This window comes from Triturus cristatus, chromosome 8, assembly GCF_964204655.1.
Source record: "Triturus cristatus chromosome 8, aTriCri1.1, whole genome shotgun sequence".
Classification (NCBI taxonomy): domain Eukaryota; kingdom Metazoa; phylum Chordata; class Amphibia; order Caudata; family Salamandridae; genus Triturus; species Triturus cristatus.
This window is the reverse complement of record NC_140591.1, coordinates 309,195,971-309,268,059: the sequence shown is the minus strand read 5'-3', so window position 1 is coordinate 309,268,059 and position 72,089 is coordinate 309,195,971.

Sequence of the window (72,089 nt, the reverse complement as noted above, 5' to 3'; positions counted from 1 at the left end):
CCTGGGCCATGCCCGTGGTGTCCTGCCGGTATGTGTCCAGGATGTTTCGGACATGGGCATATACCGGTTCCCCAGCCAACTGGTCAGGCTGGCGCCTCTGCCGTCCTCCACTCCCACCACCCCTGCCCACTTGCGCCTGGCCTGCCGTTGTGGGCACATCGGGTCTCCGGGACCCCTGAGGGATGGCATTTGCGGTGTTGCCTGCCTCCTCCTGGGTGCCCGGAGAACCTTGTCCCTCCTGGACAGACTGGCTGCTTTGTGGTGGTGGGGCAGGGATCCTGGGTGTCTCCTGGGATGTGGCAGGAGTGGGGGTGGTGGTTGGCCCCGTTGTACCTGACGCAGGTGCTGCAGGTCGTTGGACACCAGAGCGGCCAGGTTGGTCGGGGTCGTCCACAGAGTGGTGAGAGTCGTCGCTGCCGGTGGGATCGGCCTCCCGCAGAGCCGGGTCCTGTGAGTCTTCCCCCCCAGTGTTGGGGGGTGAACCACGACGTTGACCTGTGTGTGAGAGAGACAATGTTAATTTTGTTCCATGAAACATCCATGTTTCATTAGTTTCAAAGTTGGAACATTTCCTGTAGGAATTTGGATCTGTCTAGCATTCCACTCACAGTGCACTTGTGCATGGGTATGTCCCTTGGGCACAGCTTTGGCGACTTTAACTATGTGTGGCACAGTCTTACTTGCTGCGTCAAGTGTGACTGCAGTCAGCAGTGGAGTGGGCAGGTGTGGCTAGCCGTGCATTGGCGCCTTCCGTGTTGCACTGTACGTGGGCACATGAAGTTGTTCCACACACTTCAATGATGCAGGTAGCTGTCGTTGTGCTCGTGCACAGGTTGTGACATGGCCCTGTGTTTTGCCATGGAGGAGAGGGGGGGTGCTGGCACTGGCCACCCTTGTCTACATGCACGCAGTCCACCTGCTGACGAGCAGACATTCCCCCACACCACAAGGCTGATTTGCTCTCCCTGTGTCTCCCTCCCTCTCTGTCCCCCTCTCCCTCCCTCTGTGTGTCGGCCTCCTCCCTCTGTCCGTCTCCCTGTGTCTCCCTCCCTCTCTGTCCCCCTCTCCCTCCCTCTGTGTGTCGGCCTCCTCCCTCTGTCCGTCTCCCTGTGTCTCCCTCCCTCTCTGTCCCCCTCTCCCTCCCTCTGTGTGTCGGCCTCCTCCCTCTGTCCGTCTCCCTGTGTCTCCCTCCCTCTCTGTCCCCCTCTCCCTCCCTCTGTGTGTCGGCCTCCTCCCTCTGTCCGTCTCCCTGTGTCTCCCTCCCTCTCTGTCCCCCTCTCCCTCCCTCTGTGTGTCGGCCTCCTCCCTCTGTCCGTCTCCCTGTGTCTCCCTCCCTCTCTGTCCCCCTCTCCCTCCCTCTGTGTGTCACCCTCTGTCACCTCAGCCCAGCTTCCTGGGCACACACTGTTAGCAGTTCTTTGAATGGCCCTTGGATTGTTGCTGTGAGTTTGTTTCTGATCTCCAGGCACCCATTGGGTGTAGTGTATTTGTCTGCGCTGCTGCTGTGGTGGTGTGTGCTGCCACTCTTTCACAGTGTTGGCTGTTCATTAGCTGCTGTCATGTGCAAAAACGTGCCTTCACCCCCATGTGTTAATGCAAGGCGTCCGCCATTTGCTGGCGAGACTTTCCTGTGTGGGGACACACTGTTTGCCCGGCTGTGACCTAGGCCATATGGGCAGAGGGCATTGTTGTCTGCTTCTGAGTTGCACTATGTGATTTTTGGGGCCCACCCTCCCGCCATCCGGGTTACCGTGTCATGTGTTGGTGTCTTCTGTGGCCTGTGACTTGACATTGTCCAGCTGGGTGCATGGGGCATGGTGGCGACAGTGGCATGTGCGTGTTCATGGAGTGTGGTTGAGTCATGCGATAGCTTCGGGTGGTTGCGTGCCTGTTTGTGAGTTTGGTTGTGGATGACGTTCCCCCCATGTGAGGTGCGTTGTTTGTGTACTCACCCGGGTCTCGGAGTCCTCCTAATCCTTCGACTGCCTCCACCGGCAGTATGGCCATCACCCTCTCCTCCCAGGGATGGTAGTGTACGGGTCTGCGGGACGGCCCTCCTCCAGTGACGTTGGCCTGGTTGTGTTCATCCGTCATCTTGGCTCGGACCCTCCTCCGCAGATCGTACCACCTGGCTTGGCATTCCTGCTTGTTCCTTCTGGTGTCCGCAACAGCATTCACAGCATCGACGATGGTCTGCCACATGGCTGTTTTTTCTGAAATGCTGGTCTGTCTGACCAATGTTCCAAAGAGGTGTGGCTCGACTCTGAGGATTTCATCGACAAGGACCTCCAACTCTCGGCTAGTGAACTTTGGATTCTTGTTAGTGGGCATGGTGAGGGGTGTGGGTGTGGATGGTGGGGGGGGTGTGGATGGTTGTGGGTGTGTGGGTGTGGTTGTGCAGGTGTGTGTGTTAATGTGATGAGGGGGTGTTTGTGAAGGTGTGTGTGTGAAGGTGTGCAAGTGTAAGGTGTGGTAAAGCTTCTAGTATGGTGCTGTAGGTTGTCTGTGGGGTCTGGCAGCAGTGAGTCTGTTGCAAAGGCTCATGGTTTGTGTGTGTTGGGCCTTTTTATTGGTCCATTGGTGGGTGTGGCTGTGTTTGAACTTTGGGTGGGTGTGTTATAAGGAGTGGTGGTGTTTTGGGCCTCTGTTTGTTTTTGGCAGTTGCAGGTCAGTGAATGTGTTGTTTTAGTGGTTGTTGGACATGTTTAGTGGCTTTGTGCCATTCGAATGGTGTATTCTTGTGTCATTTTGGTTTGTCCTGGTTGTGTACGTGCGTTTTTAGCGTGTGTACGGTGTGTACATGGGCCATTTTGTTGTACAGTGCTGTCCTTGTGTGTGGCTTGGTACGACTCGTACATGTGGTTGTGATGTTGGGGCCTGGGGTGCGCTCCGTACTTAGAATGTTGTGGTGGGGGTACGCTCCATGCATACGTGGGTGGGGGTACGACTCTAACGTACACGGGTGTACATACACGGGGGGTACGACACGTACACGGCTGTACATACACGGGTGGGGGTACGACGCGTACACGGGTGTACATACACGGGTGGGGGTACGACACGTACACGGGTGTACATACACGGGGGGTACGACACGTACAGGGGTGTACACACACGGGGGTACGACACGTACACGGCTGTACATACACGGGTGGGGGTACGACACGTACACGGGTGTACATACACGGGGGTACGACACGTACAGGGGTGTACACACATGGGGGTACGACACGTACACGGGTGTACATACACGGGTGGGGGTACGACACGTACACGGGTGTACATACACGGGTGGGGGTACGACACGTACAGGGGTGTACACACACGGGGGTATGACACGTACACGGCTGTACATACACGGGTGGGGGTATGACACGTACACGGGTGTACATACACGGGGGTACAACACGTACAGGGGTGTACACACACGGGGGGTACGACATGTACACGGCTGTACATACACGGGTGGGGGTACGACACGTACACGGGTGTACATACACGGGGGTACGACACGTACAGGGGTGTACACACACGGGGGTACGACACGTACACGGCTGTACATACACGGGTGGGGGTACGACACGTACATGGGTGTACATACACGGGGGTATGACACGTACAGGGGTGTACACACACGGGGGTACGACATGTACACGGCTGTACATACATGGGTGGGGGTACGACACGTACACGGGTGTACATACACAGGTGGGGTACAACACGTACACGGGTGTACATACACGGGGGTACGACACGTACAGGGGTGTACACACACAGGGGTACGACACGTACACGGCTGTACATACACGGGCGGGGGTACGACACGTACACGGGTGGGGGTACGACACGTACACGGCTGTACATACACGGGTGGGGGTACGACACATACACGGCTGTACATACACGAGTGGGGGTACGACACGTACACGGGTGTACATACACGGGTGGGGGTACAACACGTACACGGGTGTACATACACGGGTGGGGGTACGACACGTACACGGGTGTACACACACGGGGGTACGACACGTACACGGGTGTACATACACAGGGGTACGACACGTACACGGGTGTACATACACGGGGGGTACGACACGTACAGGGGTGTACATACAGTGGGGGGGTGTACATACACGGGGGGTGTACATACACGGGGGTACGACTCGAACGTACGGGAGCTGGGGGGAGTGTTGGGCGCGTATGCGGGCACATGTCTCCATGGTTGCTATGGGAGTTCGGTGCGGACGGTGTTTTTTCCATGCGGTTGTAACATCGGACGCACGGGATGGATCGTGATTCCCCGGTCGGACTTCACTTTTCACATTTGTACGGTGAATCGTCCGTGGACGTGTCGGACACTTTTTCCGACCCGAGGACGTGTGGGGAATACTTCCCAATGCGATTCGTATGGACTTTTTGCCATGCGAATCGTAATTGGCAGTTTGTACGGCACTTGTACGATTCGTACGGTAAAAAGACCGGATACGAGTCGTACGGGGAATTTTTTTACCGGATCGTAATCGGCACCAAGGTGTTTTTGATAGGGAGTCAATGGAGATCACACAGCCCAGCAACAGCTGATTGGCACCTCGGAATATCAAGGATCGCTCTGGCAGGAGCCTTCTGTGCCACCTGCAGTTTATGCTGAGTGCTGATATTGGAGTCAAGATAGAGGGAATTACAATAGTCCAATCTAGACATGAAACATGGCCAATGTGACCCGCTTTCAAGCTGGCAATGGGAAAAAAAGGGAACATTTTCTTAAGCATCCTTTTAAGCCAAAAATATGTTGCCACAGTGCGATTAGCTTGGCCATTAAGTATTTGGGAACAAAAATGAAATTAATAGTTTTCTAGGAACACTCAAAGTCTATTTACCTGAATTAGATTTCCATGGTACTTGAAACACCTTTCGCTTCTAGAGGGCGTTCAAAATCTGCAGATGAACCCCAGCAGAATTTCCACCACTATATGATGCTGTAGTGCAGGAAATCCTACCTGAGCTGTCTCTTCAGCATTCAGCACTTACTGCAGAATGAGAGGATAGTCCATTACCAGAAACTCAAAAAATTGTAGACAAAAATCTAAAACATGAAGTTACGGTGGAATACAGTGTCAAGATACAAGATTGACCAGCTGATCAAAGTGCCAACACTAGTTACTGCCTTGGCATCCCTCTATGTTTCTTGCGGAGAACTTTCAGGCAATGACGGAAGGTTACACAAAGCACTGCAAGAGCCAGTCTATTGAACCCATCACAGATCTTCAGATCTTCTCAGCCAGCTTACATTGAAATGTATTTTATTTGACCTTCTTTTATAGCAGAGCTGCACATAAGGGCATCAATGTTCTTTACAATATTACCGCACTTTACATAAGGGAACAATTAGGACAGCAAAAGCAACTCAGGAACACACTGCAATGCTCATGAGTTCTATTAGTTATACAAAGACAGTTTGATAAGTCGCATCAACATATGGGTTGATGTTAATACACTCAGAGCAGTCTGAAGAAAATTCAAAAGGGAAACTTGTGGATTAGCCCGCGTGTGTACTGAAAAGATGTGCTTTCAGTCTCCTAAATGCGAGAAGAGAGGGTCGACTTCTTAAGAGGATGGGAAGGATGCCCCAATAGCTGGAAGCAACCTTTAGAAAGTTTTGTTTCAGTTCTTGAGATGTCCCCATTTTCAAAGTTTCCATTTGGGAAAACATCTTTGTTTCTCAGTCCCTAATGGTCCCCAGAAATAATTCGGAGGTTGGCCGAGTAATGACTTTTTAATATAGACGCAATGCTTTGTGAGCCAGACAACACACTTTAGCTGCAGGGGAAAACCAGAGAAGTTCTCGCAGAATATGGAACGCGTGGTTACATTTTCACCCATTTGTGACAAGTCTAGCTGTAAAGTTGTATACTACTTGCAGTTTGGCTAATTTGGATTGGGGGATTTTTGCCAAATTGGTGTTGTCAGAGTGTATTCTTAAAAGGACGAAGGGATGTGCTGTTGTCTTCCACTGGCTGGCAGGGAGAGAGATGATTTCTTATTTCATGAATAATAACGGTAGATGTTTGCCAAATTGAATAGCTTTTTTAAGTGAGAAGATAAAGAGGTCGTTTTATCACAAGTGAATCCCAAAGAGTTCACTTCAGAAATGGGCTTTGGGGTGAAGTGATTGTGCCTTAGCTTATTCGATAGGGTCAGTCAAATTCTTTGAGTTTCGCATAAATATGTTTCTGCCATCAAGGCTTAAATTAACATAAGCTAGGTTCAAAGAGTGAGACTATGTTCTTACAAGAGACAATTTTATGTAAATATGCATATTGATGGATTGTGACACCTGGCTGTATCATTAATAGACTGAAGCAGTTCAAGATAAAGGTTGAGATGTGCAGGGGAGCCTATCAAACCTTGTTGGATGCCACCTAACATTGGGCTGGTTCTTAAGGTGTTGTGTGTGCTCCCTTCTTCACCAGTTGCTATATGCCGCAAAAGCATTCAAGATTTGCTCTCTCAAACCGATTTTGTTCTTCAGCACAACCAGTAAATTCTGGCGATTGATGGTGTCAAAGGCTGCTGAAACACCTTGTAAGACCAGCATGCATATAGGTCTTACCCTTAGTATGAGATTAATCACATCAGGAGCTTTCAATGTTGCTGTTTCCGTGATGAAACCTCTTCTTAACAGTGATTGCTAGTCTGCTTGAAGTGGCTATCGTTGGTATAAGAAAACTGAGATGCAGTATTCAATTGCTTTTCCAAGCCATCATAAGTTATCTCATGTTTATCGAATCACTGACAGAATATCGACGGCCACAATATTGAGGTCCCAAAATATTTACACCTAAATATCGAAGTCAAGAATATCGACATCTTATCTACATCATGGTAAGTACAAAAATATTGGAAAAAAATATTGTTGTAAAAAATATCGTTGTTAAACATATCATTTTTTTAATGTTTAAAAAATAATATAAAATAAAGTAAATAACACATAATTTATCAAAAAGATAGTTATAATTATTATGACATGTTTAAAATTAGATAATGTAAAAAATAATCATAAATATATATCAAATAAAATATATATATATTTACTTAATATCAATACAAAAGTATTATATTAAATTATAAAATGTTAGAAACATATTAGAATTTATAAATACATTTATATATACATATACCAGTAAAATAAAAATAAAAATAAAATATATATATAATAAATTAAAATATTAAAATATTTGTATTCTTTTACAATTACATTTTACACTACTTTAACAGCAATAGTAGGGAAATTATTGGATAGCGGAGGGGATAAAATATTATTTTCACTCCAGGGAGTGCAACAGTAGGGAAAGTGTTGAATAGCAGAGAGGTAAAAATTAATATTCCCACTCCAGCGAGTGCAACAGTAGGGAAAACTTTGGATAGCGGAGGGAAATAATTTACTATTCCCCCTCTAGCAAGTACAACAGTAAGGAAAGTGTTGAATAGCGGAGGGGAATAATTTACTATTCCCACTCCAGCAAATACAACAGTAGGGAAAGTGTTGGATAGCGGAGGGGTAACAATTACTATTTCCAATCCACAAAGTACAACAGTAGGGAAAGTGTTGGATAGCGGAGGGGAATCATTTACTATTCCCACTTCAGGGGTGCAACTGTAGGGAAAGTGTTGGATAGCGTAGGGGAATAATTTGCTATTCCCACTGCAGTGAGTGCAACAGTAGGGAAAGTGTTGGATAGCAGAGGGGAATAATTTACTATTCCCACTCCAGCGAGTGCAACAGTAGGGAAAGTGTTGGCTAGCGGAGGGGAATAATTTACTATACTTACTTCAGGGAGTGCAACAGTAGAGAAAGTGTTGGACAGTGGAGGGGTAACAATTACTATTCCCACTCCAGCAAGTGCAACAGTAGGGAAAGTGTTGGACAGCGGAGGGGCATCATTTACTATTCCCACTCCAGCAAGTGTACCAGTAGGGAAAGTGTTAGATAGCGTAGGGGTAAAAATTACTATTCCCACTCCAGCGAGTGCAACAGTAGGTAAAGTGTTGGATTGCATAGGGGAATAATTTTCTATTCCCACTTAAGCAAAATAATCAAAATTAATAAGCAAACAATTAATACATTTATAAAGATTTGCCTCCCACCATATTCCCCAATAAATGACACCACCAATGTTCTAAAACATAACACTATTAACATGATTAATTAATAATTATCTAATGAATCAATTACAATGAACAATTTAAAAACAATAAATAATAATTTAATTCACACAATTAACAATATAAAATATTAAATATATAAATATTAATTAATAATAGTATTAATTAATTAATTATAATTACATTACTTCCCACCCTATTCCCCTATAAACCCACAACCCGCTACGGAATAAAAACGCAAAATCTAATTAAAAATAATTAATAACTTCTAAAAATTATTATTACATTTATTATAATTAAATTACTTACCACCCTATTCCCCTATAAACCCACAACCCGCTACTGAACTAAAACGTAAAATTTACTTTAAAAAAAATGTATAACTTCTAAAAATGTTATACATATATTAAAAAATACACACCATACTTGAAGAAAAATATAGAACACATACATTTAAAATACACAACACTAATATAAACATCAATATTATTAACAACGATATCACTGTCTTCGATATTAAAAAAAACGATATTTCTTACCTTACTGTCGATATTCTGGTCCACGATATTCTTGCAGTCTATATTTTTGTACTTTGATATTTGCAACTCAATATTATGGTACTTCAAAGAAAAAAAACTGTTCACCATGTTTATCACAGAGCTGCCAGGTATTGTATCATCTGATTGGCCTCTGGCACCGGATGGACCAATTTCAACTTGTCCTTCAAAATGCAACATTGTGAGTTGACAGAAATTGATCTTCCTGAAAGTGATTGCAACCGTTCTGGTAACAAAGACCAATGTTGCTGTCAATTTGATATAGCTAAAGGTGTAGGTAATAGAACTTTACCAAAAATGGGAACAGCAAAAATGTTGATTGAGAAGAAATAATATTTTCTAAAGACAACACACCAGTGTGTAAAAATTCCGGATGATGGGCCAGAAGGGCCAGATGTATTATTTACACTGGTCATAAAAAACTAGTGTGGCTTGTGTGGAATTTTGCAAACTGACCAATGTTCTAAAAGATTAGTTCACAATATTCTGACCCTGATTAGTTCACAATGTGTTCTACCTCACTAATGTCCATCTAGTAGATCGCAAATTGTAACGCACACTTTTTGGCCACAATCACAGGGATGATGGTCAGTGAATGTGCTTACTTAAATAGCACATTTTTTTTAATGCAGCACGTTTTTTTTTGGGATAAAGTGAATAGAATTATATTGAATTTTTTTTATTAAAGTTTCATTCTGTAGACCACTGCCTATTCTCCCTGAAACAAGTTTTAAGATTAACAAAACAGAGCTGTCCCCTTTGGACTCCTTTCCTTTCGTGAATGGGTTAACAACATAACTTAGGGATCGTTAAGTTTTCAGAGGTTTGTGAACAGAATTACATATGCAATCCATTGGCACATTACTTATCAATTTGTTAACTGAAATCCCATTTGAGGAGTTTTACCAACTCCTAAAATAGGATTTGTAAATTGCCAAAATTGCTTTTGTATTCACAAACTCTGACTCAGAGTGTTTGAGACCAACAAAAATGATTGATGCATTTGGTCGAAATAAATGTTAGCAACATTCGCATGCTCTACCAATCTGTGGTATTTGTACTGTGCTGCAATTGAATGCTTAGGGGTCGATTAGGATGGCAGTCGGAAAATCACCCCGACCACCATGGTAGTGGAAATCAACCGTCCGCTGGTACCGCGGCATAACCAGCGGTCCGATTGGGTTCAACCGCCCAAAAATATCGACCGCGGCGGAACGATGCCACAAAAGCCCGCCGTTAGCGGGCGGAGCTGGTGAAAATCCATCCGCGGCAGTTGAATACGCGGCAGAAACACACAAAACCGCCACAAGGCCAGCGGAGTTACCGCCCGTAAAATTAGGACTCCGTTGAGGTGACAGCGAGACGATCCGCTGTTTCCGACCGCCACAATCGCAAACAGTGATAAATGGGAGAGCCGGCGGAAGGGCTGTTGCATACCAACCACCGCGGACGCTCCATGACAAATATGGCGGTCAACAAAAAAAACACAACAATGCCACCAAGTGCACAAATCAAACTAACTCAGCCCCCAAAAACAACTAACACACCCCAATGACACACCCCCATGGCAACTTAAAAAATACAAATCCCAGGACAACACACACAACACACCTGATAGCAATACTCCATTTAGACACACTGACATAGCTGAGTATAAAACCAGCCCCTTCCCTGACCAAAATCCTTTGCACTACTCCAGCCCTAAAGGAACTAAACCGTGCAGCACATTGGATAGGCAAAACACCACACATCTCACCAGCACAACAACACACACACACACCACCTACACCACCCCCACCACCCTCACAACTGCACCTCAAGCCATTTGCACATCACACACCATGGCACAAAAAAAAATGCCCAAATTCACTGACAGTGAGTTGTCAGTCATGGCAGATGAGCTAATCAGAGTAGAACCACAATTGTTTGGTCATCTGGTCCAACAGACACCATTAGCCACCAGAGCACAAATGTGGAAAAAGATAGTCGACAAGGTCAATGCAGTAAGGACCACCCCGCGCACCAAGCAGGAAATCATGAAGCGTGGCATGACCTGAAGAGGATGGTGAATACTGAAGAACTACAAGAACCGTCAGCTGGCTCAAATGACTGGCGGTGGCCCTCCCATTCCACCAAGAACATTCACTGCATGGGAGGAGAAGGTGCTTGCCATACTGCATCCAGAGAGTCTCACAGGAATAGCCGGGGTAGTGGAGGCTGGCAAGTACAAACAAATGTCTACCATTAAACTGCTATGTACTGTCTTGCACAACTACAAAGCTACACCTCCTAGGCACAATTCCATTCATCTGCACCCCAATACCCAGCACAAGTCTCACAGATGTAACATTCACTCCATCTGAATGACCCCGCAGGTAGCCAGCAACATTCACAGGGTTGCATGTGTACAGACAGCCAGCACTACAACTCCCACCAGGCCCCCTTGTTACACAGCTTAAGCACGATGGAGCACTCCACCCCCACCCGGAAGCATGTGGCTGCCATTGCATTACAAAAACCAAGCTTACAGGTAGGTAGCCATCTTCACAGGGAGGGGTATTTGGGGGTGGGAGGCCTGTCCCACCCCTGAGCAGGATATAGCACCCCCCACCCAGAAGCATGTGGCAGCCATTGTATTACAACAACCCAGCTTATAGGTAGGTAGCCATTTTCACAGGGAGGGGTGTTTGGGGGTGGGAGGCCTGCACTACAACTCACACCAGGCCCCTCTGTCCCACCCATGAGCAGGATGTAGCACTCTCTCCCAGAAGCATGTGGCAGCGATTGTATTACAACAACCAAAATTACAGGAAGGTAGCCATCTTCACAGGGAGGGGTGTTTGAGGGTGGGAAACCTGCACTACTACTCACACCAGGCATCCCTGTCCCACCCCTGAGCAGGATGAAGCACTCAACCCCACACCCAGAGTGAAGTGTCAGAAATTCTACCCAAATGTGACAACAGAATAGGTAAGTAGACAGTGCATGCACCCTGCCATTCCTCTCAAAAAGCATGGAGCCCTATGACAACACCAGCCCTCACATCCCACCAAAAGTGACACAGATCCAATAGCCACTTACAGTGTGCAGACAGCTAAGCGTATGTAACTGTCACAGCAACCAAAGTGTGACTCACCAAATCGCTTGTTGAAGAAATTCAGGGCACAATCATGCACAGCACTGAATGCTATGTGTAAGTGCCATGGGGGAAGAGCATCAAAGACCATATGAAAACAAAGCAAGCATGGTCTGTAGTACAAATAAAAGCAATGCACATGACCTGAGAAAGGTATGCATGAGATAATAATGGCAGTTCATGCTCAGATGTAACGTCTGCCAGGCAGAGTAATCAACAAAGATGCTTCACATAAAGTTATTGTGCCGCTAGTCGTTAGATGACAACATGTCCTTGTATCTATTGACCTGTCACACCATGGACAAGTTATGTATGTACCTCCACATCATGTCATGATGCACAGTACTGTGCAGACATACAATGTGATAACTAGTAAACTGTGTGGTATATAACCTGTAAATAAGATACATCTAACACCAAGCTTGAGTGGTGCACTTCAATGACCATTTTCCCTCTGTCACACAGGTGACCAAGAACTGACAGCAGAAGATGATGACACCAACCTGCAAAGCCAGTCTCCACCCCCGGAACATGGATTCTCTGATGCTGACTCCCTGGATTTCGAGAATGCGGAGCCAGAAGGCGGCCCATCAAGCATGCCAGGCACAACAGGTCCCAGGACCTCACTGTCCCCCCTAACACCACATCAGCAACAACATCTTCGCTGACCCCTGCAGTAATGACCTGTGCGGCCTCCACCACCACCACCAGTGCTGCCTGCAACACTCTCCCTGCCTCAGAGGATGACCACCCCACCCCACAATCTGAGGAGGGCAGGGAGAGTATGCGGGTGCATAGAGTAGTGATGCAACAGGTCCGGGACAGCAGGGCAACTTGGTGTCAAACCCAACAGGGCACTGGGACTGAAGCCCTGGCCAACACCACCAGAGTCCTTGGGGCTTATGAACGAGCCCAGGGACACACGGGCCAGGCTCTTGAAGATTCCCATGAGCTCCGCCTGCTGCTGAGGTCCATAGACACCCGCATGGGCCAAATCGTGGACCTCTTGGGCCAGCTTGTGGCGGTTCTGAGAGACAAGCCTGCGGCCCAAACAACAGCTCCACCTCGCTCCAGTGGCCCGCAAGATGACAGTTCCCCCACCTTCCCTGTGGCCACAGAGAGGGGAGAGTCCTCAGGCCACATTGAGCCCGAAGCAGAGGCCCCCCCTTGCCAAACGACCAAGGTGCCGTCCAAAGAAATCCCTGGGAGGATCCCGTGGCAAAGCACCAGCCAAACGCCATTCAAGGAGCCAGCCATGATGGCACCCCTCTTCACTTTTGCATTGACTTTGTTGACTGTCCTTCTCCACATGGCCATGTTAATGACATGCGTCTGTTGGACTGGGTTACCACATCAATGTGGTGACTACTCGATTGTCTCATCTACCATCACTGACAACTCATTGATTCCCTTTTCACCTTTTTGTAAATATTTACTTCCCTGTCACATTTACCCATTGTAAATAAACACTCTTACACACCTATGTTTTCATGTTGTGGAAATCGAAAATAATTGCTGTTAGCATAAGCTGAAGCCATCTTGGTTGTGGCGTCCATTTTGTTATCCATGTGATTTTTCTGTCTTCACTGTTGCTTGCCTTTCTATTCTGCTTGAGTCATCAGCTTTAGTTAACTCCTATTCTAAGCTCAAGCAATGTATGAGCTCAGAAAGGCCTGTAGCTGCTAGAATGCACCTGTTTGAAAATGTACCTGTCCATCATGTCTTACTGATGTAAGCAGTTCTGTCTCCCCTCCCACTTTGCTGATTAAGTGATATCCATCTACCCATGTTAGTCGATAGCTATTCCTGTGTATGTTTGTACCTTCTATTTGCGTCTACATGCTTACTCCGCAACAAACACAGTGTATAAGGCCCATGGTCTGTGTTTTCAAGCCACTACCTCCTGGAACACTTGTTGTATGGACGTGGTCTCACTCATGAGTGAAAAAACTTGTTATTTTGAATTCCAGGTTCAATGCAAATCTCTTCTTTGTTGGTTTAAGGACCCGTGGACAGAGAAGGGTGAACCCCTGCACCGGTGGGCCCTTAAAAAGGCTCATTTATTTCCACAGTGTCAGCTCCATGTTTATCACAGGATGTAAAATGTTGATTATGATTACACTGTACCAGGAGCACAGATTGTTTGTAGGCAATGAGAGACTGAAGGAACCTAGGAAAACATAAGAGAACAATATTCACTTGTTGGCAATGGCATCACAGCCATTACACAACACTTGTCATCAACGTAATCCAATCTGCACACATTACAATGAGCAACAGTACCGACATAGACATCTTGTATCTGTGCATAACTATCCTGTCCCAGAAACAATAGCAGCCAGCACAGAGGCAACAACAGGCTGCAGTCACATAGCTCACCTAGGCCTTTTCACCAACAATGAGATCAGCAGACAATAGCCCTGTGTACGTTTTTACTCACTTTCAAGGGAAGAAGCGGTTGATGAGCTGTTGACGCAGGTTGACTCCTTCCTCCTCTCCACTCTTCTCATCACTGGACATGGGTGGGTTGGCAGGCGGGGGCCTCGGCTGCTCATCAGTGTCCAGGAGCAGGGGGATCTCCTTACGCAATGCCAGGTTGTGGAGCATGCAGCATGCAACTACAATATGACACTCCTTTTTGGGCAAGTACATCAGTACACGCCCGGTCTTGTCCAGGCAGCGAAACCGTGACTTCAGGAGACCAAAAGTACGCTCCACCACACAACATGTCCTCCCATGGGCATCATTGTAGCGGAGTTCACCCGGGGTCCTGGAATTCCGCAGTGGGCTCAGCAATCAAGGCCGGTTGGGATATGCAGAATCACCTAGGTGTGAGATACACAGACCGATTTTGTAATATAACCGTGGCAGAGGACAGCATGTCACACATACAGCACGTGACTTGACTCTGCGTACCCACCCACAATCCATGCATGCTCCGGAAGCAGATTTGCCATCATCTGTGGCACAATGCTGTTACGCTGGATGTACGAGTCATGGGCAGAGCCGGGAAATTTGGCACAGACATGTGAGATTATCATATCTGACTGGCATACCACTTGCGCAGTGATGGAATGGAAATGTTTCCTATTCCTGTAGATGTGCTCACATGTGTGCAGTCAATGGCACCAACAACAGTAGGGATGTGGCCAAGGGCATAAAAATCACCCTTCACAGCCACCAATGCATTCCTGCTGGGGAAATAGATGTATCTGTCCTTGTAGGTCATCATAGCGGACAGGACATCACATAGCACCATGCTGAACATAGGTTGCGACATGCCACCTGCGCTGGACACCGTGTACTGGTATTATCCAGTAGCAAAAAATGCAGGGCCGCCATCAGCTTAGACTTTGGTGTGAAAGCAGTCGTTTATGTTCTGCGAGGCCGCAGGTGGTGCTCCAACAGAACACATAGGTCTTGTAGGGTTGGTCGATCCAGACGGAATTTCCGTATGATCTCCTCATCCTCCATATCTGCCAGCACTGTGAAGGGACAATGCACATTTGGTCGCCTCCTAGGTGTGATGAAAGGGGACACATGTCAATAAGATGTGTCCAACGTCTTAAATTTTGACTGACACAACACCAACAATGACTGTCATCACAGTTCAGCTTACAGCACAACTTACATGTAGGAACACCTTCAGCTATACTAGTCGTACACTTGTCCACTTTTCACACAGCAAGTAACTCCAAAACAAAATCTGACTATGTGAATGCCCAAAGGTACATGTCCACATCTTGCGTAACCAGCCCTGAGAGTAGTTCATACAGCATATGTGTGAAACAGCAACACTGCTGGCTCCGAGCTAGCTGCTGTACCTGCCACACCTTCTTGCGTAAGTCGAACAGGGCACACATCAACAAAACAATGGGCACAGTCTGTGCATTACGATCAAGTATGTACATGAGCAAAGCAAACTACACAGTGAAATATGCACATGGTGTAGTCAGACATTCATCACTGTGTGTTGCTTAGCCAGATCACACATTGACATGTGTACATATTGGAGAGTCCATCACCACACTGAGTGTCCAGAGCAGTGAACTCAATCACCTCCCGTCGACCCATTAGACCGGCCAGAGCGTCCCCTTCTAAACCCTGGTTTACCCCTGCTCTTAAATCACTTAAGCAAGAATGCAAAATTTTGGAGCCGGCGTGGCGGAGGAGCAACTACTGCCCTGTGGCAAAAACAAGACTTCGAGCTTTGCAAAGATCTTATTATGACGCCATTTTTGTGGCCAAAAGCCAGTTTTATGCGGCCCACATTGATGCGGCAAGGAATAATTCTAAAGAAATCTTTGCCATAGTCCAGAGCTTTACCTCCCCGCTGGCCCAAAAAAGTGCTACACCTTCTTCATTTGATTGGTGCAATACCCTGTCTGGGTTTTTTAGAGATAAAATCTTGGCCATTTAGGCTTCCTTTTCCCCTGACAGTGGTGCGAGGGCAGGGACGCGGAATGACCTGGTAACTCCGTCCACCTCACTGTCTACTTTCACCCCTGTCCTCCCCCTGGAAACTCTGAAAATACTTAAAGGGCTCAAATCGGGATCTCCAGCTGATGCCTGCCCTGCCAGACTCCTAGCAGAGGTAGCAGATAGTATCTACCTTGAGGGTAATTTGATTATTAACCTCTCTCTACAGTCTATGGCGGTTCCTCAGGTTTGGAAGCAGGCTAAGATTCTGCCACTGTTAAAGAAACCTTCCTTGGACCCGCACAATCCGGCCAATTATCGTCCCATCTCTCTCCTGCCAGCTATTGCTAAAGTTTGTGAGAAGGTGGTGCACAAACAGCTGTCAGATTTTGTGGAGACGGAGGCTATTTTACACCAAGCGCAATCGGGATTTCGGACAGGCCACTGCACTGAGATGGTGTTAGTTGAGGTTGTAGAGGCTGTCCGAACATGCTTGGATGCTGGGGGCAGAGCAGCTTTGATCCTGCTGGACCTCTCGGCGGCCTTTGATACGGTCCCACACGACCCTCTGCTGACCCGTCTCGCTGAGATTGGTGTATCTGGGGCCGTGTGGGGCTGGTTTAGGTCTTTTTTGGAGGAAAGGGTTGAGCAGATCTGGCTCCCTCCGTTTCATTCCTCCCCTCATTTGGTCACTACGGGTGTCCCGCAGGGATCTTCCCTCAGCCCTTTGCTTTTTAATATTTATGTCACGCCTCTGATCCACCTGGCAGAAGCTCTGGGCGCCAAGGTTCTGGCCTATGCCGATGACACCCAGTTGCTCTCTACGTGGGATAAGGCCTCTAGTTCGGTCCTTGCCGCTCAACAGTGCCTACGCTCCATCTTCGCTTGGCTGGCTGATGCTCAGCTCAAGTGTAACGAGCAGAAATCAGAGATCCTGCTCTTCGGCACTTTTCCAACTGACTTTCGTCAACAGCTGTGGCCTCAGGAGCTTCCTCTTCCCTTCTCGGATGGACAGCCCACCAAGAACCTGGGTGTTTGGTTTGAGGAGAATCTCTCGTTTTCTATCCATATCAAGAAAACTGCCGGCTGCTGCTTTGGTCTTATTAAAACCCTTAGGAACTTCTTCCCGCTTCTCCCGCAAGCAGCCAGAGTAACAGTGACCGGTGCGCTGATTCTTTCTCGGCAGACTATGCCAATTCCTTGTATGTTGGGTCTCATGGCTATATGATTAAGAAACTGCAGGTGGTCCAGAACACGGCTGCCAGACTGCTATTAGGTATTTCATCTAGGAAGAGCGTCACTTCTCACTTGCACTCTCTTCATTGGCTACCCATTGCGGCCAGGATCAAATTTAAATCTTTGGTCTTGGCCCATCGTGCTCTTCATGGTCAGGGCCCGCACTACCTTCAAAGGTGTTTCTCCTTCTATGTCCCTGCGAGGGTATTGCGCTCGTCGGCTCTATGCCTGGCCTTGGTCCCTCGCTTTAAACTCCAGAGGATTGGGGGCGGCTCTTTGGTGGTCAGAGCCAGCAGGGCCTGGAACGCCCTTCCCTTTGATCTTCGCCTTACTCAGGAGCTTGCAGTTTTTTAAAAAAAGCTTAAAACATTCCTTTTTGCCTGATTGTCTCTCTCCCCCCTTCCGGTTCGCGCCGGGACACTCTTGAGTAGCCGAGCGCGTTACAAGTGGAATTAACATAACATAACACTGATCTGTGTACATGCACAACAATATCACAAGTGACATGTGAGGGAGTACATGCCAATGTCTGCAATTATGTGCACCGACATGGCATGAGTAGTCAGCAGTGGGCTAAATGTTACATTGGCATTGTGTGCACTATCTTGTGTCATGAATCATGTGTCCACTGTACACTGTTGAGATCTGGCCATTGCCATTGACACAGCATGATGTGCTGTTAACGCTACCCAAATCACGGTCAAAGGCACCAATGGATAGCAGCCATATCGAGGAAGCGATCGCCTGACCCCTGCGGTGTGTCACTGCCAATGCCCTTGCCCTTACAGCCAATGGGACCCGCAATCGCGGTAGTGATATACACATTAGGAAATGGCAGTTGGCATGCTCCGCCACCCAAATCACGGTCATAGGCACCAATGGATAGCAGCCATATCACGGAAGCAACCGCCTGGCCCCTGTGGTGTGTCACCGCCAATACCCAAGCCCTTACAGCCAACGGGAACCGCAATCGCGGTAGCCTAATGTAATTTGGAAAATTGCGGTAGGCGTGCTCTGCTACCGCGGGGCCGGTCATTGGATGCATTTAAAAAAAGCGGACCTGGAACACCAATTGCAGCAGCTTAGAACCACTGAAACTACCGCAGGGGGCTATATATGTGTATGAGAGAGCCTCACATTTCCACTGCTTCCAGACACTGCTGCCTGACACTCTTCACCACCAACTGTTGCTGCTCCTGTCTCCTGGACCCAGTGATGGCGAGTACTGAGAACATCAGGGCCCGTCCCTTCACCACAGAGGAGCTAGAGGTCCTGGTGGACGAGGTACTCACACAGTATGGGAGGCTATATGGTGCTCCAGATGTCATGTTTCAGAGTGGAAGTGAGAGTGCAGGGAGTCCATACAGGAAGTTGATCTGCTACAGTATGTGCCTGAGAGTGTGGGTTTGTGTTATACACTGCCTAGCATGCTGACTTCAGGGAAATGGGGTTGTAGCCTATTTCACACATTCCCCGGTCTGCATTTCAGGATGGGAGGGACATGCAGTCTTTTTGCAGGCATACAGTGACACTGCAAGTATGGAAAGTGGGAGTCAGGACAGACTTTGCCTGTGCTAATGGATCTTTGAGTCCATGATGTTTTTCACAGGCTCATTGGTAAAATGAGACAGACTTTGCGTCCAGAGTGTACTGATGGAAGTCTGGTCAACTCTATATTGCCACCATGGATATGTAAGCGTTATGCACAAGAGTGAAATGCCTGAGGGTGACACTCTTGGCGAATAATTCACATATGACTCATCAGATTGTTGTACTTTTGAAACATCCCCCTTCATTTTCTTCATAATTTGTTCTGACTCGCATGTGTAGGCACTGTTTGCCCTCTCCTATTGTACCTGCATGTGACATTTCTGATGCTCGATGTTAAACCTCAGTGTGAGCCCTCCTGGCCTGCAAAGTCACTGCCCAATTTGACGAGGACCCATCAATGAATGGACAGAGTCAGACATATGGGTTGTCTGCTACCCTATCAAAGAGCTATCTCATTCCTGTGGATTGCACAAGACAGACCTTGTTTGAATGGTGTGAGATTGTAAGATCATGTCCCTAAATGTGACCTCCATGACACAGTGAGCCATTCACAGGGCAATGCCTTTGAGGGTGTGCAGTGTTGTACACAGTGAGTCTCCACCGCAACATAATTTCCAATGTAATGTATGTCTTGCTCACTCACAAACTGGATAGCAGATGTGGGCCTCCTTCGCATTGCTTTCTATGCTGGCATTATGCATGTGTGTGAGATGGGCAGGTACTTTGTCCATCTTCATGCCTGCATGCATTTTGGTATGATTATCCCATGCTAATGTACTACATGTCATGCTGTATTGTCTCTGCTAAACATAACATTCAGCTGTCACAGGCTCCATCACCTTCAGCCACCCCCCCTGCCAGTGGCTACATCTGACGAGAGTGACCACACACCACAGCCCACAGACTCTAGATACACCACACACAGCACACAACAGCAGCACCCCAAGCGGGCCAGAGCGCAGACACCATCCCCCAAACAAACCAAAGTCACCCCAGAGTGCAAAGTCAAAAGCCCTTCAGGTGACACTCAGGGGCATCAAGCCAAGAAGCAAGCTTCAGGCTCACATGCCTCAAAAGCATCCCCATCCAAGGACACTCTCATCCCAAAAGTGTCTCCCAAAGACAAGCAGACAGTATCCGTGCCTGCTGTGAAGCTGGTGCCTGCTAAGAGTCTGCAGAAAAAGCCCTCTAAGGCAGATTCACCCACAACCTCAACTCCCATCCACACCCCTGTGAAGCTGGGAAAGGAGGGCACTGTAGGGGGTTCACCTGGTCAACAGGGGATGGAGGGGAAAAAGCAAGGCCAGGCCAAACATACTGCCGGATCCAGCAGCTCCCCAGAGGGAGGGCCACCACCAGCACCTGATGCACCTTTGGTAGAGAGTCTGCCTGTTGTGCCCGCACCACCTCCAACTCCTACCAAGACCAAAATTCCATATCGACTCCCCAAGAAGTGGATAGGCACCCCTGCACAGTCTCCCACCTATACTGTGTCTCACGGCAGCATGTCTCTGCTTCCACGTGCCACCACACCACCCGGTCCAAGCAGCCCTCCGCCTCACAAAGCCACTGATGACTTTACCTCAGCTGGTCTCTCCCAGGTCCAGTCCTCCAACTGGCCCAGCCACTCAGCCACCTCCCAGTCCGACTGACAGTCAAGTCTTTGGCAAAGTCCCACTCACACACCTGTCTCTCCCACAGCGGTGCCTGGACTGCCCATTGTTATTCCCCTAGCTGTGTTGCTGACCATGAAAGTGTCTCACCTATTCCATGTGTAGGGTCTCATGCACACATGTGCCTACTTTGAACTGTGGACTGCCCACTGGCCACGCTGTTTATTACTGTGTTTGTCCATTCCCTGTGCACGTTCTCATGCACACATGTGCCTACTTTGCACTCTGTACTGGCCAATGGCCTTGCTGGTTATTACTGTGTTTGCCCATTCCCTGTGCAGGTTCTCAGGTACCTACTTTGCATTTTGTAATGGCCAATGGCCTTGCTGTTTATTACTGTGTTTGCCCATTCCCTTTGCAGGTTCTCATGCACACATGTGCCTACTTTGGACTGTGGACTGGCCACTAGTTTTGCTCTTGTCTCTCCCACAACGGTGCCTGGACTGCCCATTGTTATTCCCCTAGCTGTGTTGCTGACCATGAAAGTGTACAGTCTCACCTATTCCATGTGTAGGGTCTCATGCACACATGTGCCTACTTTGAACTGTGGACTGCCCACTGGCCTTGCTGTTTATTACTGTGTTTGCCCATTCCCTGTGCACGTTCTCATGCACACATGTGCCTACTTTGCACTCTGTACTGGCCAATGGCCTTGCTGGTTATTTTTGTGTTTGCCCATTCCCTGTGCAGGTTCTCAGGTACCTACTTTGCATTTTGTAATGGCCAATGGCCTTGCTGTTTATTACTGTGTTTGCCCATTCCCTGTGCAGGTTCTCATGCACACGTGTGCCTACTTTGGACTGTGGACTGGCCACTAGTTTTGCTCTTGTCTACTTTTGATGCCTATCTGTGTAATATGTAATAAAGACAGTTACTCCTGTTGTCTGCTTTGTCAGTGTCCTTGCTAAATACATGGTTTTCTGTATGGGTATGGTTTAATGTGACACATGCTCTGTGTGCCACTTTCACATTGCCAATGGCTTGTTTCACTTTTTCAGAGTTTGGTAGAGGTGACAGGCACTTCAGTTTTTCTTGACTCTGAGGGTTGGGGTGCAATGAGGCTGTTTGTGATGAACTACTGTTATCCTAATCATTCTATGGTCAGGTTTGCTAAATTGTACACAGGTCATGTTTGGATGCACTGCCAGCACAGAGGGGGATTCTATCCACAGGATTGCAGGCAGGCTGGCCAGGGTCCATCATGTCTGTGTGATCTTTCTTGATGTGTGAACAGCAGTGTTGGTGTATGGTCATCTTGTGATGGCCTGTCTTCCTAGTTACATGGGTACATTTGAATGTGTGCACTTGAGTGGTCATGAAGTGTGCAGTGTGAAGGGGATGACTTGGTCAGTAGTGTTGATGTGTGTGTGCCCCTGCAATGGCAACTGCACACATGTGTCACCCAGGAGCTGAGTGCCTGTGCTTTTGATTGTGTGCACATGTGTAAGTTGTAGGTTGTGCACTGTGCAGTGTGTTGGTGTGTCCTTGCACTCCTGGGGGACACCTACTTGTTGTTGCTGCCAGTTGTGAGTATGCAGAGTGTGTGACAGTCAAGTCTGTGTTGTGTTTTGTTGATCAGCCATGTGTCTTGTTACTGTTTCTGCTCACTGTGCAGACCTGCTCAGCCACACTGACATTGTGGGTGAGTTTTCTCATGCATTGCTGTCACTTGAGCCATTTTTGGCTCCAGTATGGTATGTGGGATGTGGAGTTATACCATCCCCTAGCTTTGCTTCTGATACCTACTCATTGTGAGTGACTCCTCCAAATATTTGTGTATTGTACACTCCTGACCTGTCCACTACTGACGTACACACCACTTCACTCTCATGTCACCTACCCCTTGGGTTGCCAGTGTGTGCCTCCCCACCACTTCGTTTGTTACACTATGCTTTGTGGTGCCACTCATGCCAGTTTCCCAATTAGTTATGTGTGATTTGCTTGTACTGGTTTGCAGTCATGGTTGCTCTTGTGCAGTGCACCTGTTTGTGCTGCACAGTCCTCCGGTCATGTTGTTTGCCCCTGGTTGTCCCTTAGTTGTGCATCTGTGGGTGTTGGGTTAGCTGTATGTGTGTTTGCTGAGGTACTACTACCCTTCCTGAGTGTGATGTTGTCTGTGTGCTGTGCTGATTTGTGTTGTGGGAGTATATGGTGTGGCACTTAGATGTGTGTGCTACTGATTTGGTTTGTGTGCACACACTGCTTGTTGTGCATGCAGTGCTGTGAGTGTATGTTGCCTTGTACTATCCTGGTGTGCATCCCCTGATGTCCAGCTGAGTTTGCAATGTGATGGATTGGCATGTGCATCTGTTGTGTTTTTGTTGTGGATGTATGCAGTGTTAGAGCTGTATTGGCTATTTCAGCTGACAGATGCTCTGTGTGTGATGTTCTATTTGCATGACATTGTGTGTGAGTTGTTTGTGCATTGTGATACATTCAGATGTGTGTTGCAAATGTAGTGTGCATTACAGACATGGGAAAAGCATGTCATGCACACACGAGGCCTGTGCATGAGACCTCCCCACGAACCATAGACAATGACAGTATTATTCTGTCAAAACATGCACATGTGGCAATATAACAATGTCAAGGGCACATTCTCCCACTCTTACCGCAACAAGATGCATGTTGTAACCAATACACAGTTGCTGAAATTAAGTTGGATGTGGATATTTTTATTTACTGTAACTTATGTTTGTCTCTATATGTTTGTCTTCTATTCCTGTTGCTTTTCTCCAACAGGTAATAACTGGAACACGATTGAGATGTTTCCATGAACGCTATGACGTTTTCACTCCTTAATGGAGGTATCATAGGAATATAGGGTGTCCTTTTTTTCCCTGGTCCTATTTTTATTCACGAACATACATTGCACGGTCCTGACGAAGCGCACTAGGATCCATTAGGGACCTTTTTCCCATCGTGAAACATGTTGACCAGATTTCATATTCACAAACACACACGGGCACTGAGAGCAGCAGAGTAATACCCTGACCTCTAATATATTTGTTACTAGAGGTGCTCCATCTCCCCTGTATAATTATTTTACTTTTACCTCACGGACCTACGAATAAAAATTTACTTTAGGGTACCGGGGATATAATTTTAATACTCACTTGCACTTATCCCTTTTAGGCCCACACACTCACATGCACAACTGCTGTGTCTCCTAAAAAGATCTCTGACAAAGAGCCCCCTCAAGGGGCCCGTGGAGGACAGCAGCGCCGCCCCCACGAGGAGCGGTACAAAAGGGGGTGGTGATGGACGGAGCATCAGAACCAATCAAACACTCACACCCAGTCAACAGATCTGGGTTTGATCCATCACCGTTCTTTAGCCCACTCTGCCACCCCAGTTCAGACATTGCCATATGCAAATCAGTCTGACCCTGTGCCTCATGGGAACAGTCCAGCCCGAACTGCCAAGCCATGCCTTCCCTGGACCGGAAACAAGCTTCCTAGAACCGGTTTCTGGCATTTCAGCCGTCTTCAGCCAGGCTTGCTTGAATCCAGTGGCAAAGTGAGCAAGGGACTCACGTCTGAGCATACCCTGCCAACTTATGGCGAACAAAGTGGTACAAAAGGGGGTGGTGATGGACGGAGCATCAGAACCAATCAAACACTCACACCCAGTCAACAGATCTGGGTTTGATCCATCACCGTTCTTTAGCCCACTCTGCCACCCCAGTTCAGACATGGCCATATGCAAATCAGTCTGACCCTGTGCCTCATGGGAACAGTCCAGCCCGAACTGCCAAGCCATGCCTTCCCTGGACCGGAAACAAGCTTCCTAGAACCGGTTTCTGGCATTTCAGCCGTCTTCAGCCAGGCTTGCTTGAATCCAGTGGCAAAGTGAGCAAGGGACTCACGTCTGAGCATACCCTGCCAACTTATGGCGAACAAAGTGGTACAAAAGGGGGTGGTGATGGACGGAGCATCAGAACCAATCAAACACTCACACCCAGTCAACAGATCTGGGTTTGATCCATCACCGTTCTTTAGCCCACTCTGCCACCCCAGTTCAGACATGGCCATATGCAAATCAGTCTGACCCTGTGCCTCATGGGAACAGTCCAGCCCGAACTGCCAAGCCATGCCTTCCCTGGACCGGAAACAAGCTTCCTAGAACCAGTTTCTGGCATTTCAGCCGTCTTCAGCCAGGCTTGCTTGAATCCAGTGGCAAAGTGAGCAAGGGACTCACGTCTGAGCATACCCTGCCAACTTATGGCGAACAAAGTGGTACAAAAGGGGGTGGTGATGGACGGAGCATCAGAACCAATCAAACACTCACACCCAGTCAACAGATCTGGGTTTGATCCATCACCGTTCTTTAGCCCACTCTGCCACCCCAGTTCAGACATGGCCATATGCAAATCAGTCTGACCCTGTGCCTCATGGGAACAGTCCAGCCCGAACTGCCAAGCCATGCCTTCCCTGGACCGGAAACAAGCTTCCTAGAACCGGTTTCTGGCATTTCAGCCGTCTTCAGCCAGGCTTGCTTGAATCCAGTGGCAAAGTGAGCAAGGTACTCACGTCTGAGCATACCCTGCCAACTTATGGCGAACAAAGTGGTACAAAAGGGGGTGGTGATGGACGGAGCATCAGAACCAATCAAACACTCACACCCAGTCAACAGATCTGGGTTTGATCCATCACCGTTCTTTAGCCCACTCTGCCACCCCAGTTCAGACATGGCCATATGCAAATCAGTCTGACCCTGTGCCTCATGGGAACAGTCCAGCCCGAACTGCCAAGCCATGCCTTCCCTGGACCGGAAACAAGCTTCCTAGAACCGGTTTCTGGCATTTCAGCCGTCTTCAGCCAGGCTTGCTTGAATCCAGTGGCAAAGTGAGCAAGGGACTCACGTCTGAGCATACCCTGCCAACTTATGGCAAACAAAGTGGTACAAAAGGGGGTGGTGATGGACGGAGCATCAGAACCAATCAAACACTCACACCCAGTCAACAGATCTGGGTTTGATCCATCACTGTTCTTTAGCCCACTCTGCCACCCCAGTTCAGACATGGCCATATGCAAATCAGTCTGACCCTGTGCCTCATGGGAACAGTCCAGCCCGAACTGCCAAGCCATGCCTTCCCTGGACCGGAAACAAGCTTCCTAGAACCGGTTTCTGGCATTTCAGCCGTCTTCAGCCAGGCTTGCTTGAATCCAGTGGCAAAGTGAGCAAGGGACTCACGTCTGAGCATACCCTGCCAACTTATGGCGAACAAAGTGGTACAAAAGGGGGTGGTGATGGACGGAGCATCAGAACCAATCAAACACTCACACCCAGTCAACAGATCTGGGTTTGATCCATCACCGTTCTTTAGCCCACTCTGCCACCCCAGTTCAGACATGGCCATATGCAAATCAGTCTGACCCTGTGCCTCATGGGAACAGTCCAGCCCGAACTGCCAAGCCATGCCTTCCCTGGACCGGAAACAAGCTTCCTAGAACCGGTTTCTGGCATTTCAGCCGTCTTCAGCCAGGCTTGCTTGAATCCAGTGGCAAAGTGAGCAAGGGACTCACGTCTGAGCATACCCTGCCAACTTATGGTGAACAAAGTGGTACAAAAGGGGGTGGTGATGGACGGAGCATCAGAACCAATCAAACACTCACACCCAGTCAACAGATCTGGGTTTGATCCATCACCGTTCTTTAGCCCACTCTGCCACCCCAGTTCAGACATGGCCATATGCAAATCAGTCTGACCCTGTGCCTCATGGGAACAGTCCAGCCCGAACTGCCAAGCCATGCCTTCCCTGGACTGGAAACAAGCTTCCTAGAACCGGTTTCTGGCATTTCAGCCGTCTTCAGCCAGGCTTGCTTGAATCCAGTGGCAAAGTGAGCAAGGGACTCACGTCCGAGCATACCCTGCCAACTTATGGCGAACAAAGTGGTACAAAAGGGGGTGGTGATGGACGGAGCATCAGAACCAATCAAACACTCACACCCAGTCAACAGATCTGGGTTTGATCCATCACCGTTCTTTAGCCCACTCTGCCACCCCAGTTCAGACATGGCCATATGCAAATCAGTCTGACCCTGTGCCTCATGGGAACAGTCCAGCCCGAACTGCCAAGCCATGCCTTCCCTGGACCGGAAACAAGCTTCCTAGAACCGGTTTCTGGCATTTCAGCCGTCTTCAGCCAGGCTTGCTTGAATCCAGTGGCAAAGTGAGCAAGGGACTCACGTCTGAGCATACCCTGCCAACTTATGGCGAACAAAGTGGTACAAAAGGGGGTGGTGATGGACTGAGCATCAGAACCAATCAAACACTCACACCCAGTCAACAGATCTGGGTTTGATCCATCACCGTTCTTTAGCCCACTCTGCCACCCCAGTTCAGACATGGCCATATGCAAATCAGTCTGACCCTGTGCCTCATGGGAACAGTCCAGCCCGAACTGCCAAGCCATGCCTTCCCTGGACCGGAAACAAGCTTCCTAGAACCGGTTTCTGGCATTTCAGCCGTCTTCAGCCAGGCTTGAGGAGCAACGCCCGATGATGAAGCATGATACTTGCAAGAGTGTGTGAGGGCACTAATTTCTAAAGGAGAAATTCCCCCACCTTCATCAGGTTAGGACCACAGATAGAGACGACTATTGTTCTTCCCTTTCTACGTGACCAAATTGGTTATGGCTTTTTGTTTAGGAACAGTTACCAGTCAGTGAGCACATGCTAGTTCTTGGGAGCAACGGTACTGGACCTACCTTTTTCCTTAATGCTCCCTGTCCCCCCTCTCACGTAGTGTTTTGTGTTCCTCTTCACCCCCACCTTCTGAGACAGGCTCCCTGGTTGTTTGGTGTGTGTGGTGCAGGGTCTAGGTACACGTGGCTGGTTAATTGTGCAGGGGGGCACAGAAGGGGCACACAGCATGTCCCCTAATGGGTGTGGGGGGCCTAGTGTGTGAAGGGTGGAGGTGTAGCTCTATGCTCTTTGTGAACTGCCTATGCCTGGATCTGGCCCTGCCTACTACATTGTGCGCATGTTTTCCCGCGTCTGCACCGCTGCGGTGACGTGACTGGGACATTGCTGTGATTTTGCGGTTGATGGGTGACCCGGATGTGTAGGGGTGATTTAGTGACAGGTAGGACATGTGTGGATACACTTGGGGGTGTGTTCCTGTCCCCACTAGAGTGTCTGATGTGGACAGGAACCGTACATCAGCCCAGGAGTTGTGATTGCGTACCTGTGGCGTTATCCATGACAGTGCATTACTTGCTGGTAGTGGAGGAGGTACAGCACCGGTAAGGCCTGTAGAGCTGGATCCATTGGGTTCATGACTGGGTGGAGGGCTCCCACCACCACGGTGGTGTGCGCATTTTTGTGGCGGTTCACGTCGCTCTGAGGCAGCCGGGAAATGGGATATGTTTGCCCATACTAATACCAAACAGACGCGAGGACCGCTGCTGGAGGGCGAAAAAATACATCTCCGGCGCCTGCCAGCACCACGGTCGTGCCTCCGCCCACCATCCTAATGAGCCCCTTAGTGTGTTAAACATAGTGAGAGATAACAAAAAAAAATCCCACAGGCAGTCAGTCACTCGGCTGCTATGTGATGCCAATGGACAGAAATACATAGGGCATTGGTTGCAGTTACATGTGACCAGAGGTTGAGCTGAGGTCAAAATACGTTATTACAGAAAGGAAAAATGCCTGGTGATCTGGTGGAATATCTCATTCATGGTTACTTTACTTCATTCAGTTTGCTGTTCTCCATGTAAGCATCAAGGGAAATGTTACCACATACATTAGAGTACGATCTATATATACAAATTGCTTTACTGATTGAGGGTTCTAGCTGTGATAACACACACTAATGTTAAGTCATGTTATGCAGATTTGTAGAGCGCAGTTTTACCCGGGAGGGTATCCTGGTGCTGAGCAATGTGTCAGTTTATATAGGCCTGTATCGCAAATTACCTGCGTTAGAACCAGCTGCGCCACACAGTTTATAATGTATGCAGGGTAGGAGTTCCACCGTAGACTCTCACTTACAGCTGGCGCATAGAGCAGAGTGACATTGAGTGGAGTGTGATAGAAAGAAGTATCATAGAGTGGAATACCTTAAAGTTTCGTGTGGTATTGTGGAAGGTTGTACACTGGAGTGGCGTACCGTGGAGTATTGTAAAATGGAGTGGCGGAGAGTGCAGTTTCATAGAGCAGAATAGCATTAATTGTAGTAGCCTAGAGTGAAGTGCCATAGAGTGGAGTGGCATTTAGTGGAGCAGTGTACAATGCAATGGTGTAGAGGAGAATAGTGTTGAGTGTAGTGGCATACAGTGGAGTGTTTTATAATAGAATAGCAAAGACTGCAGTAGCCTGCAGTGGAGTGGCATACATTGAATGCCATAAAGTGGAGTGGGGTAGAGGGGAGATGTGTATACTGTAGTGCCACACAGTGGAGTGCTGTACAGTGGAGTGCCATACAGTGGAATAGTGTAGACTACAGTGGTGTACACTGGAGTGGGGTAGACTGGATTGCAGTGAGTGGAACAGCATAGTGTAGTGTCATAGAGCAGAGTTGCATACAGCAGATTTGAGTAGAGGGGAGTAGCGTATAAAGAAGATGTGAACAATGTAGTGGTGTACACTGCAGTGGCATAGAATAGGGTGGTGTACAGTGTAAAAGTGTGCATTGGAGTTATAGAGACTAGTGGTGTACAGTTGATTAATGTAGATTGGTGTGGTATAAACTGTAGTGATGTAGAGTGGAGTGGCGTAGTGTGCAATAGTGAAGAGTGGAATGGCATAAAGTGGGGAGGCGTAGAGGGGTGTGTAGTACTTGAAACAGATGTAGCGTGAAAGTGGGTGAACGTATGTAGATGTAATGTGCCAGGAATATAGATTATGAGGAGTAAATGCTAATTTTCTACAGTAGGTACAGCTAGACCACTGACCTGGCCAGCCCTCCCCGTGCAGCTCCACCAGTGTATGCTGCCCTGTGAGCCCTGGGCTCACCGTCTGGACATAGGTTCGAGTCCCTCCTCCACCCGCAGGCTCCTGCACGTGCCTCATCTCTGGTGGTCCAGTGGGAGAGCACTCTGCTCTTCTGCTGTTCCGCCTCACTTTGCTTTCTCTCTGCCCTCTTTTTTGTCTTTTACTCTCCTTTTGCTCTCTTTTCACTCATCTTTTTGATCCCTTTGCCCCCAATTTTCATTGTTTGCTCCTTCTCTCTTGCTTTCTTTTTTGTGTTCTTTTTCACACTCCCCGCAACCCCTCCCGCCTCCAGCGTGTCCTTCCCGCTCCCCCTCCCACCCTCCTCTGACCCCTACTCAATAGCAGCTGCTGTGCAGCTGCACCGCTGGTGCGCCAAAGGCAAACCTGTCTGCACCTGTCAGCGACCCAACTGCAACCAGCTCCAGGGACCCTGGTCCAATGACCCACCTCCGTTACGACTCCAGCACCCTCTGCGAGCTCAACCCCAGATGCAGAAACAACTGCCAGCTTTTGTCGCAGAGAGACACCCAAAGCCCGATCTCCTGTCAACACTGCCGCTGCACCTTCAACCACCTCCAGGCCCCAGCAAGAGCACCCAGCCCACAGGATGTCATCACACACAAACCACTGAACTGCATCCTCCTCAACGTGCGCCTCCTACACAGGCACGCCATAGAAATCTGAGACCTCCTCAACACCCACACACCCAACGTCGCCTTCTTCACAGAAACCTGGTCTAACTCTGCACCCAATATCACAGTCGCCATTCATGACGGATACAAGATCCTGAGAAAAGACTACCCCACACGCCCAGGGTGAGAAATCGCCATCATCCACAAAAGCAACCACTGACCTGGAACAACCCCAAAACAACTCTCCATGGAACCCTCATGTACAGGCCGTCTGGCCCTCGCGCTCCCTTCACTGACACCATTGCCGACCTCATTGTACCCCATGCCTTCGCCTCCACAGACCACATACTACTCAGACCTAAACTTCCACCTGGTCAACCACAATAACCCCAATACCACCGCCCTCCTAGAGAACCTCACTAACATAGGATTGAAGCAGCTGGTCACCGCCCCCATGCAGACAGCAGGACACACACTCGACCCCGTCTTCACAGGAGGAAAGTGTGCCTCCTATAGCCACACCGTGGAACTGCTCTGGACGGACCACCACCGCATTAATTTCTCCTTCAAAAAACCCATAGTACAAAAGTACGTGCGCCGCCCCACGCAGAAGCTGGAACAGAGTCACTACAGAACAGATCACCGCCGCCCTCACCAGCACCCCACCTCCAATGACACCAACACCGTGGCACGCAACCTCCACTCACCAACTGCACAGACACACTCGCTCCCCTCAAGAAAGCCACAGGGCGACTCATCAAGAAAGCAAACTGGTTCACCCCTGCACTCCAAGAATCCTAGGGATCCTCCCAATGACTCGAAAAGACATGGAGGAACAGCAAAACGCCAGAAACACACACCCCCACAGAACAACCACCACAGCACACCATCAACTCATCAAAACCACAAAGAAGAATGTCCTCCAAGACAGAATCCTCACCAATGCCCACAACTCCAAAGAACTGTTCTCCATCATCCAGGAATTTTCCAAAACCAGCAGCAAAACTATAAACATCCCCCTTCCAAGACCTCTGCAACAGACTCAGCACCTTTTTTCACCTCAAGATAAAGATGCTCTATGACTACTTCGCCAACCAAGACCTCTGCATCACCTCAACCCCACCCCCAGCGATGCCACCGAACAGACCCTACCCACTTGGACCCCGCTCACGACAGAAGACACCTTAAAGATAATGAAGAGCATCCACTCCGGATCACCTTCAGACCCCTACCCCCCACATCTTCCACAGAGCCGCCACAACCATCGCGCCCGAACTACGCCAGACCATCAACTGCTCCCTTGAGACAGCCACATTCCCCGACAATTGGAAACACGCCGAAGTCAACCCCCTCCTGAAGAAACACTCAGCTGACTTGACCGACCTCAAGAATTTCAGCTTCCCTTTGCAGCCAAAGTCATTGAAAAGGCCATCAATTTCCAACTACCAAATTTAATTAAAGCCAATAACGCCATGGACTCCTCCTATTGCAGATTCCGCAGCAACCACAGCACAGAGACCGCCCTACTTGCCGTCACCGACAGCACCCATGCCCTCCTCAACCAAGGCCAAACGGCAGCCCTCATCCTCCTGGACCTCTCAGCTGCCTTTAACACCATCTCCCACTGCACAGTAGCGCCAGCATCCGAGGAAAGGCCCTAGACTGGATACACTCATTTCTCACAGACAGAACCCAGCGAGTCAGACTCCCACCCTACCTCTCAGAACCAACAAAGACCAGATGTGGAGTACTCCAGGGATCCTCCCTCAGCTCTACTCTTTTCAACATCTACATGGCTACCCTCGCAACTATCATCAGAAACCACGGGCTCAACATTGTCTCCTATGCCGACGACACCCAGCTCATCCTCTCCCTCACCAAGGAACCCAACATCACCAGGTAAAACTTCCAAGAAGGGATGAAAGCTGTCACCACGTGGATGAAGGACAGCTGCCTGAAACTCAACTCCAAGAAAACAGAAGTCCTCATCCTTGACTCCACCCTCTCAGCATGGGATGACACCTGGTGGCCCCCCACAAACCCCCTTACCTTGACAGACCACACACGGAACCTCGGCATCATATTGAACTCCTCACTCACCATGAACCACCAGATCAACACTGTATACTCTTCCTGCTTCAACACCCTCTGCTTACTCCGGAAAACGTTCAGATGGATCCTATCTGAATACCGAAAAATGATCACACACACCCTCATTACTAGCAGACTGGACTGCGGCAACGCCCTCTATACCAGAATCAACAAGAAACTCCTTAGAAAGCTCCGGACCAGCCAGAACGCCCACAGCCAGACTGATCCAAGACCTTCAAGCTCCTCACACATGCATGTAGTGCCCTCCACAATATCGGACCAACATACCTAAACAACCACCTCTCATTCCACTTACCCAAGAGAAACCTCCATCAGCCGGCCTCTCTCTGGCCACCATACAATGCCACACATCTACAAGACCAGAACTGGGGGAAAGGTCCTTCTTCTACCTCACCAGCCAAGACCTGGAATGACTTCCCCCTCCACCTCCGGCAAAGCCCTACACTGATCCAGTTCAGGAGAAACCCCTAGACCTGATTGATTGATTGATTGATAGGTGTAAATAGTGTAAGAGGTGTTAAAATTATAAGTATTAAAATACTTAGTAATATGTATACAGCTATAATTTTGTGGTATACCATGGTACATGCGTGCGGAAAAGAAGGCAGTATCTGATTGGCTAATGGCTATCTTTACAAACAGTAAAAGATAGTTTTCAGAACACTTTAACTACGTTCTGGATTAGAGCCTTATATATAGCTAATAATTAGGTTTTATAGTTGTTCCCTACATATTACCAATTTATAAAAAGGGCCAATTGTTAAATAAATTCATGTATAATTTTCTCTATATCTTTCTAGCAGTTTAGGAAGAACTGTGCATTTTTTTAGTAGCCCTGTCCTTTGTAGGTATTTCTGAGGTACTCCAAAGACCTTTTTGTGAAAATATCAATATTTTAAATGTTATAGACTTTTTTGTGAAGATTTAAATATTTAAAAAATTGAAAATACACGGTGATACACTATAATTGTAAGATATATTGTGGTTCAGCGTCTACTGAATTTTTTAACATATTTATCTTTTAGTATTTTGTTTAAGTACCACAGTACTTCAGAGGCAGTGCGGCAGTACTCCGTATATATTTTTTTCTAAAATACATAGAAACTTAATAAAGTTGTCATGGGTGGGGGAAATATCAAACTTAATACTTATCTATATCTAAGGGCAAAATACAGAAAACAGCCAAAGTGTACCTAAAAACAGCCTGGCTACCTTTAACTTTTGTGATGGCAGTGACTAGCTAAACACTATGGTGCCGATTCCGATCCGTTAAAAATATTCCCCGTACGAATCGTATCCGGATTTTTTTACGTACGAATCGTACAAGTCCCGTACAAACTGGCAAGTACGATTCGTATGTTAAAAAATCCATACGAATCGCATTGGGAAAATTCCCCGACAAGTCCTCGGGTCGGTAAAAGTGTCCGACACGTCCCCGGACATTTTTATGTACGAAGCGGGAAAATGAAGTCAGAGCGCGCAAGTACGATCCGTTCTGTCCGTCCGAATGCACACCCGTATGGAAAAAACACAGTACGGAGCGAACTCCCATAGCAACCATGGAGACGTCCAAACATGTGCCCGCATACGTGCCGAACACCCCCCCAGCCCACCCCCCCAAGTACGCGCCGTACCCCCAGCCCCCCCCATGTACGCGCTGTACCCCCACCCCACCCCTGTAGGCACGGAGCGTACCCCCACCCCGTAGGCACAGAGCGTACCCCCACCCCGTGTAGGTACGGAGCATACCCCCACCCCTCGTATGTACGGTGCGTACCCCCACCCCCCGTATGTACGGTGCGTACCCCCACCCCAACCCGTAGGTACGGAGCGTACCCCCACCCCCCGTATGTACGATGCGTACCCCTCATATGTACGGTGCATACCCCCACCCCCGTATGTATGGTGCGTACCCCCAGCGCATAGCGCTGGGGTAGGCTGTGGGGTTTTAGGTTTAAAGCTATAGTAACTGATAAAACTCCACTGAAAGAGAGATAGCCCTCACCAGTGAAAACATATAAACACTGAAAAAACACCTGCACAACCCCAAACTAAATGCCATTCAAAGAAAGGAAAAAGAGAGTGAAAGAGTCATTTTTTTTCTTCAAGAAGGGACCAATACAATGTAACTTTGTTAGACAAGCTAGCAGTAAATAAGACTGGGCTAACATTATTCTGCTTGAATTTTGTTTAGGGATGCCACTAAAATATTGTTTCTTCTTCCTTTTGCTTTTTCAGTTTTGTGGTCTTTGGTCTAAAGATGCAGGATTAAGGTCTCTTTTAGTTATTTTATAAACTGTAGAGAATCTGGAAATATCAAAATCATATTTGATATTTTGGCTGCGTTTGATTCTTTCACTGATAAAATGGCTGGTTTCATAAGAACCTTTCCTAATATATGTCATCACATTTACCCACAGAGAACGGGTAAAAACCCTTAATACATCAGCCCACAGTTTCTAGTGGGTCTGTATTGATAGTAGGTGAATTGCCATCACCTCAGGCTTTACACATTCAATGCAAGGTATCGTGACAAGTATATGTATAAAGAGCGCTATCACCAAGCATCTGGGATAGTGGTGAAAACATGACACCAGACTTTTGGAAAAAATGGAACGCAGTGTCACTTGGAATGCGCTGCAAAAAAGGTTCTTTCCGAGTTCAACGAAGATTGGAGTGATATTGTTTTTATTTGCAGTGATTCAGCTACTTATATGAAAAAGTTGTGTGATGACCTGTCTAAATTGACACCCGAACTGAAGTGATTCCCTGTAGGAGATCCTTGCCACTTGTTAGATGGTATGCTGAAAGCATCTTTACTATCTTCAGAGTTAATGAGGGAGGCTATTGACTTTTTAATCTATTCTGGTGCACTGTTTTCTTATGCACAGGAACTAAAACACAAATATTCATAATTTCGTTTTTTCTGTGGCATCAAAGAAAGAGTCACTCCAACTGTGTCCTTTAGCTGATGGTTCTCAGTCCAAGGGGCTAGGAATGCTATAATATCCATGTGGCAACCCTTTGCAGAATTTTTGGTGAGTGATGATGCCAAAGGCAAGAAATGTGAAGATCTTTGGTCTCATATTGATAGTGATGTGAAAAAAGTACACTCTATTGCATTATTAGATTTTTACAGGAAAACATAACTGCTGTAGTGAACAAAATAAAAAAACTAGAGTCTGAAAAAACCCTTGTCTGCCAAGTGTTCAGCATAATTGGTGTAGATGTGAAACATCTCCTTGAGAGTAGGCTGGGCGAAACCTTTAGTTCTTTGGCACTGCAACATGTTCCATGTTAGTTTGCTTGCCACTTTGTATGCAAAGCAATGTTGAGCAATTTATTTTACAATGTGAGAAATGGCTTGCAATGAGGCATAGAAATGTCCCTTCACCACCAATGGCATTTATATTCAATGAAACCTCACTTTGGTACTCTGTACAAGTTCTATATCCCTTCAGTAAAGGGGAATTTTCTCCGTAGTTTCAAAAGTGCTGCTTCATTTTTGACCGCTTCAATAACTTTGAGTGCATAAGCGCCCAGCTCAGTGCAAATGTTGCAGAACCTGCCCTGAGAATCGCAATCTTCAAGTACACCAGTATTGGCATGGAAAGCTATGTCAGTCGCCAGAGTTAACAAATTGTGTACTGGCTGTTTTGCCATTGCCCTTCTCAAGTGCCACTGTTGAGAGGGCCTTTTCACAGAAGTTTACATGGGAAGGAAAGAGCGAGCGCACATGACCAAAGACTCACTGAAGAAGTATTGTATGGTGTACTACAATAAGTTTAATTTGCAAAAATATATTTGGGCCTCATATACACTAGACATACACTGTCTATATACCATGTTCTATCAGTGGAGAAAGCAAGCAATATTAAAAGCAAAAGTTCCATAAACACCGGAAAAACACTTTTTCTGTTGTTTTTAGTGGCGCGAAAATGTGTAACGACTGATAACGACTGCTTTTTTAAGGTATTGAAATCCCTTGAAAACACTGAAAAAACCCCACCAGAATTTTCCCAAAATAGAAACTGAAAACAGGAAAGCCTACGCTGGGGGTACGTACCATACATACGGGGGGGTGGGGGTATGCACCGTACATACGGGGGGGGTGGGGGTACGCACCGTACATACGGGGGTGGGGGTACGCAGCGTACATACGGGGGGTGGGGGTACGCACCGTACATACGGGGGGTACGCACCGTACATACGAGGGGTACGCACCGTACATACGGGGGTGGGGGTACGGCACAGACATGGGGGGATGCTGGGGTACGGTGCGGACATGGGGGGGCTGGGGGTACGGTGCGCACGTGTGGGGATGGGAGTACGGTGCGTACCGGGCCCCCTTTTCGCCATGCATCGTGGCGTACTTAGCTTTTCTGGCACTTTTTGGGTCCCGTAAAAATATTGCCGTGCGAAGTGCTGTGGGTACGAATCGTACTTGCAGGTCCGTAAAACGCTGTCGCGTACGTGGTGTCCCGGATCGGAATTGCGGGTATATTTTAGCCGGTCGGTGTTTTTTACGATTCGTACGGAAATGGTGTTTCCGTACGAATCGTACTTGCATGTTTGTAAGGTATTTTTCCCGGGTACGAGTCGGACGGAGAAAACGCTCCGTCCGACGATTCGTTCCCGGTTTTTCCAGGATCGGAATCGGCCCCATAATGTCTTGTCATTGCTATGCACAGTGGTACTTCCACCAAATACTGCAAAATGTTGTGAAAGTACTGCCACAAATGATATCACTAAGTTAAAATGCTTTTAAACTTAAAAAAATACTTACCCTACTTACCTGTAGCACCCTACAGAACCATCTGCATATTATAATGTGCAACCTGCCAAATTTCATGGAAATCTGACTGGGCATTTGGCCGCTACACGTGAGTACAAAGTCTATGGAAAAATGCATTGGTGCCCAAATGCATTTTGGGGCCCTCATTTATGCTTACTCCCCCTTGACTAATCACAGCAAGACTTTCCATGCTCCACTAATGTGGAAAAAGGAATAAGTCTGGAAAGATTTGTGGAGATTCATCAAATGGGCGCAAAGTTATTAATGGTGACAAATACAAGAAATCCTATCTCTGGTAACCTAAACTATAGCTACAGAGTGGCTACTGCAACTCTGTATTATATTGCTTCAACACTTGAGAGGCAATAACATGATTTGAGAGTTTTAATCTGTGTGATAAGTTGGTTGTGATTAGAATTCCATTACCCCAGGCAATGGTGTATGAAGCGCTATGGACTTTAATTGTATTTTGTAAACTCCCAATTAAATGATTAAGAATTGCCCTCTGGGTGGGGCGTGGCTTGCCAACACCCAAGATGGCCGCACTTGTTTAGAGCTCCGGTCACAATCTAACTGAACTTCCCCCTACATCCAACACAACTATCCGGTGAGCCCGAAGTGTGCATGGATCGGGAGCCCCAGATGCTCAGGAGTCACCCAATCCAGCGGAAACGAAAAACCGACGGTCACAACTAGAGCTCTCGCTTCAGCAGCAATCCGGGAGAGGGGCAGAGCTCCGGCTACAACGTCGCCCGGCACACGTCTACAGCACTCCGTGGTCCCAGAGGTAGGCCCGGGTGCAGGATCAGGCCACCTCTGTCTCAGCTCCGCTCATCGGCCTAGAGCACTGCCCCGACTGCCTCCCACCCCTGGCCTCCGGTGGACCGGCCTTTGGTTGGAAAAGCAGAGTTGCACCGGGTGGGTTCCGGTGCGCGCGACATCTTTGCAGCGCCTTGCGGTAGGACCGCCTTCTACTTTCAGCGGTGAGTGGGGAGATGAGGGACTTTCTTCTGCACCTCACCGCTTTGATATTGCAGCCTGCTTTCGGGCGCTTGGGGATGTCGGCCACCTCCCATCCGGCCTTCTGACGCCGCATCGCTGCAATGCACTTCTTCCCCCCCAGGATGTAAGATAGGCCGGGATGAGGCGTTCTTAACGCTGTAACTTGGAGGGTATGTGACGATGACTGCTAGCTGGTGGGCCCAAGCACATCGTGGCTGCTCCTGGATGCCCCACGTGATGGGTATTGAGCATTGGACAGTACTCTGCTCCAGCTTGGCCCCCGAGCGCTACCTGAAGGTGGAGCAGCTGGTACACTTTGGCTGTATCCAGACCTTCATTGGAGTGGCTGATTTACGTCATTGGTGTCACACTTTGTCCCTGGCGGCTCCTGTCGAAGTACTTTGGGCTACAGTAAGGACCACCAGTATTCCGTCTGGACTCTTGGTGGCAAAGACAGGGATGCTTTCCTCCAGACAGTGTAGATGGCCCCAACGCTCAAATTTGAAAACGCCACCATTACATTTTTGCCTGACTTTACCTATAAGGTACAACAACAACAACGTCGATCTTTTTTGGAAGCAAAGGGGGCCCTTCGGAACCTAAACCTGAAGTATGCCATGCTTTTCCCGCCAAGTTGCGGGTGCAGGCAGAGGGGAAATCATGGCTCTTCCAGACACCAGAGGAAACCTGGGAGTGGCTAAAAGGCTGGCGCTCCTCGGGGATGGGGGACGTTCCTCCCCGAACAACAACAGCAGCAAGACAACCTTCTTGGAAGAGGCGATCGAGGTGAAGGCGACTGATAGAGGATGAGCCGGACTCCTGTCCTGATCTCTTTCACATAGGCAGCTGACTCTCTCACCATGATGCAAGTGATCGAGTGTACCAAGTGACCTATGAGGGCAAGGGTGACTATATTATGTGATGTACTGTTGGTGCTCTTAATAGTGCTTTATCTCTCCTGCTGGACGCTGTACAAAGTAGACAAGTTCATATATTGAGCACATTCCACCTGCACTTCAAACGTTGCGGGACTGCCATTAGCGGCAGTAGGGGCTTAAAGCTTACAGGGGCTCACTGCTATCAACCTAATATATGTGGGCTCACGCAATATTCGTTCTGGGGGAAAGTACTCATGTTCTTGGGGAGTTGGGCTTGTAGCGTTCTCCCTTATTCAGTATGTTTGTTTTGGGTACACAGGCACTCTGCAAAATTGGGAGGTGGGCAGTTCTACGGCCACGTTGCATGGAGGCAGGGTAGGGGGGGTTGTGGGGTGTTTTATTGGGTGTTGCTTTTTGGTTATGTATGTTCAGTGCATTCATTGAATGGTGCTTTCTGAAACGCATTCAGGGTCATCAGCAGTACAATTGTCAGTTTCCTATTGCTTACACAGGTGTTGTTACAGGTTTTACCATTTATCAGGGGACGAGTGAGGGTCGGACCTTCCTTTTCTTTGCTACCCCTCGTGCAGAGGGGCACCTGGCTCGAGTTATGCATGAGTGCTGATTATGCTATGACTGTACCATTGGGCCGCCTCAAATTAATCTCCTGGAATGTGAACGGTTTGGGTGATTGTATCGAACGAAGTATAGTACTGCAATTTTTGAAGCGACACACCCCTGACATGTGTACTACACTAAGAAATACAGATCCAGGAAGTTTCCTACTGTGCTCTTAATAGGTGGGGTTACAAGCTGGTGGCTCACGCCGGTTATGCTAGGGGGTCTAGAGGGGTGGGTATCCTGATACATAACTACCTCCCTTTCCAAATCCAAAAAGTTACGCAGGATCCTTTAGGTAGATTTGTGACGGCCTCAGGGCAGTGGGAGGGTTGGTCCCTCAATGTGACTTCCCTATACGTGCCCCCTAGACTACATTCTTCCACATTGCATGATTTGGGCCCACATATATTGGATTTGCCAGAGGGGGACATTCTGATTGGGGGTGACTGCAATACAGCTTTAAATGGTGAGCTTGACTGCATGCCGGCTAAACACGAGGATCCAACTGGTAGACTCCTGTTGGACTTTCTGGGGGCATTGGGCCTGATAGACGTTTGGAGGACCTGTAACCCCACGGCTAAGCACTACACATTTCACTCAGGGGCACAATGGGAGTCTCTCTTGCAAAGACTATCTTTTTAGTAAGGCCTCCCAGCTTCCCATGTTTGGCGAGATCTCCTTCCTTCCCAGAGGCATCTCGGACCACTCCCCGATCTTGGGGTACTATGGGCGGGCAACACCCCCTACCCGTCACGATATGATGCTCAATCCATGGTACCTCAGAGTGCCGCAGATCAGAGACAAACTGACGGAGACCACATAGAATTACTTTAATTAAAATGATGGATCTGTTGAGTCGGACATAACGCTTAGGGAGGCCTACAAGACTGTGATTCGGGGATGTGGGGTAGCAGCGATAGCAGGTCACAAAAAGGAAAAGCGTAAACATCTGGAGGGGATGGAGGGTGAGATCGCCCAACTTGAGGGGAACCTGGTATCCTCAGGTGTATCAGATACTGAGCATAAGTTGGTTAACAAGCAAAAAGAGTATAGGGATATGGCAGAAGAATTAGCAATGGCTCAGTACTGGGCCACGCAGCATCAGGTCTATGACATAGGCGACAAAGCCAGTAAATTGCTAGCATGGCTTGATAAGAGAGAGATGGCTAAGAGGCGGGTTGCTCAAATTATCGACCGGGAGGGTTGGACAATACACAACAGATCTGGGATTGCCGAGGCATTCGCCGACCATTACGGGCGGGTTTATACCACAACAAATTCATCCACCCAGGTAGGGGCAGCGGAACTGTTATCGACTTTGCCTTTGCCTGTCCTAGAGCCACACGATGTAGAAGATCTTGATGCAGCCTTGACGAGCGAAGAATTGGTAAATCAATTGGCGCTTTTTAGTCCATTAAGGCCATGGGCCCTAGAGGCCTTCAAATTGAGCTTTATAAAACAAACGCCTCTGCAATTGCCCCATTCCTTGTGCGTATGTGCAATGAGGGTGTGACGACAGGTGTGTTACCCAGGACACAATGTCTTGTGACAATCGTAGTTATTTATAAGAAGGGTAAACCCCCTGAACGCTGCAGTTCATACAGACCCATTTCTCTCCTGGATCCAGAAGTCAAAATACTAGCTAAACTTCTGGCTCGATGCCTTACCCCTTATCTTCATAAACCGATACACCCGGACCAATCCAGCTTCATGCCAGCTAGGAACACAGCGCTGAATCTCCGTCGCCTACATGGGGTGTTGGGGCGGGCCTCTACCATCCAAGAAGACTCCGTGATTATGTCACTCTACGCCAAAATGGCATTTGATATGATTGAATGGCCCTTTTTGTTTGCCACACTCGAAAGATACGGGTGTGGTCCTCAATTTTTGTCTTGGGTACGTCTTCTCTATTCGAAGCCCATGGCCCGGGTTGCAGTAAAAGGCGCGCGATCAGCGCCTTTTCTCTTGGGCAAAGGCACGAGACAGGCTTTCCCCCTGTCGCCATAGCTTTTCGCCTTGGCTCTGGAGCCGCTGGCTATTTGGGTAAGGGGGGACCACTTGTTAGGGGTCTCAATTGGTCAGCGGATTGGGGAGACAAGATCACCCTGCACGCGGATGACATTTTACTTTATTTAGCCAGGCCCGCTTCTCAATTCACAGGTTACTACATATTTGTACTCTCTTTCAAAGGTACTACGGTTACACTATCAACTGGGATAAATCCTTGATTTATGTACTGAGAGGAGATCCCCCGCTGCTCCCCAGGGGCTGTGAAGTAGGGGTGGGTGGAATTTGCGTAGTCGCGCAACACATAGTTACGCGAAACGCTAAAAATCTCCGCGAGCACGCAGAGTTCCGCGAATACGCAGAATTGCTTGCGACGCTTTTTTCCAGTCCACGAATGCTGTTTGCGTGCTCGGGGGGCAATATCTTGCGAACATGCATTTTGAAAGCGCGAACAAGCAAAAAATTCTGCGGAGCCGCGGAGCGCCCAATTTTTGGCAATTCCGCGTTCTCTGCGGAACGCGTAATGACCCAAACTCCGAAAATTCCGCGAGCGGAACGGAATTTACCACCCAGGCCTACTGTGAAGCCAAAATAGTTGCAGATGGTTTCCAGTATTTAGGTATCTATATCAAGCAAAATTCTTCAGTTTTTTAAAATAGGAACCTTGTGCCCCCCCTGCTCCGCCTATGGGCGTATGTGCAACACTGGAAGACACTACCACTCACGCTACTAGGTAAAGCTACCCCCTATAAAATGATGGCGCTACAGCGCTTTTTATATGTTTTACAGAACACTCATCACTTGGTTCCGCCTCTCTACTTTCAATCTGTCGACGCAGAGGTGCCGCCCTACTCTGGGACGGTGAAGCTTCCCGTATTGCCCTCACCAAGCTTACGAAAAGCTGGTACGACGGAGGCATTGCCTTGCCCGCTATTGAATCCTACTACTGGGCCTCTCAGCTTGTGATCTTAAACCACTGGACGCATCGCCCCATGGCGTATTCCGCCTATAGGATGGACAGACATGATGTGCTCCCAGGTAACTATCTCAGGTCACTGTATGGGGGTGCAAAATATTCACCCAGATTCACCCCAACCTCCACCACGGTGGCTTTATGGAACAAAGCGACAGCTGCTCTTGGATGGAAGGATAGAATTACGTGGGTTACCCCATTACTCGACTCTTGCCAACTGGGGATGTTGTGCAAGCATACTGTAAATAATCTAGGGCAACTTCAATTCTATAGAAACATCAAAACATGTCAAATAAATATAGTGACACTAATATTTAGAAAAATACAAAATGATTTATTTATTATATATGGTAGTGTATCCAATATAAAAATATATATATATGATTGTTATAAATCTACAAAGAACCTTGATTTGTGCAACATACTAACTAGTCATCCATCATACATTCATACGTCTAAGTTGATATTGTTTTCAATATTCAATTCCTTTAATAGAGATGCAGTTCATTGACAAGCTATATAGGATGTAACAAGAAATCCATTCGAACACATAATTTTTGGGTGGTTTCCAAGTTGTCTCTCAAATGATGTAGTCCAAGCAACCAGGGTTTGATAGGTGGGAATTGATTGGCCTCTCAAAGGTCGGCGATATGTGGAAGGTGGGTGGAGTGAATTGCAGAGAGACTACCAGCTGCAGAGAGGGGAGACCTTTCGCTACCTCCAGGCTCTCAATGCTCTTCGCAAGGCGATCCCCAAGGGGAGAGACCTACCAGTCTCCTCGCCCCTGGAGGATAGGCTCCTGGATGACTACCTCCAGGAGAAGGCCATTTCACTGACCTACCGTGAAATCCTGAACAACACACCTGACACCCAGGATAGGCTTCACTCCAAATGGGCAACTGACATTGGGGACATGGACGATGACGACTGGCGGGAGGCCCTCGCCTCCCCCCCGCGAGGTGGCGATCCGTTCCCGCTTCTAACTCATTCAGCTTAAACTACTCCATCGAGTCTATTATACAAGTGTGTCGTTGATCAAGATGGGGATACTGGACTCCCCGGCTTGCCCTCTGGATGTGGCCGCGTCGGTACCCATATCCACCAGTGGTGGGAATGTTCGGTCCTTCAACAGTACTGGTAGAGGGTTGTATCTGATTTGTCCCAAATAAGTAAGATACCTATTACTCTTTCCCCTCTGCTTTGTCTTTTAAATATCTGGGAAGCCACGGACCTGTCCCGCTTAGAGAGATTGTGGGTTTCTCTGGGTTGCATGGTGGCGAAACCCAATATAGCACGACCATGGAAGGGAGGAGTCCCACTGCGCCACAGTGATTTAGAGTCCAATATGGACTGGTGTATGCAGGCAGAGAGAGATATATGAAAGTCGGGGCTCCCCACACAAATGGACACGAATCTGGGGTGCATGGAATGACAGCAGGGACTTGCTCTGTACCCCATTCTCCAATTCCCCCTCAGCACTGATAGACAGAGAAGATATTTGACACAAGAATACAGAGGAAACTATGTAAAATGTGATTGCATCATTGACCCTATGTTCAGTTTTGATAGTAACTATACACATATCATGACCACCTGTGAAGTTTGATAACTGCATCATACTGCATCTGTTTTTTATTGTTTGTCTGTATGTTTATTTTCAATAAAAAGATTTCAACAAAAAAAAAGAATTGCCCTCTTGCATGTGACAGAGGGAGAAAGAGACACTGTCATGAAAGATATGGCTGCAGAAAATAAAAATTTTGAAACAATAATAAAAAAAATATTCAGAATTTTAGAATAATCTTTCATGAATTCTTTGCAATATAATTGTTATAATTGTTTTAGCATGCATTTATTTATTGAATATATTTATTGAAACCGCTTTTTGCACGTTTATGTGTATAAAATGAGAAAAGTCAACAGCTGGGCGATGAAGTATTTCTTCCCTGTTTATATGTAACACCAAAACACATTGGACATATTTGTTGGTTACTGTAATGTTGTATAGTCAGTTTGAAAAAGGCTTGGGAGCCAGCCGCAACGCATCATGTGCGGCAACACTGATGACAAATAAAATTTGAAATTTGCTATCCTGTTGAATGTCGGAGTTTGCCCGAAGGAAGGTGGGACAGACCTCCGCTGCTAAAATATATGTATATATATATATATTCACTGAAAAAACCATAGGTTTCACACATGTTATAGTTAGCGGAAATTTTACTGATAAAAAACCAATGAAATTCCCCCGTTATAGTTACTGCAGGCAACTATAACTCACGCGACCGCAATCCTCTGCTGATGCTAATACTGTATTTAGACACTTATTTGCCCATGTCTTCTTCCATACATTTTTAGCTATACATATATTACAAATATTTTTTTTTCATAAAGACACATATGTCATCAGCAGAAGATTGCGGTCGCGTGAGTTATAGTTGCCTGCAGTAACTATAACGGGGGAATTTCATTGGTTTTTTATCAGTAAAATTTCCGCTAACTATAACATGTGTGAAACCTATGGTTTTTTCAGTGAATTTGCAAGGTTTTTTAAATGCTAATTCCTAACTATAATGTGTGTGAAACCTATGGTTTTTTCAGTGAATTTGTACGGTTTTTTAAATGCTAAGTTACTTTACACCATTCGTGGCGTGCGCGCCCACTTAACGCAGTTCGTTCTGTGCGCGCACGGTGCGCTTCGCGCACCGCGCGCCCACTTTACGCAGTTAGTGCCATGCACGCACGGTGGGCACGCGGTGCGCTACGCGCACCGCGTGCCCACGTTACGCTAGATGGGCCATGTACGCACGATGCGCTTCGCGCACCGTGCGCACATGGAGGACATATGATGCACTTCGTTTTGAAAGGTAATATTTTAATTTTTCGTATATTTTATAAGCCATGCACAAATGGTGCCCTTCGGGCACCGTTTGCACACGGGGTGGAGAGAGTGTGGATAATTTATTTTTTTTTTTTTTTTTTTTTTAAATTTTAGTTTTTTTCAGCTGTGATAAGCCATGCACAATTGGTGGCCTTCGGACACCAATTGCACACGGGGTGCAGAGAGTGTGGATGATGTTTTTTTTTTAAATTATTTTTTACCGTACGCGTACGGTAAGCGTAATCGGCGAAATTACCGAAAAAATAAAAATTCCGTTTTTGGCCTTGGAGGATCTTTGGGGACTCCCTCAACATGCCTATGTGTGTGGGAGCTGTCTAAACAGCCCCTTTACATGTTTTTGGGCTTTAAATTTTAAAAATCGCTCTCAGTGCGAGAGAGAAAATGGCGGCCGCAGCTTCCTGGTTTCGGCCGATTCGAATGTTTACTAAGATCTAAGAGCCAATCAGAATCGCGCTCGCGCACGCCACCGTACGCGTACCGTAAGCGTACTGTAAGCGCACCGTAAGCTGGCTCAGATATATATATTGATTTAAAGGCTATTTTCTCAGAATCTACTGAACAGATTTACACCAAACCTACAAAAGGCACTTCCTTGACCTGAGGACTACCTCTCTGCCAAATTTCTAGTAATTCTGTTCAGCCGTTCGGGCTGTAGCCCTGTCTAAAGGTCCTATGGAAAAATGCATGGGAAAAACGCGTTTTGGGACCCCCCTTTTATCTCAGCCCCCGCTTGACGAATCCCCCCGAGACTTTCAGGGTAGGAGCGGAGCGTAGCGCCCCACCTATTTTGAAAAATTCGCGAGGATTCGTCAACCGGCGCAAAAGTTATTCAAAATAGAATGTTGCGGATTTCCTATGGAAACGTGGTCCTAACTATAACTACCTACTGGCGACCGCCAGTAGGTAATATATATATATATATATATATATATCCCAAATACACTACTCCATTCAAAAGAGGCAGAGGCCACACGGTGGACACTCTGAAAGACCTTTAATGAAACAGCTCGGGCATAATGCATTTCGGCCTTGCGGCCTTCATCAGATGCCGCTGAAAACAAGGTACTGCTCCACCACGCCCTTTAAAATGCCTTGGCTCACTCCCATTGGCGGTAGTCCGCTTGACCTTTGATCACATGGTCCCAACTTCACTGTGGCTTTCAGCAAAAACCACAATTCCCAGAATGCAGTAATATCTGGTAAGTATAGCCTGGGGAGAGGTCCGTTAGTTATATGCTCCTGTGGGCGTCTGCTGTTGGGCAAAAGGTACGTGGTGTCCGAATTTCAAAGTCCTTGATAAGGAGTCTGTTGAAAGGCTTCCTTGAGTCCCCTTTTACGTTCCAGCCTTATACACACACCAGCCGGGCCGTGAGACAAAATACAATGAGCTTGCCTCCTCGTTAATAACGAGCTGCACCTGACAGCAGCCCATAGCTTGGCCAGCACATCAAGGCGGGCCGGAATTTTTCCAATAACTTGGACGTAGGAAAAGGCTGCAGCAGCAGCGGGCACCAGCATCACTCCGGCCTCTTGTCAGAACGGGGCCTCTTACGCGCCTCTGGTTAGCGCGAAAATATCCCAAATACACCACTCCATTCAAAAGAGGTAGAGGCCACACGGGGGACACGCTGGAAGACCTTTAATGAAACAGCTCGGGCATAATGCATTCCAGCCTTGCGGCCTTCATCAGATGCCGCTGAAAACAAGGTACTGCTCCACCACGCCCTTTAAAATGCCTTGGCTCACTCCCATTGGCGGTAGTTCGCTTGACCTTTGAACACATGGTCTCAACTTCACTGTGGCTTTCAGCAAAAACCACAATTCCCAGAACGCAGTAATATCTGGTAAGTATTGCCTGGGGAGAGGTCCGTTAGTTATATGCTCCTATATATATATATATATATTTTTTTTTTTTTTTTTCAAATAATTGTCTTTTAAAATTAACCGGAAAATCGTAAAATTAACTAATTCTAATTTCAGTATCAAATTCATAAACTTTACTTTCAATTGTTTTACTGATATCTTCTAAACACACACACACACACACATATGTGTGCATTTAGATCTATTTAAACATTCATTTATTGACTTACCTGTGATGTAAAAGACCCCCGATATAAAGACAGAAAAATTATCATGCGCTTGAATGACTTTCAGTATAATGAACCCGATGTAATATCTCCGATGTAAGGCAGTTGAACTAAAGGTAGCACACTTACAGGCACATGCATCAAAACTTTTTGCGATCTCAAACGGTGCGAATCGCAAAAAATGGCCGTTTGCGATTAAACAACTTCCTCTCACAATTTAAAAAATCGCAATTATTTGTGATTTCTTAAATTGCGATTACATTTAAGGAATCGCAAATTGCGATTCCTTAAATGCAATGCAAGATGCCTTATAAAATAGCGATTTCGCTATTTGGGCCCGCTATTTACTGCAAAATCATACCAGATGGTAAATAGCGGAAACTTTGACTAATGCACTAAAGTGCATTTTTCAAAGTTGTAGGTTACACACACACGCCCTTGGGACAGGACATGTGTGTGCGCAACATATGTGCACAGATTGATTTCAGGGGTGCAACAGGGTGTCCTTTTGACAACCTTGCACCCTTGAAATTGCATGCGCAATTTGCGAGTACCTATTGGTACTCGCAAATTGCGCATGCAATTTCCCATGGCCCATAGGAATGAATGGGAAGCCATTCCTTATTTGCGAGTCGCAATTTGCGAGTCGCAAATAAGGAATGTGTAGGAATCGCTATTTTATAGCGATTCCTACATGCATAGGCTTTTGCGAGTCCTTAATTGCTATTCCTTAATAATCGCAATTAAGGACTCGCAAAATCCTACCTTGATGCATGTGCCTGTTAAAGAATAAGATGCATTTTATACAATCAACATTTCTTCTCGCTGTCATTAGTAGATGGTACTTATAGAATTTGGCAATCTATCCAACACTGAAGTAAACGAAAAATCAAAAGCTCATTTATTTGAACTCAAACCAGCATCTTTAAGGAGCGGTGTTAAATAATGTTTCCTTTGAAGCAAAGTAGACGGACAATGTAGAAAAAATATGAAACAATAAATTTGTGACTCTTTGAACACAATCAAATCTTTAAAAAAACATTGTACATTCTTAAAGAAAGTAAATAGCGGAAAACCCTTTCTAAAAAAATAATAAATGGCGTCTCAGGTTAGGAGTCACTTGTAATAATTAGTTGTCTTTCCCATTTTGTTCTTCTGGACTGCGTAAGAAAAAACAATAATTGTTTGTTATTTGCAGGCATTCGTAGCTTCCTTCAAAAAGAAAACGTAGCAAGATCGAGGCGCCTGCCTTCTTTTGTCCGTTGGTTGCACCTCTCCGCCCCTATGCTTCAGGTTTTTTGTAAACATTTTACAAACACGGAATGACAGTAATTAATGTAAAATACATAATTAATGCAAAACACCCAAACCAAAACGGATTAATAAACGAAACTTTTGCCAAAACAGAAAAAGGCACATAAAAAGTAGTCCGCGTTGAAACCAAGAAACACTCACGCAAATCAAGTGTCAGGCACAGTAGTGCCCAAACAGCAAACCCAGCTAGAGTTGAAAGCAGTCATTTTAAAAATAGCGCATCAAAGTTAGAGGGGTGAGGTATATTAAGAATGGAATTGGAGAACCCAAAATCCAGTACATTCACCTGCCATCTGTACCCTCCATCCCCTGAACCTTAAAGTGACCGTGTGCCAGAACTGCTATATACACATGCATTTTGGCCCCACTCTCCAGGTATACCAAATACCAGAATGCTCTACAAAATGTGTAGCGATGCTATGATTCTGTTGTGAAACAATATGGAGTCCTGACGCCGCCCAGAATTTTTGCTTTAGATGCAGAACACGCAAGACATTCGCTGGGTTTTCCACAGACTGAAACCACAATCCTCTCTTCTGCCTACTCAGGATTCAATGTCAGCGCTGAGCAGAAGTTAGCATCTGCCATTTCTAAAATTTTGCCTAACTTAATTCCCAATTCTCCAACAATGCTGCAGTCTTAAAGTTTCTGTGTGCTGACCATTTATTGTGAATCCAACCCCAAAAAATATCATAAATACCTAATAACTACCATTGTATTGAATACAAAGGAAAATATCACATTTAACTGAAAAGATGAAAATGTGATAAAAAAAAAAGCGGGGTTTAAAGTAATCCCAAGACAGAAACAAGGATTAACAAAGCCAATCAATGCATACTTCCATTGATTAAAAGTATACGATAGTGATGCTGCATAAAATCTAGTAAATGACAGATCATATCCAGAGAAATTGGCCCTTGAAAACGCATATGAGCTTATTAAATGTTTCTGTGTGCTGGCCATTCATTGTGAATCCAACCCCCAAAAATATAATGAATTCCTAATAAGTACCATTGTATTGAATACAAAGGAAAATATCACATTTAACTGAAAAGATGAAAATGTGATAAAAAAAAAAAGCGGGGGTTAAAGTAATCCCAAGACCGAATCAAGGATTAACAAAGCCAATCAATGCATACTTCCATTGATTAAAAGTATACGATAGTGATGCTGCATAAAATCTAGTAAATGACAGATCATATCCAGAGAAATTGGCCCTTGAAAACGCATATGAGCTTATTAAATGTTTCTGTGTGCTGGCCATTCATTGTGAATCCAACCCCCAAAAATATAATGAATTCCTAATAAGTACCATTGTATTGAATACAAAGGAAAATATCACATTTAACTGAAAAGATGAAAATGTGATAAAAAAAACAAGCGGGGTTAAAGTAAGCCCAAGACGGAATCACGGGTTAACAAAGTCAATCAATGCATACTTTCGTTGATTAAAAGTATACGATAGTGATGCTGCATAAAATCTAGTAAATGACAGATCATATCCAGAGAAATTGGCCCTTGAAAACGGATATGAGCTTATTAAAGTGGTTTAGGGTTAGTTTGAAAAGCGGCAAGGTCGCTCCATGAACAAACAATTTCCAACACCAGCTGCAGAAATGTGACTGTTATGTGTTCGAATCACAGTAAAGATGTCCCAACCTTCCACCCTCTGAGGTCGGTAAATAAAGTACTATTAATTAGATAGTAGTAACATCTGCTGTTTACAGCGGTTAAAAGAAGCACTGTGGTACAAAGTATAATATGAAAAACGGGTTACTTTTTATAATGTTATTTATTGTATTAGTGAATGATCACAGGTAATAAATTGCATAACAGAAACTGTTTATTTAAGAAAATACTTTTTATAAACCTAAGTCTGCTATGATTTGCAGTCTGTGAGTGTGAATCATTAAATACAGTGTTAGCCCTGCGGTGGGTGCACAAGTAGAACAGCCACATTGAACAAGGGCAAGTTAACCTCAAAATCTTTTTTTTTTAACGTGACTAAACGCAGTAAGACAGGAGACATGTTCATTTGGCCTAAATTCTGCACAGTTCATGCATTTTCACTGCAGGAGGTGCATCTTTTAATCGCTCGCAGAGTTCCTTCCATCCCAGCACAAAAATCAATTTGTTTTGCAGAGGATGGGCAGTAAAATATTATTGGAGGATTTCGAAAAGAGTGACTGCGGTAACTAATAGCTCTGTAATGATATTCCAGGACAGCTGGCAGGAGGCCTTGAAGGGAGAGGCCTTGCACAAGTTAAGGGGAGCCCCCTAAGAATGTGTTCTGGTGGAATTTAGACCACACACATAAGTGATTGTGCTGACATTCTTTTCTGTGAATGTATCTTTTCCAAACATGTTTTGCGTTTCTGTAATGTGACCCGGTGCTATATGATGTAATGCACCATGTCTTGATCACTTGGACCCTTTGCGCATGTGTGTGCACAAGGCAGTTCATTGCTTTCTGTCCTGGTTCGGTGTGATTTCTCATGCCACACAAGTGCAATGACGTGTCATGGACTAAGTAGTTAAATATTTAATCCTGTCTTGAGTGGCAATTGCTCCTGCATTTCCAGGTCTGATTCACACACCTTTTTTTGTTTCAGTAGTTGTTTGTTAGAAAAGCAAAACTTAAGTGTGAGTCAATAGGTCTGGCTTTAATGTACTAAGGTATGCAAAGCCAAATACAGAAATGCGTTTTACATGCAGTAGAACATTAAAGTAACACCTGCTGTATTTGCCAATGCTTGTTTGTGTATGTTTCTTCTTCTTCTATAGTATACAATCCATGAACCTGCTGCTCCACAAAACAACTTTGTAAATCCTAGGGGAAGTTGAAAAGCCAGCCTGTAATGGTAAGATACAAATCCCCAAAGGAGCAATTTCACACTATTGTGATATATTTTAATACAAACATATCCTGGCCCAGCTCACAATTGTGATATGAGTTCAAGGTATTCGAAGTGGAGGGAGGTGGCAGCAGTTTGTTCTTGGTTTCCTTCATTCTGAGTGTCCCAAACATTGCATTAGTGTGTAACAACAAACCTTTGTGGTCACTGAATGATATATGAGTGCTAAAAATGTTTAACAATTTTGTATTGTCAACCCTACTTCGATAGGACATTGATAGAGCTCTGGACTGCGCCCAGCTCCAGCAACCCTGGCCCCCCACACTCCAACAGATTCTCCGCTGCAGATCTCTGTGCCCTGGACAGCGGATGCTAAAACAACTGCTGCCTCGCATTACCTCGCTGCACAGAAGGGCCCTTCACCTGAATCCACTGCAGGTTCACCTCCACCCTGGGATCGACCGCCATCGCAGCAACCAGCACCATGCCATCCCCGTCAGCCGAACCTCCCTGGAACAACTCAGCTACCTCCTGATCAACACCAGATCACTCTGCAAATACACCACCGAAGTCTGGTACACCATCTCCTCCCTCGCTCCCAACTTGACCTTCATTACAGACACCTGGCTCACTCCCGCATCCGCCCCTAACATGGCCACCGTAACACCCATTGTCTACAAGAATAAACACTGCAGCTGCACCAACAGACACAGAGGTGTCATCACCATTGTACACAAAGAATCAATCATCTGCACCACCATCACCGATGATGAGACCACGATGATCATGGAACACATGAAATTTCAGCTCCGCATCGACAACAAAACCACCATCAAAGGCACCCTCACTTACAGACCCCCAGGACCTAGAACCAGCCTCAGCGACGCCATTGCTTATATCATCATCTCGCTCCCCATCGAAATCTGAACACTACACCTTCCTGGAAAACCTCAATTTCCACATGGATGACCCCACTGACACCAACTCAACGACCTCCCCAAATGAATGGACAACACCAGCCTCAAGCAGCGTGTCACAGACTCCACACACACAGCAGCACTTACGCTGGGCCCTATCTTCATGTCCAGTACCTGAATCTGGTACAGCCACATCACGGAACTCACCCGGTTGGACCACTCCATTGTATACTTCACCATCACCGGGCCTCATCGCACCACCCCCAAACACCACAGCGCCACCTTCCGCAGATGGACCAAGGTTACTCAGCACTAATGGACCACCGCCCTCAGCTTCACCCAGCCCAAAGTCACCACAGACCTGAACCAGGCAGTTGAAAACCTCAATGCTTGTATCACTAGCTACGCTGACCGGGTCACTCCCATCAAACTGGCCATAACACATAGATCCACCTAATGAGCCAGGTGGTACACCCCGGAACTTAACACGAAGAAACGCAGTTGCAAACAACTGGAAAGAAAGTGGCGAACCAGCAGGAACAACAAAAAAGGAGACTCTGACACACCAGATCAAGACCGGCGTAAACCAAACCAAGGAACTCTTCACTATCATCAAAGAGTTCACCTGCCCGTCACCCACCAAAAACTCAATCCCCTCCTCACAGGAACTCTGCAACACGCTTGCCAACCACTTCCACAACAAGAGAGCAACCATCTACAAAAACTTTGATCCCCTACCCATCGACCTCCTCAACATCCCATCAATCACTGCCGCTGATTACCCACTCACCATATGGGAACAGCTCAGTACACCGAACACAAATACTCTAATGAACTCCATCCACTCTGGAGCACCCGCCGACCCATGCCCCCACTGACTTTTTAACCTCGGAAGAGACAAGATCAGCCACCAGCTCACCACCATCCTCAGCACCTCTATCGCCACAGCCACCTTTCCAGATGCGTGGAAACTCACAGAAGTCAGAACCCTCCTCAAGAAACCCTTGGCAGACCCCAGCGAACTCCAGAACTACCGTCCAATCTCACTGCTCCTGTTTCCTGCCAAAGTCCTGGAGAAAGCCATCCGCCTCCAACTCACCGAACATCTGGAGGAAAACAACCTGCTGTACACTTCCCAATCAGGATTCAGAGCCAACTACAGTTCCGAGACAGCCCTGATCGCCGCAACAGATGACTTCCGCACCTTACTCAACAGAGGAGAATCAGCTACCTTGATCCAGCTCGACCTCTCCACAGCCTGCGACACCATCCATCACCATACACTTATCGATCAATTGTGACGGACCGGAATCACAGATGATGTGCTCAAATGGATAGCATCCTTTCTCACATGGCACATTCACAAGAATCTGTCTCCCCCTCCACCCAAGCACACTATCTGTGGCGTCCCTCAAGGTACTTTACTCAGTTCAACTCTCTTCAACATCTACATGACACAGTTCGCAGACACCCAGCTCATCCTCTTGCTCCCATGGACCCCAACAATATGAAAACCACCTTCCACAAGTGTAGGAGGAACCCCTCAGCCTGGATGAAGAACAACTGCCTGAAGCTCAACATGAACAAAACTGAAGTACGGATCTTCGGCAGACACACCTCCCTCTGGAATGATACTCCTGGTGGCCATAGGAACTGAGACCCACACCCACTGTGAAAGACCACGCCCACAACCTCAGCATAATCCTGGACAGAGAACTTTCCATGAAATGCCAGGTCAAAGCTGTCTCCTCAGCCTTCTTCCACACACTCCACATGCTCCTCAAAGTCTTCAAGTGGCTCCCCATCAACACCAGAAAAACTGACAGGCCATTATCACCAGCCGGCTGAACTACGGCAATGTGCTCTATGCAAGCACAACCACCAAACTCATGAGAAGACACCAGGCAATCCAGAACACAGCACCCAGACTTACCCTCAACCTGGCAAAGAGAACCCACATCAAGCACCTAAAATACTTCCACTGGCTCCCTATTCAGAAAAGATGCAAATTCAAGCGCCTGACTGACACTTAAAACACCCTCCATGACCAAGGACCTGCCTACATGAACCACCACCCGAATTTCCACCTACCTCAGCTCATCTAGCCCTCACACAGATACCACACATCTGCCTCTGCCGAACCAGAGCATCTCCTTCTTCCACCTTCCTGCCAAGTCCTGGAACACCCTTCCCCTCCAACTCTGTACTTCACCCTCACTGACTCACTTCAGGAATGGACTCAAGACCTGGCTCTTTGACTGACACCGCAGGCCTATGCCTGGATTCCCTCTTGGGTGATTAGAAGCACTATACAAGCACCACTTGAATGAGTTTTTGATTGATAGACCTGTTTAGTAGATCCCATTGTGCAGGATATGTAAGAAAAATGGAAATAAGCTGTGGTCACAACTGTGATCAAAAAACCACAGGTGAATTCAATTACCATGAAGAATATTTTCATTGCCTGAAATTAACCAGTGACAACCAAGCAGCATGGAATAGTGGTGATGGGTGAGGTGTAGCCAGATTCAGATGCCATCCAGAAGATATGGTGCCATTGTCTTCAATCTGGTTGAGCCTATTCCCACTCTATGAGTAGGTTAAATACCTAGTAATAATAGATCTTACAGATAGACATATAAATGGCTGGGAATCAGCTTCATTAGTAAGCATCTGCTTCATGAGTAAGTCATATCTCAATCTAGAGCATAATTCAACTACTCTAAGAAAACGCTGTGGATTGGGCCCAAAAGATTTTGCCTTCTGTTCACCAAAATGTGTCTAAACTGTAATTAATAATTATGGCTGACGGAAGAACTATGTTCTAAGGGGGCTTCTGGGCTGTTTGTAAGCAATACAATAGTCTCAGAAAAATGTAACTTAACATTATACTTTCTTGCTGTACAAAAGCAGGCTTCAAGTAATTGTCTGCAGAGATTTGGATATTCTCACTTAGACCTGTGGGTAGCACCTATTGCAGTGCTTGGAAGGGATGAAAATGCTTAACCACCACTCATGTGCTGCTAAGATGTTTTTTTGCATTTAGAGGTGTGTTGTTGTTCTTTATCAAATGTTTGCCCTGTGCAGCCTACAGTGCACTAGATTAGCCTTTTCTAAACCCTACTTTTGATGGTATTAGGGCACTGTGATACTGCTATTCAGTGTCTCAGTGTGTGTGCTCTGTTGCCTAAATGGTGCTGTTAAGATTGGTTTCAACTGATTGATACATTTCACTCTTGATAAAGCCATTATAAATGGCATGGAAAATGCACAAATAACATTAAAGTTAGATATCATATATGAGCTGCCAGACAAGTCCCAAAAATATATGGCTACCAGGAACACCATTGCTCTAAAAAGCAGAGCAGTGACACATGAAAAGGAAAAGTGCCCTTGCCATGCAGGAAAACATACATATATATATATATATATATATCCAACGTAAAAGTTTCCTTTAAGAAGGAGCCCACACGGAGAGTAGAATCACCTCTTTATTGCAGACTGCAGCAGAATGACAGTTCCATCAATGGCCCCACATGTAAAGCCAAACACGTTTCAGAATTTTCATTCCTTGTTCACTGGCAAGCGGCAGGAGACCAACTGCATCAATGAGGAACTCTTTTTAATGTTTGTTAAGTCCCGCCCCATGGGCGTGTGCAAAACTGCCTCTTGGTACTCGTAGTTCCTCTGAATTCAATCCCAAGTGGGTGTTTCTTTGCTTGTTGTATCCAAAGTTAATGCAAATAAGAACCCCAGTGGGTAGGTGCCAAAAAGAAAAACTTGCATCTGCTGCCTTTAAAATCCCCAACAATGTGTGGCTCACCGTTCTTTTCACATCTCGTATATATATATAAATATATATATATAGATGTATATATATATATATTCAAACAGGATTCCTTCCTCAACCTCCCAACGGCAATGCGAAAAGGTGCAAACTCTTCTTATGTTTGGCGTGAAATATTTTTATTCTTGCTCACTTACAAAGTCATTACGCGTTTGGGCTGATACAACCGGCCTTGCTCACATTTCAGAAACAGCGTTACTCTGATAGTTTTTTATATACCACCTCTATGTGTCACATGACCTTAAACTTACATAAAAGAAAGACTTCCCGAGTTCTAACGTGTTTGGCTTTAGCGAGTTCAGGACAATTCAACATTCTTGGTGCCATTCGGCAATTTAAAACAATTATGTGGGATATAAATACAAATTGTAAAATCATTAATACATTAAAACTGATCGTTTTGAACTTTAAAAACCATAAGACCTACTTGCATCAATGCATTGAGGTTCCCAGCCCTCCAACTTGTTATTCTTCAGATAACAATTCTCATGACAGTTACATGATAATATATATTGAAGAAATTTGTTACGAGTCATTACTATATATGTATATATACATATTGGTGCCGATTACGATCCGGTAAAAACTGGGTACGAACCGTCGGTCGGAGAGTGTTCTCCGTCCGACTCGTACCCGGTCGGAAAACTTTACAAACATGGAATTACGATTCGCACGGAAACACCATTTCCGTAAGAAATATACATACGAATGTGATCCGGGAATGCTGCGACGTGACGTCGGGACGCTTTCAGGCAGCGTTTCACGACCCAGGAAGTACGATTCGAACCGACAGCAGTCCGGACGGTGATATTTTCACGGCACCCAAAAAGTGCCGGAAAAGCGAAGTACGGCGCGAAACGACCAGAGTAGGTGGCCCGGTACGCGTCGTACCCCCCCAGCCCCTGTATGTATGCACCGACCCCCCCCAGCCCCCGTACGTACGTGCCGAAACCCCCCCAGCCCCCGTATGTATGCGCCAACCCCCCCCAGCCCCCATACGTACGTGTCGAACCCCCCGTGTATGTACACCCGTGTACGTGTCGTACCCCCGTGTATGTACACCCGTGTACGTGTCTTACCCCCGTGTATGTACACCCGTGTACGTGTCTTACCCCCGTGTATGTACACACGTGTACGTGTCGTACCCCCGTGTATGTACACACGTGTACGTGTCGTACCCCCGTGTATGTACACCCGTGTACGTACACCCGTGTACGTGTCGTACCCCCCGTGTATGTACACCCGTGTATGTGTCGTACCCCCGTGTATGTACACCCGTGTATGTGTCGTACCCCCGCGTAGCGCTGGGGGTACGCACCGTACATACACGGGTGGGGGTACGACTCGAACGTACACGGGTGTACATACACGGGGAGTACGACACGTACACGGGTGTACATACACGGGGGTATGACACGTACACGGGTGTACATACACGGGTGGGGGTACGACTCGAACGTACACGGGTGTACATACACGGGAGGTACGACACGTACACGGGTGTACACACACAGGGGGGTACGACACGTACACGGGTGTACATACACGGGGGTATGACACGTACACGGGTGTACATACACGGGTGGGGGTATGACTCGAACGTGCACGGGTGTACATACACGGGGGGTACGACATGTACAAGGGTGTACATACACGGGGGTACGACATGTACACGGGTGTACATACACGGGGGTACGCACGGGTGTACATACACGGGGGGGTACGACTCGAACGTACACGGGTGTACATACACGGGGGGTACGACACGTACACAGGTGTACATTCACAGGGGTACGACACGTACACGGGTGTACCTACACGGGTGGGGGTACGACTCAAACGTACACGGGTGTACATACACGGGAGGGAAGACACGTACACGGGTGTACATACACGGGGGTACGACACGTACACGGGTGTACGTACACGGGTGTACATACACGGGGGGTACGACTCGAACGTACACGGGTGTACATACACGGGGGTATGACATGTACACAGGTGTACATACACAGGGGTACGACACGTACACGGGTGTACATACACGGGTGGGGGTACGACTCGAACGTACACGGGTGTACATACACGGGGGTACGACACGTACACGGGTGTACATACACGGGGGTACGACACGTACACGGGTGTACATACACGGGTGGGGGTACGACTCGAACGTACACGGGTATACATACACGGGAGGTACGACACGTACACGGTTGTACATACACAGGGGGGTACGACACGTACACGGGTGTACATACACGGGGGTACGACACGTACACGGGTGTACATACACGGGTGGGGGTACGACTCGAACGTACACGGGTGTACATATACGGGGGGTTCGACACGTACGTACGGGGGCTGGGGGGGTCAGCGCGTACATACGGGGGCTGGGGGGGGTTCGGCGCGTATGCGGGCACATGTCTCCATGGTTGCTATGGGAGTTCGGTGCGGACGGTGTTTTTTCCATACGGTTGGACTTCACTTTTCACATTTGTACGGTGAATCGTCCGTGGACGTGTCGGACACATTTTCCGACCCGAGGACGTGTGGGGAATAATTCCCAATGCGATTCGTATGGACTTTTTCCCATGCGAATCGTAATTGGCAGTTTGTACGGCACTTGTACGATTCGTACGGTAAAAAGACCGGATACGAGTCGTACGGGGAATTTTTTTACCGGATCGTAATCGGCACCATTATCTACTGGCGGTCGCCAGTAGACAGTTATGGTTAGGACCGTGTTTCCATAGGAAATCTGAAAATTCTATTTTGAATAACTTTGGCGCCGGTTGCCGAATCCTGGCGAAATTTTCAAAACTAATGGGGCGCTCCGCTCAGCTCCTAAATGTAATTTTTTTTAAAAAAAATCGCGGGGGTGCGCGCACCGTGCGCGCACAGTGAAAATCAAAAAAAAATAATAATAATTTAATACGTAGTTTATTGTAAAATAAATATATAAAAAAAATAATAATACATACATAACTTAGCATTTAAAAAAACGTACAAATTCACTGAAAAGACCATAGGTTTCATACACGTTATAGTTAGGAATTAGCATTTAAAAAACCTTGCAAATTCACTTAAAAAACCATAGGTTTCACACATGTTATAGTTAGGTGGATATTTCACTCGTAAAAAACCAATGAAATTCCCCCGTTATAGTTAGTTCAGATAACTATAACTCACGCGACCGCCACTCTATCACAAGGATGATATCATCAGTGATGTCATGAGTGATGTCACTGACCATGTCATGAGTGATGTAATATGTGACGTCATCAGCAGTGCATTGCGGGCGCGCGAGTTATAGTTATCTGAACTAACTATAACGGGGGAATTTCATTGGTTTTTTACGAGTGAAATATCCACCTAACTATAACATGTATGAAACCTATGGTTTTTTAAGTGAACATATATATATATATATATATATTTATATCAATGTTACCCCTCCTAAGTTCAACTTGCACACCTGTAGTGCATGGCACTTAAAATATAATTTAATGTGGCACACTACATATTTGAAAGAGTGTGCGTTCACAGCGACCAAAGGCCCAAAAGCTGCTTTCACACTATACACTCTGGTGGTTATTTTCTTCTCTCACAGCCTTTTGGTTGTCCAGCCTTTGGGTTGTTGAGTCCAAGTACACTTACTCAATTAAACATGAGTTGTTAGTTTTTTATGTGAGCCTTATTTTTGTGATTCTATTATTACCTGTAGTGCTCCCTCTGGGCTGCTCCTCCCACCTCCTCTTGCTTGGTTTTGATCTCTTTTGTGCCCTGAAGAAGGTGTGACCACCTACGGATTTCTCACCGAAACGCGTGTCGCTGCTTACCGAGAATTGAACCCAAAGACCCCGAAAGTCGGCTTACAAAGCTACAGGACCAGCTACACATTATACTTGCTATATGTAAAACTATTTTTCTAATGTGTAACAATATGCATTTGATTGTTTTCTGCTTTAGGTAATTTATACGTGTTCATACATCATTTGTGTACATCTGACTATTGTTATCTTGAGGATCTTATGTCTGTACGAATCTAGCTCTGGTACAGATACTTTTGCTGCTGGTCTTGGGTTTTCAAAGTTGCTTTGATTTTGATATGTTTTGTATGTATGAAATGTGATTGGTGTCATTTGTAGCATGAATGAGATGTGCGGGTTTGGTTGGAAGTTCGATGGTGTGTGGGGTGTGAGTAGGAGGATTCCAGAGAGAGTGCACTTTTTGATGAATATTGATATTTATGTACTTCGAATTACAGTTTTTTCTATTTATATGTATACGACTGTAATTGTTAATTTGCATGCATCTATCCCATTGGTGAAAGTGAAGATATTGTTGAAAAAAGAGATTTGTTTTAGATAAAAAATCACCAGAGTTGAATGAGTATTTTTTAATCACAAGGCTCAGTTGTGACTTATTAGCGCCTGAGATAATATAGGATGACACCTTTTTTGTCTATCAGAGTAGGCAGGTGGTTTGTTGTTGTGTTGTGCATCACCCCTGTTCCTGCCTCATTATCTGGGACCCAGGGGCCCCTTTTCTGTTGGGAGGTAGGTTTGGGTTGAATTCATCATGAAAACGCCTATGTGTAATTAGAATCTGTCGCGTGGGCAGAACTCGCACAGTTTCACTCTGCAGAATTCAGAGTTACACAGAAACTCAGCATGATTCCACAGAGAATCAACATGTTGTGCTGATTTTTAACACAGAGAGTGTGTTTGTGCTGAAAAATCAGCTTGAATGGCACCATACGGTGTACTAGAGGGCGCGCTTCTTTGCTGCTGTGCGAGTAGATTTTCTACTTGAGCTGCAGGATTCTCACCGCAAACAGTCACGACTGCGCACGACCGCCTGCTTTGAGAGAATCTCTCCGGGTGCCAGCCTAGTGCCCAAAAATTATGCTATGGGACCCCACTATTGTCGTTTGCAACTTAGCATTGATGAGCTGCGCGGGACAAAAAGCTCCATCACATTGCGGTCGTGGAGTTTTGCTGGAACTCCACAGTACAAGCATAACACGGAGTTGGCAAAACTCCGTGAACTTCATGAGATGGAACCGATTTTATCACCCACCCCTAGTATTTGTTAGATAAAATGCAAGCAAAATGAATCAAATATTTTTGATAACTTTAGTGAAAAAGTAATTTTTGCTGCCTGAGCAACAAGTGGCTTAGAACCATTTTTCCACTCATCTCACAATCAGAGTCTCAGTTCACATTTCTTGACTGGAGCTAAAAACCCTACTCTGCAGAAGACTTGGCCTTTGGGCTCCTGGTGGGAGGGCTGTTGTAAACAACTGACTGCTTAGCAGCGACCAGCTATCTAGGTTTCCGAACAAACTGTTTTAAGAATGAAGGACACCCTTAGAACTACTTCTTTTAAGTTGGAGATGCAAAATGGTACCAATATGATCTATGTTCATTCAGTCACAGGGACCTGGAACATCAAGCTCCAATTCCAGCAGGAAAGCAAATCAGTTTTGACGGTGACAGAGGGGACGTTACCTCATCTAAATAGCAGAGTAGTTTAGGGAGTACCATAGACCCTTTCTTCTTGGTGGTAGAAGGGGCCTTTGAATTAGGGCTTCTGGGAATTCTAATGGTAAAGTGAAGAGGAAATGATACAAAAGTCGGTGGGCATAGGGCAAGAAAGTAGATAGGACTGGGCGTGAAAAAATCTCTTATCATTGGCTATTGCACAGGACAAGCCTGGCATCATACAACCACTTTCTCAGAATATTTATGGAACTGCAAGCTTACCCAGGAAGACAGAAGACTCAGGATTACTGACTCCTTCTGGCTCCCAGGGAATGGGACTGCTCTCCAAAGATCAGGTTGCTATTCTCCTATTTGAGTTCTTAAGGGATATAAAAAGCAGAGTGACTTTGAGTCCATTAATACTTAGCTGACCAGAGAGGACTGGACCCTGCAGGAGCCCTGGCTGGAGTGAGACCTGGTGCCTAGACATGACATGACATGAGAGTTGAAGGGGTGACCTGGGGGAACTTTCTATTGCCAGGTGTAATCTCAATTGTGCCTGAGTAATCTGAGTAATTTTGATAATTCTGCATTACTCTTTGATGCTGAATTAACAATAATTATGCTATTACTCCTGCTCGCACAATTATGAGGAATTTGAGGGGAATCCTAACGTGAGAGCACATTTAGCAAGCGGGTGCTCGCTATTTGTGTTGTACTGAATTTAGTACAATTTCTTAGCACAAACAGCCAAGAAAACAGTGCTAAATGCTGGAAGTAAATTGGGGGAAAATCCTTCCTCAAGAGCACACTAAGCGAGTGTGGGTGGCTGCTCACGCCCCCTACTTGTGTTCTGTTGCATTTAGCATTATTTCTTAGTGCAATATTTATTCTTGCACCCATTTTGAATGCGAGGAGAAATTTTTGCGCTGAGAAATAGAGCCTAATGCAGAACTACACTTCTTGCGTAATTAAGCATAATCTCACTCAATTCTCATGTAATTCCATGTCATTACACTACACTGATTTGTGCCCACCCCTACCTCAGCAGGTGGAAAGTACTACTTAGTAATTTGTTAAACCACTGGGGGTCTGGAAAAAGGTGCTGAGGTTCGCCCAGAAAGGAAACAGCTGCCCTTATAGAGCTTTCAGCCTAGCCCTGCAGAATGGGTTTGCATACCAAACAAGTGACTATAACAGAAGATGGTTCACTGACACAACATTGATGTAAAAAATATCAATGTAAAAAATATCAAGTAAAAAGTATAGACAACAAAAAATATTGACTACTATACTTAAACAGGTAAGTACAAAAATATCGAATCAAAAATATTATGGTAAAAAATGTTGATGTATATAAAATAAAATATTATATATTAAATATATTAAATGTTATTAATTTTAACAAAATAAATTACATTTGATACACATTTTTACAAAATATTACAATTAAACCTAATTAAAAAAGATTAAGCACACAAACATAATAATTTATACAAATTTATTTACTTTAAAATAATTAATAAACTAATATATTTAATTTATTTTAAAACATTAAAATTATATAAAAATAATATATAAATAATTTAAAATATTTAAAAAACATTCTAAAATAAATTAAAACATTAAACTATGAATAAATATTTAAACTTAAATTGCCCTAACAATCAATGCAACTGTAGGAAAAGTGTTGGATAGCAAAATAACAAATTTACGATTCCAACTCCAGTGAGTGCAACAGTACGGAAAGTGTTGGATATCAGAGGGGTAAAAATTGCTATTCCCACTTCAAACAGTCCAACAGTACGGAAAGTGTTGGATAGCGGAGGGGTAAAAATACTATTCCCACTCCAGTGAGAGCAACAGTAGGGAAAGTGTGTGATAGCAGAGTGGGAAAAAATTACTATTCCCACTCCGGTGAGTTCAACAGTAGGGAAAGTGTTGTATAGCGGAGGGGTAAAAATTACTATTCCCACTCCAGTAAAAACAACAGTAGGGAAATTGTTGGATAGGTGAGGGGTAAAAATGACTATTCCCACTCCAAACAGTGCAACAGTAGGGAAAGTGTTGGATAGCGGAGAGGTAAACATTTTTATTCCCACTCCAGTGAGTGCAACCGTAAGGAAAGTGCTGGATAGCGGAGGGGTAAAAATTACTATTCCAACTCCAGCAAGAGCAACAGTTGGGAAAGTGTTGGATGGCGGAGGGGTAAAAATTACTATTTCCACTCCAATGAGTGCAACATAAGGATAAGTGTTGCTTAGTGGAGAGGTAAAAATTACTATTTCCCCCCAGTGAGTACAACAGTGGGGAACGTGCTGGATAGCGGAGGGGTAAAAATTACTTTTCCAACTCCAGTGAGTGCAACAATAGAGAAAGTGCTGGATAGTGGAAGGGTAAAAATTACTATTCCCACTCCAGTGAATGCAACAGTAGGGAAAGTGTTGGATAGCGGAGAAAATAATTACTATTCACACTCAAAAACTTAGAAAAAAATATATATAATAAAAAATTATACAAATTAATATACAAAATGTAAAAAATATATATTAAACATATACAAATAACACATATTATAATACTAATTACATATAACAAAAACATACAACTATTATATAAAATAAAATAATAAATACATTTACAAAAAAATCATTCTTTTAAACTAGAAAATATTTACAACCCAAAAAATGTATTAAACATAAATGTATTTATTTTATTTCCTACCCTATGACTGTTAGAGTTATTAATAGAAAAAAAAACATTAATTAACTACGTACACTTTAACACTATAATATCCAAAACACACACCTAAATTAAACTATAAAATAATAAAACACAATTCAAACTTAAAAACTATTACAGTTGACAACTAATAATTAAATAATAAAAATGTTTTTAATACCCACCCTTTACCCCTTTAAAAGTAAAAATACACAATTGTTTTTGTAACCAAAAGTAAATATCAAATAATTAACATTAATTAACAACTATATTTAATTAATTGAACACAAATTACTTCCCACTCGTTACTCCTAAAAACACCACAACACACAGCTAATATTAATTACACAATTACCATAATTAACTACCAATTAATTTATTAAAATTAATTAACAACCAATTATTAATTCATCAATTAAAAATAAATTACTTACCACCCTTCCCACCCTTTACACCTATAAAAACCACAACACACACCTAAAATTAATTACACAATATAATAATAAACATGCACGCAACCATACAGACCATACTTGTATTACCTTTTCCCTGTATGGTCATACAGACATCATAGGGTATGCCGGGGTGGACAGTCCCTGTAGTCAAACATTTGTCAAGGTATGGTCTGTAAGGTGACATGTGTGTTTATAATAATTTAATTGCACAACAAAAAGCTAGAAAATCACCAATAAGCAGGGTTATAACGAGGTCCTGAGGAAAGCTGATTGACCATTGATGAGCAGCACAACATGTCCTGTCCTTAAAGTTTCAGGGGGATTGGTCAAGCGGGGGCCGAGAAAAAAGGGTGTCCCAAAACGCTCCATGTTAATTTCCTTAGGAACTTTAAACAAAGCTACAGCCTGAACTGCTCAACGGAATTAAACCAAATTTAGCAAAAAGGTAGGTCTTGGTGAAGAAAGAGTGCTTTTTAAAAAAATTGTGTAAATCCGTTCAGTAGTTGAAGAGAAATTAAAAAAATAAAAATATCAATATCTGAGCACCGAGGAGGATTCGTGAACCCTCCCGAGCACGAGCTGACTTCTGATTGGCTGCCAACACTCCAAACCAGGAAATGTTGGCAGCCATCTTGTGACTCGGGAGCTGGCATTGCTTTTCCACATGGGGAGCTGCTGACATGCAGCTCCCCATGTGGAAAAGCAATGTGGTTTGGATTGTGAAAGCGAGAGCAGGTTTCCTGCTCTCGCTTTCAAAACCCAAACCACAGTTTGCAATGACAGGGCGGGAGTCGCGCGGCTCCCGCCCTGTCATTGCAAACAGCAGTGTCCCGGGGGTGGGCACCCCAGGGCCCTGCAGGAGCCGGTCCTGGGGGGTGGTGGTCCCCAGGGCCATCATTGGCTCCATGAGGGGGGCCACGCGGCCCTCCCACATAATGCAAAGCCCTGGGGGGTGGTGATCCCAGGGGCTTGGGGGTCCGGTACGGACCCCCAAATTTTAAATATTAGTGCTCCGGGGAGGTGGCGGTCCCCGGGGAGTGTGGGGGGCTCCCCAGCGCAAATTCGGCCGATTTTTAAAAGAAAAAAAGGCTTTTTTGGGCCCTGGGGGTCCTTGTGGGACCCCCTGAGCAGGCCTAAGAGGTCAGGGTGTTTCTATCCTGCCCCCTTTTCTTATTTTGCGCCTTTGTTTTTCTGTTTTCTTGTGCCTCGGTTACCAAGGCACAAGATGGCTGCCAACACTTCCTGGTTTGGAGTGTTGACAGCCAATTAGCATGAAGCTTGTGATCGGGAGGGTGCGCAGATCCACCGCGGCCCTAGATATCGAAACTTTTATTTTTTGGTTTTCTCAGCAACTACTGAACGGATTTACACCATTTAAAAAACAGGGGCGCTTTCTAAACCGAGGGCTACCTTTTTGCCAAATTTGGTGTCATTCCATTGAGCAGTTCGGGCTGTAGCCATGTCTAAAGTTTCCTAGGGGAAATAACATGGGGAAAATGTGTTTTGGGACCCCCCTTTTTTCTCGGCCCCCGCTTGACGAATCACCCTGAAACTTTCAGGATAGGAACTGGCCGGAGCACCCCACTAGTTTTGAAAAATGCGCGAAAATTCGTCATCCGGTGCCAAAGTTATTGGGAAAAGAAAAAACGTTTTTCCTATGGAAACTAGGTCCTAACTATAAATACTTACTGGTAATCGCCAGTAGGTAATAGGTATATATATATATATATACCTATTATTATTATTATATATATATATATATATATATATATATATATATATATATATATATATATATATATTATTTTTTAATTTTTTTTTTTACCACTCCATAGAAGGATACTGTTAATCATGTAATTGACATAATCTGAGAAATTGTGAAGCGAGCACCGATTTACCTGGGTGCACTGTGCTCACCTATCTTGGATACATATAAGAGGCACACATTCCAAAGAAACTAGGGGCCATATGTATGAAGCAAAATTTTACTCGCAAATGCTGCGAATTGCAATAAACTGCGTTTGCGACTAAAATTTTGCTAAACGCGATGTATGAGACATTCTTCATCGCAAATATAAGGAATCGCAAAAATAGCGATTAATCACACTGCGAATCAGAAAGTCTGCGAATATTGGTGTGAATTCCAAAATTGCGATTTGCACCTAGCGAAAATCGCCATTTGAAAATTCGCTTTTTTGGTAATCGCAATGAAATGTATGAAAAAATTGCAAATTGTGATTTCATCATATTCACAAATTTGAGAATAGCAATTACCACCAAGTCTGTGCAGGTGGTAACCAGGTGCAAACTATTTAAGAAGGCCCACAATGCAACAGATTTTTCCACAATGGCTGGGCTGTATGTGATAGCCAGGAGGCTGCGAATCAGAGCTGCTGCACAGAGGAGGAGATGCCAGGAGAGGATCTTTCGTGCACGCATAACCCTGTTCCAGCGCACTGAGGAGGAGACCTATACAAACTACAGGCTGGATGAAGAGAGCATCCTTGATTTAATTGAGGAGCTCAAACCTATCCTTGAACACTGCACACACAGGACACACACCATCCCCACCCACATCCAGGTCCTGTGCTCACTGCACCTCTTGTCATCAGGTAGCTTCCAGGGGGTGATAGCCTCAGCAGGAGGGGTCCCACAGAGTGCATTGTCGCGCTTTTTCCACACGTTCCTTGATGCCATGCTCCAGAGGCTGCATCACCACATCCACTTCCCCAGCACACCACAGGCACTAGACCAGACCAAGCAGGAGTTCTAACAAATAGCCCAATTTCCCCACGTAATTGTATGCATAGATGGGATGGGACACATGTGGCAATATCCCCCCCTTCACAGAACGAGTATGTGTTCAGGAATCGCAAATCCTACCATTCCCTGAACATACAGGTGGTGTGTAATGCCAAGCACATCATCACCGACATTGTCGCAAAATACCCAGGCAGCATGCACAACGCCTTCATCTTCCGCCACAGTGGGATACACCGTTTACTCACAAGTGGGGAGTTTGGTGAGGGATTCTTACTAGGTAAATGCATTTGTGCAAAGGACACACTAGTAAAGGATATCATTGTCAGGACAGTGTTTAACCATATTCCTCCCACCCCACAGGTGACAGTGCGTATGCGGTCCGTGACTTCATTCTGACTCCCTACCTGAATCCTGCTAACGCTGGGGAGCGGAGGTACAACAGTGCCCCCATAGCAACCAGATGTACCATTGAGCGGACCTTCGGGATACTCAATAGCAGATCCAGATGCCTACACAAGAGTAGAGGGGCACTACAATACAGCCCCAAGACCTGTTGCAAGATAGTGGTAGCATGTGCCATGCTGCACAACATCGCCACCAGGAAAGGCACCCCAGTGGAGCTAAGTGAATCGGATTCATCCGATGATGAGGGGCCAGCTCCAGGACGCATGCCAGCCGGTGTAGTTGGTGCAGCTGCAGGCCGCCAGAGGCGAGATGAGATTAAACGCAACTATTTCTAGGTAAGAATATATGACACAATGCTAAATATCAGTTGTGAGGCAGTGTTTTATTTCCTTAACTTCAGGATGAATGATGTGTTCCCCACAATGTATAGTCAAATGCACAGCACATGTTATTATCACAGTGCGATTGCACAATCCAGAGCAAGTGTCCATGTGAACTGGGTTGAGGCACCCAACTCCTGGTCCAACTTAGTACACCTCAAGTGCGGCGCTGTCGTGCTGGAGCCCCTGGCAGGGGGTGCACAGTGCCCTCCTCACATGTCCCAGTAGCCCTGCTGTGACGCCCACTACGGCGCCTCTCCGTGGGGGGCGGGGGGTGATGCTGCTCCTGCCTGATTGTGCGTCCTCATCTGTTGGAGTGAGGACTCCTGGTCCAGTAGTGCGAGCTGCCCGCAGCTCATCCACAGCAGATGTTATCTGTACCAGGGTCCTTGCCCCATCCTGGCTGTTGTGTGCCATCTCACGCTGCATACATATGCTTCGCCTTGACAGCACATTTGTTGCTGAGGACAGCCAGTTAACTGCCCGTGTGTACAGGTCTAGGCGCTGCATCTCCCTGTGCCTAGCAGCACGATCTATCCTCAGTTCCGCACAGAGTGCCTCCAGGGCACCCGTCATGCCCATGAAGCCAGCCCTGAGCTCCCTCTGTGATGAGGGTATGTTTTTCAACTGCAGGCGCTGTACCGCCAACATTTGGCCCTCCAGCCCGCCGAAGACTGTGTCCTCTCTTGGGGCTGCTCCACTGGTGGATGTCCTTGCCCTGCGCCTTGATGGAACTGGCGGGATTGGATCAGCACAGTGTGTGGCTCTGGCTGTGCTGGGACTGGTTGTACATCGCCATCTGTGCCCTGGCCTTCATCCTCCAATGGGGGCAGTGGTGGCACTACAATACGCCTGCGGTGTTTTGGAGGGATTACTGGGCTGTCCTCCTCCTCCATTTCATCCTCTTGCCCTGGTGCCTCTGGGTTTGGTGATTCGTCCTCTCCTCCTTTGACTAGTTCCTGTGTTTCTGATGGTGCCTTGGACGAAAATGCACACATTAACTTTCTGTCCAGACTTGCACTTGTCATGCATTAAATTTCACTGTTTGGATTTACATGGGTACTGTCTGTCTGTATTTTGCCTTTCCTGATGCGCATATGCTTTGATACATTTGGCCCTAGGTCTCTCCTCTCTTTATGTTTATTGAGTACCAAAAAATTATGAAGCTGAGGGCACACCCATGCAGTGAAGATGACTTGTCAAATTCACCCTATCAATGCTGATAGTGGAGACCTGCTGACACGAGTCTCAAAACCCAGCAAATAGAGCTATGGCCTTCAGGACCTGGCGTGCCACAACCGTGAGACTTGACTGTCAAAGTATATTTTTAAACACCGATAAGTGGCAAAATATGATATAATTTAAAAAGAAGTGTGCTCCTAATATTTACATTATTGTTATTTAAATCACTTTGACATTAATGCTCTAATTCTCTAAATGTAAGGTGGAGTTAATATCTATTCAGAAAGAGTTTGAATTAACTCATATGTAATTAATTTATACATAATACATCATGTCTTCTTATTATATCAAATAGACAGTGGTGCTGTACATAGCAGCGATTGATAGGATTACTTAGAATTCCATACAAAAGAATGAGGCCTGTCTTCTGTTGGACCCAATGACCAGGAGAACTTAAGGTTCTACATCAATGGTGGATAATGTGTTCCTACTAGAGATATTTTTTCAGCTCCTCCTTGAAATGGAGAAGGAAGGGCTTAAGCTATTAGGAGAGGATGTTGTTTCCATAGCATCGTCAAGTAACCTGAGAAAGAGTAATTTATCAACTCTTCCTTTGCATTTCTTGACCTTAAATCTGGCCATGTTGCAATATTGAATGTTGCGTTGGTCTGCTGAAATGTGGTGCGTCATCCATGTAGGGTTGAGGATTCATTTGTATTGCCTTGGATTCTGTGGCTTTATTGGGATTGTCTGTGATAATCCTTGATGGCCATGGCAATGCAGTTTTAGTCTTTAAACTCTTGATAAATCAGTTAACAATCTGTGAGATACTCGTATTTGTGACCTGGGGAGTTAGTAATGCTTAAAGTTAGGGTGCTCCACTGTTCAGGTGAAAAAGAACCAGGGCTTGAACAATGGTTGAAGAAATCAGCTTTGGGTAGGCAAGGTTACATTTTTAACCGGAGAGAGAAATAGTAATAGACTGGTCAGACTTAATGAAAATCATGAACTTTAATAGTAAGTCCTTGACCATTATGAATCCTAAGGATTTAGCACTGGTGGGAGCTAGAGAATAAAAGTGATCTGCTTCCTTTTAAAGAATCATTCTAACATATCTCAGCTTGTTTAGAGCTGATGGAGAAGTGGGTAATTTCAGCAATTGCTGAACGATTAAAACAAACCAATTAATTGCTGACATATTGTGATAAATTGGATTATTAGTTCAAAGGGGTGGAAGCCACACTCAATTAATTAACGCAATCCTTGTCAGGGTGAAAAATGTCACTAAATAAACTTGAGGATATCCATCTGGTTATTTAGAGGCAGCGTTTGAAGTATTTAAGCCACACTCAAACAGTAATAAAGTAAAAACACAAAACAAGTAAAATGTATTTATAAAAACAGAATACATTTTGATGAATAAAATGACAGCAAAATGACAAACATCCAATCAGTAGAACCGAATTATGATTTTTAAATATTTTAGGGGAAAATATCACCAAGGAGCACAAAGCACCATTCATGGTTATCTGGGCACACTGGACAGTGGTTCAGACACAGGAACTAGACCCAGATGGAATTATAATTCGGCTCGCGGAATTGGAAGGATTTGGTAACTCTGTGTTACATTTGTAATGTGGAATTCCTGCCAAATTCCACCCCGAATCAGTGTGTGGGAAGATTATCCTGCTGTTCGAGCCTTGCGATGTTCACAGGAACAACGTGAGGCTTCATCAACGCATAGTTGCACATCAAACAATTGTGTTTATGCCAAGAAAGTGGCCAGTGAGGAGGAGAAGAAAAAGCAGATTGCCACCACTGGTATCACGCCCTTCACCTCTTTCTGGAAACGTGGTGTTCCTGTCGCACCATCCTCCAGGCAGCAAACTGGGAGCACCACTCCTGCATCAATGGTATCACTCATAGATAAACCCATGTTTCTCAGCGAGGCAGCTACTGCAATCATGGTGACAAGCAGTGAGTTTGAATTGGATTTGTCTCAGCCACAAAGTACACAATAGGGATAGGAAACTGAGCAAAATGGACAACAGGAGCCACAGCCAGCAACAGTCCTT